The sequence below is a fragment of the Oryzias latipes genome, chromosome 10 (genome assembly GCF_002234675.1).
Source record: "Oryzias latipes chromosome 10, ASM223467v1".
NCBI lineage: Eukaryota > Metazoa > Chordata > Actinopteri > Beloniformes > Adrianichthyidae > Oryzias > Oryzias latipes.
In genome coordinates this window covers 13,613,813-13,674,760 of record NC_019868.2, presented here as the reverse complement: position 1 = coordinate 13,674,760, position 60,948 = coordinate 13,613,813, and the positions used below count along the sequence as shown (strand labels likewise).

The following is a 60,948-nucleotide window of genomic DNA, read 5'->3' as shown; positions in this document are numbered from 1 at the left end:
ATTGTGGTGTGCCTCAAGGTTCCATCCTTGGTCCCTTGCTTTTTAACATTTACATGCTTCCTCTGGGGAATGTCATCAGAACCCACAACATCAGTTTTCATAGCTATTCTGATGATACCCAGCTGTACATAGCTATGTCTCCTGATGACACACGACCATTAGAAACACTTTTTAACTGTATTTTAGATGTGAAATTATGGATGGCAAATACTTTTCTGCAGCTCAATCAGGACAAAACGGAAATTTTAGTTATCGGTCCCGAAGCCAAGAGAGAGAAACAGTTTCTGAAGCTACAGAAACTTTCATTAAGTAATTTAGAAACAGTCAGAAACCTGGGTGTTATTTTCGACTCTAAGCTAACTTTTATCCCCCATATAGAACAGGTGGTTAAAACTGGTTTTTATCATATTAGAAATCTGGCTAGAGTCCGCCCACTACTCTCTCTTGCTAATATGGAGATGCTAATGCATGCTTTTATCATGAGTAAAGTTGATTATTGTAATGCCCTGCTTGCTGGTCTTCCAAACACTAACATTAGGAACCTTCAGCTTCTCCAAAATTCTGCTGCTCGAGTTCTCACAAAGACCAGGAGGCGAGCTCACATCACCCCGATTTTAAAATCCCTGCATTGGCTCCCCATATGCTTCAGGATTGATTTTAAGATACTTAACGGTCTTGTGCCTTCTTATTTATCAGATCTTTTAGTAAGATATGAGCCTATGGAGAAGCTGCGTTTCAGCACTATGGCCCCCGTTTATGGAACAGTCTGCCAGAGGACCTAAGAGCCGCAGAGAGCATTAATGCTTTTAAGAAAAGGCTCAAGATCCATCTTTTTAACCTGGCTTTTAGCTAATGCTTTACTGCTTTTATTTATTTGTTCACTTATTTATTTACATGTACTTTTTATTTTATTTATTTATCTATCCATTTTATCTTGTTTTATGAACTTGAACCTGATTTTTAACGCGTTATTTTAATTAACATTATTTTAATGTTTTATTGTTTTTATCAATATGTTTACTTTTTTTATTCTCATTTTTATTCATTTTTATTTCCGGTGCTTCCTCAGTTTGGACCTCTCCCTCTGGGTCGGCTGCTGTTCAGCCACTGCGGCTCTAGATGGGGACTTGCATCACCGCTTAGCTGTGGTGGAGCGGTCCCCGCCTGTGATGCTGCATTTGGCTGTCTATGCGGCTGTTCACGGAGGGGGAGGTTCCAATTATTAGCGTTTCCAGCATCCTATTTTTGTGCTCAGCCTATTTCTCATTGTCCTTTGCCATCAGTTAGGGGGTGGGAGGTGTGAAAGGAGTGGGGGGCTAGGTACTGGGAGGGGGGCCCTATTTATTTATTTATTTTTAAATCGTCAATGCTTGTTTTTATATTTTGTTGTGTTTTAATGTAAAGCACTTTGTGTTATATTTTTATATGAAAAGTGCTTTATAAATAAAGTTTGATTTGATTTGATTTGAATTGTTAGGTTTTAAATCTCCATGACAAACTTGAGATGTCTTTGAATTTGGGTTTCTTCTCACCTTATTCTTTCTCTGCTTTAATTCAGCACATCAAGGTTTTGATTGTTTAATTCTGAAGACTACTTGACGCGTGTGACTCTGGGCTCCTTCAAAGGTTATTTATTGTGGATGGCAAAAAAGATTTTAAAAAAATACACCAGTGAAACCATCGTGAACAGTGTTTTCCTTGGTGTTGTGGGCGCGAGTGGCAGAAGCTGCCTATATAGATAAATACATATAGATAAATAATAAATAGATGAGGCTCACTGAGCCTCATCTATTTATTATTATTAGTAGTAGTATTATTAATATTGTTGAATTTCTTTACTTTTTTCATTTTTCATTTGATCTTTTTTGAGTAAATGAGTATGATTGAGACGTTTAGAAAAACCCAATAAACAAATAATGATAGAGTTAGATATGTTTCTCAACTTTTTTTTTTTTTTTACTTTTCACTGAGTTGTTTTTAGTAATAAATTTATCCATTCAAATCTTAAAATAATTATGAGAACCTTTTTTTAATTTTAGGCAAGAATACTAATTAGTGGCTTCAAAAAAACTCACTGTACTTTGTCCTACTCATTGGGCAATTTGTTCTACCTGTTGTCAGTTGGGGATGCAGTCAATGTACTTGCCCTATTTCAGGCTTCTCCTTTGCTGACCAGACACTCATGGGTGACTTTAGAGATTGTACACGATGTACATGGATGGATACATCTAGTGTACTTTTGTCTCCAAACTGAGTCCAAGCTACCACATCAGAACCATCAAGATTACTGCCCTAAAACTTTCATTGAACTAGTCTGGTCCCCTGTGTAAAATTTGTTTGAGACGCCATTGGACTATTGAACGTTAACATCACGTAACAGGATACATGTCCTGATTGCAAAGCAGTGCAACGCCCAGAAAGATAGCATTGTCTGAGTTTTCTTTTGAACTGATAAACATTTATTTGCAATTTTGATTATTTTTTGCCAAGTTACAATCTCCAAAAAAACAAACAAAAAAAACAAAAAAAAGATATTTATTTATATTATTGAAGTAATAGTTAAATATTTAGCTAAACTTTCAAAAAAGGACTGTGTAAATGCCCAAACGGGTCATAGAGTGAATATGGAAGTAACATTTACAGAAAAAGTATGAAGTTAATAGAATATAATTGGATCTATGCAATGATGGTTAAACTAGCAACAAGTCAGATCTTTTTGACAGCAACAGATTGGAGAGAAATCTTCGTGAAAGGAATGTTTTGCCTCAAACACAGGATGTGATTCCAGGCTTCCTGGTTGTTTGAATGCATTTGTTGTTGTAGAACAGAGGAAGGACATGAACAGGGGTTTCCTTTAAAATAGGAAAGTGCCCCTTTCCGTTCTGAAGCTGCAAGAATTTCTCAGTGAAAATGTTGCACAGCGAGTAGAAGTGTTGGACTGTTCTGTGCTGTGCTTTGCACTCTTTTTATTTCAAGAGCTTTTTTCACTCTTCAATGCCAACAATAACTAAAGATTTTTATCAGGTAAGAGGAAATTGTAATGAAAATGTATTATCATTTGTCTGCTTTTATTTAAAGTTTCTTACAAACTAACTTTATTCCTTCCTTAAGAATTCTTTCGTTCTTGTCATAGTATGTCCTTTGTAATATTCTTAGTGTTAGTAACGTGGTTTCTATCTAGAAACCACTCTTGCTCTCTGGTTGAGTCTTAATTTATCTGTCTTTGTAGATTCATGCAAAATGAATGTAGCATTCATGTAGCTTACACGCTTTACACACTAAAGTATAATTTCCAATTTAAATTTCGGAGTATAATGAAGTTTTATTTACACATTTAGGAAATTGTACCTCACAGATACGTAATACTGGCTTACAACATGTACAATCTGTTCCCACAAATGTGCAAACTAGTTAGTACAGTTTATTAGATTGTTTTTTCTCATTTTTTGTGTGTAAATAAGCATGAGGTATGAGATACCATTCATCAACCTATAGTTTTTGACGAGAACCTGTTCATGATGGTTCTTGCAGTCAGTACAGAAGCAACCTCTTAGAGTGCAGAAACTCTGATTTTAAAGGCAAAGTAAATCTTCATGGAATCAAGACAGTCTGTTTTTTTTTCTATTTAAAGACAAGCTTTGCAGTTGGAATAATTCTGCCAGTTTTTATGTATTTCTTTAATGTTGTACTTTTGTTTCCAAGATTACATTAAACTGTTTGTTTGAATGTGTTTCCTGCAAGTTTAATCCAGGTGCAAGCATAGCTCATCTACTTGTCTTGCTGGGGAATCTGATCAGACATGTATACAGGGGTTTGAAAAAGTTGAAATTTTTGATTTAATATTAAAATTGTTTATAACTGCATTATTTTTCTCAGTTAATTAGTTTATACAATCAAACCAGTTTTATTTGATTTGATTGTTATACAGGAATACTTCAAGTATATACAAAATCCAGCCATCAGAATTAGAATTTTATTTTATGTATGTACAGTATGGATGGATGGATGGAAAGATAGATAGATAGATAGATAGATAGATAGATAGATAGATAGATAGATAGATAGATAGATAGATAGATAGATAGATACTCCCCCCAATTTTGAGTCAATATTGGCATAATTATTGGCAAAGATAAAAAAAAAATCAATACAAGCTTTTTTAAATATTAGAAATTGCACCATAGCTACAAGACCTGCTGTTTTAAAATATAATAACAAAAAACATCATAAAAAGGATTACAAATAACATATTTTTGATCCTTTCATTTGTAATGGCTTTCCATTGTGCTGTTTTAATTTGCTCCTGGAGCAAGTAAAGATTATTTCTTGGTGTTATTCTACACAAGCTGTTCTCATTTGCCACCCTTCCAAGGTCTTCTGCCCTCCTACCAGCCCCCCATATACAATGTTCTAGCTTCGCCACTGAGATAGACAATGTTATTGAGAGCAACTTCTTTTAGAAGAAACATCTGTTACAACATGCTTTTCTTTGAATGCTTCTAAAAGTTGCAGTCATTGCTTGGGACAGCGCAGGTGGTAGTTGAGGCTTTGATGATGGATGCGAACCATTGAAATGTGATTTGATGCTTATTTTCTACAACTGAAGATAGGGTTTAGAGTGAATGAAGATGGGAATACTCCTGAGAACTGTCAAAATTATCCAAAGAAAAACATTTGTACAGGTTAAAGTTGGGAACAATAAAGTCAGAATTTTGAGAATAACCCTTGATCAAATCATTATTGTAAACTGAACAATATTTTAAAACATTAAGCCTTTCTTTGCAGACTCAATGAATCCGATGCCCTCTTTTGGTATTTTATCTATTTTGTGAGAAGGTCCTTGGCTTTTGAAGTTTGTTCATGGATGTTGGTCTGGATACATGATTGTCAAAAATTAATTTGGCTTTGCAGCTTTAACCCTTGTGCTATCTTAGATGTCCCCACCCTTACATTGACGTGTTCTCCCTACCATGACAAAGGTGGATAAAGGTGGAAAGATCTCATGTAATCCATGGACACCAGTGAAGATCACAAATTATTGAAGAAAAAGGTTCAGTGCACCGTCTAGTGGGTCTAGATGACCCAACTCCCAATGTTAAGTGCCTAGGATAGCACAAGGGTTACCAACATACCTGTTATTAAAATATACTTCTGTCTAAAATCTTGCCCACCAGCCTCCCCATAATGTGGTTTGCACACAGAAATGTCTCCAGGTGAACAAGCGTACAGTGATTTTGCCTTGCTGACTCAAGCTTTCTTAATAGATCTGAGTTTGAGGGGATCTTTATAGCTAATCCTGGGAAATCTCAAAGTAGGCATAAGGGTTCTCATTTGCTTCAGGCATAGCACTTTAAAAATGTCAACACCATGCTGGGTTACAGCTTTGGGTGCACTAAAATGAATGTGCAGCTATCCGAGGGTTGTAACCATTGAGAAGATTTATGTTTTCATTTGAGACAATGCTTGTCCTTCTATAACATTTTTTTAAAAGCCAATTTCCAAACCCTATAAATATCTGAGCAGTGATCAAACCTGACTATACCAGAGGTCAAAATTTCCCAGCAAGCCACCGAAATAAAAAAAAACATTTATATTCTCGCAAGGTCAGTATCAGGATCAGATACATTGTTTGCTGCACCTAGAGGTAGAGTGTGAGAGGATAAGGTCTTTTTTCCTAGAGTGTGTTGTTCAAATTCAGGGGTATGTTGGGTCTGATGGAGCCAGTGAGCTTCTTTGTATTGTATTTGTGGTCTATTTTTTACATCTTACCTGTAACATAAGTATTTTCTTAAATTAGGTAGAGCATGAATACCACAAAGGCTGTCCCCTTCACACTGTGCACTTATTCTGAAGTGTACTAAAGCGATTAGTCTTAGTAATACCTTCTGAAAAATGAGAAGTTCTAGGTTGTATCTAGAAGGAATTCTAAAATCCTACAAACTCCTTGATCCAGCAGTGCACCATGCTAGTAGACAATTTAGTGTATGTTATTAAAAATACATCAGAAGACTGGCTAAATCATCAGAAGTTTGTTGAACATTTACACACCGATATGCCATTAATGCTAAGAAAACACAGACTGCTAACCCTTAGCTGCTAACTACAATGAAAACATTTTGGTTCTGAAACCACAATAAACCAGAAAGGTTTTTAGCTGTGGTACCACTACAGCTTGTTCCAAACATGTTCTTAGCTAAAGCAGCTGGAATCCCTAGCTCTTATTTCAGTGCAGTCAAATCATCATACGTGCATCATGTACTCTTAGCTGGGCTTTTTGCCACCATTAGCTCAGTAAGATAGTCAAAGAGTGCTATGTTCTTTCTTGTTATTCAACATAGGCCTCTCTTCATAACTCATTGAGTCACCAACAGATCCAATCACTTTTAGAAATTTAAATCAATTCTGAGAACTAATTATTAACCACTGATTTTCTGTGTTCCCAGCATGGCTTATTCATTATGAAAAAGGCAATTAAGAATAACAGGGCAGTATCCACTTTCTTTGTCTGCAACTCACACTCAAGCAAAAACACACTCAGATTCTTCTGTATCAGTTTTTGAGGACAAACAATGAATCTTTCAGACTCAACACACAAGGAATTAAACATGGACTCTTCTGGAGGTCTTTCCTGCCAAGTATTGATTCACAGCAAACAATCCCCATTTGAAATTTTAAACAAATTTAAATTAGACTGAAATGAGGCTTTTAAACAATCACTAATTGAAGATAAAATAATAATAGCCCTCAAGTATGGTTACAATCCAACTGTGGGAGCTGGAATTGGTGGAAGAGATTTTAGTCCCAGGCCCTCCTCTTATCTTTGTGATGGAAGTGGAATTTAGAGAAATATAAGTAGGCTTAAAGTCTATTTATATTTAAGGACATAAAATTTAGCAAAATGTGAATGCAGTGTCAATAGTGCAAATAAAGATTATTTATTAAGTGCTTTGGAACCCTGTATTGGACAAAAAATAGCTGTTTGGTTAGAAAATGTATCTCAAAATAGTTTTCTACTATCTCTTTCAAACCACTATTACCACCATGATTATTGGTACATTTTTTTTTTTGACAACAGGATAACAAAGTTGCATTTAAAGCATTAAGGATCAGGTGCGCTGCTACAACTAGTACTCCTGAAATGTCAGTACTATCTTTAATATTTTTAAGCTTGCATTGTTTCTCTCGTCTTTCCAACAACATTCCTGCCTTATGTGGTGCTAGCAATCTTCTGGGCTGCAGTATTATCCCATTGCAGTGGCAGATGTAATAGATGAACCTAGAAAGAAAAAAAAAAAGGAAAATGTTTTCCTACCTGGAAAGAGAGCTTCCTGACCTTGAATGTTCATCAGTATGTAATTCTTCCCTTATGATCATGTTGGCCTTCTAAGACAGTGACTGTAAAGGATTTTTCCCCCTTGCCTGGCTACCTACACACAGATATCCCCCCATGGGATAGTGTTTGATGTGAAAATGGCAGACTGCGCAGGTGTGTGCCGGGCTGAATTAATTTGTCTTATAGCTGATGGTGCAAGTTGATCTGTTCTGGGTATTCAGGAGATTTGAATTAATGTATTCCTTTCTAGGATATATGTGATTGTAGTCTTGGTCATGTATGTTAATGAAGCACAAAATTAGGTACAAAGAAGAGATCATTTAGTAGTCTTCATTAAGGTTTGACTTTGTCATCCTGGCCTTATGATATCTCATAAATCCTCCTCACAGTAGCATCAGTCCAAGACGTAATCACTCACACGTACACAGCAGGCACAGAGTAGCAGCAGAGAGGTCCAGAGAGGGCTTGTGAGATTTTCTTATTTTGATACAATAGCATATGTGTCTGTCTCAGAGTGAGAGGGGTTTGCGTGTGCATTCACAGGAGAGACAAGCAGAGAGGGAGAGGGAAAGCGAAACAGAGGAGGTGAAGGGGAGGGAGTGTGGATCATGCATGTGCATTAAGTCAGCTCCAGCGTCATACAGCAGCAGGAGCAGCAGCAAACAGAAACAGCAGCAGCACAGGAGGGAAGGAGAGAAAGACAGAAAGAGAGAGTTGGAGGGAGGGAAGTAGTCTCAGGCACGGGAACAAAAGCAGGAAAGAGCCGCTTTCCATCTTCACGAAAAGAACAACGTAAGGGGAATTCAACGAGGGAAAGGTGGTCATGATTGTAGAGAGACAATACAGCAGTGAAGAGGTACATTATCGTCAGTAAGGACTGAAATCAAGCCTCTGCTCTTCTCTGCTCTCCATGTTTTTGGAGACTCGCCGTACCATTGCCTTCGTCTACAAGCCCAGAGGAGGATGTCTGTGTCAGGGAAGAAGGAGTTTGACGTGAAACAGATCCTCAGGCTTCGCTGGCGCTGGTTTAGCCATTCAAACCAAGGGTCTGCTGGTGGAGGAGGGGGTGGTGTTGGCTGTGTGGGAGGCTACATCCAGCAGGATGGCCTGGACCACAGAGGAACGCCTGTCCAGGGACGGCTGAAGAGCCACTCAAGGGAAAGAGGCGTTGGAGGACTTCGGAAGACTAACAGCCCCGTTCACAGCATTCTGTCGCCCACTCCGGGGCCCACACCTGTGTATGTCAGAGCAGGTCATCAGTTATGGCATCATCAACCAAGCACAATCCAAGGCCTTCAGGAGAATGATCAGTCTTCAAAGAGCAGCTCCTCTCCTAGCACCACAAGGAAAGAGGAGAAAAACCCCAACCAGGAAGATGTTGAAAACAGCTCTGTGGAACCTGCAGAGGTGGAGACCAGAGAGAGGTATGCATTTGAATGCATGTTGAGAAAAATGGGCCTGTCGTGTGTGATGACTTGTGGATGTGTAGTAATTTTCTTTATTCTTCAAAATTATTGCTTTTTAAAGGCAACAAACATTTACCAAAATTAACCAAAAGTAGAAATACATAGAAGTACCTCAAGACATGAATTTAAAACATGTAATTTCTAAAAATTACTTGTCATGTAAGCCATGAGGAGCATCGTCACTGCTTTTCAGCTAAAGTGTTTCAATCCAAACTGCTAGTTCACTTTCCAGTTCACTGCTTCCTGTTACCTAATCTCTTACCTCAATTGGGTTAACTTTCTGATTATTGTCCTTAGTTTTCTTGGCTAAATGAAGTATTAAAATATGTTTTTAATCATTCAGTGAATTTCTACCTCTGTCTTGCCAATGCTAACACACAGATCAAACTCTGAGTGAGACTTGGTTGATTCCTCCGAGTATGTTCCTCAACTGTGGCTCTCTAATGCATTTTTCTTTCAGTTAAAAGTGGAAAGCAGGGGAGCGCTATGACATAACATAACACATACAGAACCTATAAAAAGAGACAGGAGTGCAATCACATGAATTATCTAGACAGCCAGCCACAACCATGTCTGCTTTATGAGCTAAAAGCTATCATGCCTGGTGGTTGGCTCAGGATCAAAATCTCCTTACAAATTCTTACGTTAAGCTCTCACAAACCGGTTTTCCGGCGATAAATCCAATCACCGGCCTCTCCATGTTATGTTTCTCTCCTTGTCCTGATATTGATCCGACATCTTTTTCCAGGAAGTAAACAGGTTATGGATGTGTTTTCCTGTGTGTTGCCTATTTGTGTGTACCGGTCTGGCAGAACACTAAAAGCCCCTCGCATGACAGATGAAAAGACCAACTCTCCTTTCATCTTGCCCGTGACATTCTAAGGTGATTGGCTTTACTGATTCCTCTGTCTTTTTGTACCACGCACCCTGTAGTGAAAACACAAAAATAATGCACCTTTCCGAGGGCTCATTCCTCTTAAACAGATGATTTCAAAAACATAGTTTCTACCTACTCCATGAAATGTGTCAAAGCAGACTGAAAGGATGCCACAGGCAGTGAATGGCTGGGCTCCCCCAGCTAAGCATGAATTATTCTGAGTTAAGTTGGAGCTTGTGAATCGACTCCAGTCCGCCCTTCGTGTTGGCATAATTGGCAGATGTTCATGTTTTGGAGCCCCTGTGTGTAAAAGGTTCATGCATAAAATATGTGCCTTGCACAAAAAAAAAAAAAAGAAAGAAATGTGTAACTCGCAGGCTTTCAAGAACCTTGAGTTCATGCTGGTCCTGAAAGATGCAGCACGACCAGTATGTTATGGCAATAATAATGGAAATCTGTTGGACGATTAAATATATCCTTATGATGTGATACTATTTATAATGTTATGTTATTTCAATGACTACTCATTTTTTATACATATTAGTATCCATTGATACCATTAATTACAATTAAATTACAATTAATTGCTATAATATATAGACATATAGACATGATCCATAAAAAATATAGCAGGTTTTTACAGAAAACTTAAGAAAACTGTTAAAAAACTTACTTCAAATTTTCCTCAAACAATGTAAAAAGTGTTATTGTTGTTGACACAAGTGCTGATCATTGTGAAGATTAAATGTCTAAAACAGCTTCAAAAATCTCTTCATTCTAATCATTTAGCAGATGAATTTACAGCTCTTGTTGTAGAAAATGATTTTTTCATCAAAAAAGCTTCCTAAATCCACCCACTCAGTAACTGTTTAGGATGAGCGCTGCATTTGTAAATCGACAACACAACCTGAATTATACCAGTGACAGAGTGTCGCATCATGGCTTATGCATTCATCTGTAGCTAAGCAGATGTGTGGATGTCACTGAGATGTGTTCAGTCATTTATTGCACCAGCTGGGTGGCCTTATTACGTCTCATTTCATAAATCCTTGACATATAATTTGTCACAAACCCTCAGGCTGAATTGTAGATATCAGACCTGCTAGCTGTGAAAAACAGAAAAGTTTAGCCATTCCTCTGTAGTTAGAAAATGCGTGTCAGTCAGTTTTGTTGTATTTCCCAGAGGGATTTGCTTCATTCTTACATTTTTTTTTCAAGAAGTAAGCCATTGAGTTACTCTATTTAGATTTTGAATGAACTGTATTTCTTACTTCTGTAATATATGTGTCAGAATTATTTAGCATGGAAAAAAGTAGGTTGTTGTTGTTATACAAAACTCCAAAAACCCTTTAAAAAAGCATTTGTGTTTTAGTGTATTTAAATATTAGTATTTTAGATATAACATTTTAAATATCACATAATGCAAGTTGGATTGCTAACTAAGTTAGAAAAATAAAAACACATGATTTTTTTCTCTGCATGTGATGAGCATTTGCTGTCACAAATTCTCTGCTAATTTAGTCATCAGGCCATTTATGTTAACATTATTTTAAAGTGCAGTTTCTGTGATCTTCTTATAGTTGTCCTCTTCCAAGCAACAATTCAGATTACAAATGGTTGCCACTTCTGACCTTTTGCTCTTATTGTTCTTGAGTATTTCTGCACCCTGCAGTTGTTGTATTCTCGTGACTCTCATCCAAACGGCTTCTCTGCAACATTTGACGGAGAATATATGACAGAAGTTAACCTGAGTGGAATAGAAACCCTGACCTCTTCCACAAAAACACCAAAAGAGACTTGAGTCAGCAGGCTGTTAGCTTGAATGATATCTCAATTCCCACTTCACTGTCTTGGAAAAGAAATATTGCCACCCCTACTCCCTTCACCAGCAGTAATTCAGATATTTGTTGGAAGCATCATGCTCTAACAGCAAATGGCTCACACGGTCCATGTGTGATTTAGCCAGCGGACATGTTACTAATTTACTGTAAATTACAACACTTTTGAAAATGGCTTCTCTGAAGGTGAACATTTGTGATATTTTTTAGATATTGGTACTCTGTGTGTTAGTGATAAAAATAAAACGCTAGAAAATGTACAAAATTCACATGTATCTGAACAAACATTGAAAAATAGTGAGATAAGAAAAAAATGAACTATTTTCTAACTTACTCTCAGATGTGAACACATTTTTAACCATGCTGATTTGCATGAGCGAGTATTTAGGTATTGTGTTATTGTTTAAAGAATGTTCAAGGGGATCTTTGAAATGTTTCCTTCAGATGTTAAGCTTAAAAGATTATGATGGGCAAGGAAAGTGTGAATTGATATTATCTAAGAAAAGTAAGAAGAAAGTGAATAGAAAAAATGTCTTTGTTTTTTTAAGATGAAAGATGTTCATGCTCTAGGAATGCAATTTAAAAGAAAATACAATAGTCCTTTTGTAAAAAAATGTATATGTATCTGGTGTAAAAACAAAATCATTAAAGGAATATATTGCCTTGCTTCTGATTGTAAGAAAAATTTTTCTTTTACACAGCCTCACAGTTTTTCAAGGGAATTTTCATTTACATTTTTACTCACCGAATGCCTACAGGACTGACTTAATTATTTACGCTCAAACAGAGAGGGAGCTGGTGTAGAGTACGCATATTAACCTTTCATTGGCAGCAAAGCAGAAGACCGTTTTGGCTTAGATTTGCACATTTTTCACTTAACAGAAAGCCCCAAACCCTGAGCACAGACATGCATAATCCCTTCTGTCTTTCTGGAGAGAATTGTCCTATTGAATGAGTTTCCATTCCTTAAAACTTGCGTTGACCACTTTTTATGGTTGCAGTATTTTTCAGGGTATTTTTGCCTAATTATTTTTTCTAATAATAAAATATTGAAATTACATTAAAACCCACTTTTCTTTCCCTTTTTGTTACTGACATCAGGAAGCCCTCTCTTAGCACTTGGGGCAGATAAGAGGACACGGTCACAATACAAAACCAGACTTTTCAAGTCATTATCAGTACTGTGAATTTAACAGTATAATAACGACCTAAGAAAAATATAAAGCTCTTTCTGGAATCTTTGTGAGAAAGAAGAAATGCAGAAAGGAAAATCTATTTCTGTGCGCAGTGTTCATCTCAGCCTCACTTCCCAGATCGAGATATTACAGTGAGAGAGTATACTTCTCTCAACATAAAAAGCCCAATGGCAGATAATTTCTGTCAAAGTACAGAGGGTTTAAGATCTTATGGAACACATTGAACTGGCAAATGCTGTGTGTCTCTTTGTTGGATATGTTGGATTCTCAGCTAAAGCGCCTCAGTAACCTTCTTAGGGGAAAAAAGCTGCAATAATCCCTTTAAAAAACCCTTTACCATCAGGCCTAGTGATCCATGAGTGTCCCTCTTGTGGAGGAATGAAACTGAGATTGGTTGGAATGAGACTAATTCTCAGAAACTAGTCTGACATTAACAGTTGGGAGATTATCCAATTTAATAAAGGCTCATTTGGAGTTCTCCAAATCATTTATCTGTTTAACACCAGGCTTTCCATAGCGCCAGAATGTTGACACAAGTAAGAGCACATACACCTTTGAGGGAGGAAAACTGATACCACTGGAAATAGTTACATTGATTGTCAGTTTAAACTTTCAGGGTAGCTTTAAATGTTTCTCAAACCAAACATGGCAAGTTTTCTTCTGAATATTTATGTTTCTAAACTGCTTCATTCTACCACGTCTTTTTCTTTCATGTTGTCTAAGTTATGTCTTGAGCTATATTCATTCAAATGACCCACTGACCACGCGGTGAGAGTGAAACCAAGTCAAAACTTTACCAATCAGAGACTATAATTTGGTAGTGACGTATGGATGGTGTCCCTTTTCATTAATGGAAGTGCCAACTGTTTGAAAATTAATGATGGAGTAGAAATTAATAATAGTGCTTTGTGCTTGGCCCAAATTATATGACACCATATAATTTGACGCCTTTCATATATTAGAATAGAGCTGTGAAAGACAAGAGATTTGCAATGCTTTGACATTTATCACCAAACCTCTTCCAACTGTAGGTGGCAGAGATGAACTAGTAAACAGTGGCAAAAGAACAAGAAAAGGATGCCCGCCCCTGCTTGTGTGAACACCATGTTCCAAACGCGTGATCAAGATTACATGTTGCATGCCTGGTATGAACGTAGCATTAAGGTTGTTTACACTGAAGAATATGCTATAAAACTCACTTTAAACATTGCATTGTGTCTTATTGCTTGAATGAAGAAATATGGGCTAAATTGTGGTGCAATGAAGTATAAGTCAGAGAAGTTCTCTAATCTTCATCAGTAACATAAAAACATAAAAAAACTGTTGGTAATATTGGTAAAAAACACTTTTTCATCATTATTCATGAATGCAGCAGCTGTTTGAATCTTGTGGGAAATAAAAGCATACAGGCATTCCATATGGCAGCTTTTTCACCTAAACAGCATTGACTATGCAGCGTAATTGCAGTGTCTCAGAGGCAATAAATCACATCGAGGTGACATTGCTCCCAGAAAGTGTGAAGAGCAAACAACAAGAATTCAAAGGATCTGTGCTCACTGAAGATAATGTGTGATGATAAATAAAGCACAATCTTCTCTGATACTGATTTGCAGATCTGTTCAGATTCATCCCCGTTTTCTTTTGTACACTGCTCCTCAGACTTGGTAACTCCTGAGCGGTATGTCTTGCTGCAGCATTGTGTCCACAGCACTTTCTCTGTTGCAAGCTGTTATGTGGTCTTAGTGCCTCAATAAAATTCACCCATGCCTCTGATGGTCCAGCCCACCACTCGAAGCGAAATATACACCTCAGAGGAAATTTACTGCTCCCCAGAATGTGATACCAAAGCAATTAGTGTCGGAGAGATTGGTAGGCATGAAAAATTCGCACACCATGCCTTGGAGCCAACACAAAAGCAATGGATCTCAGTTTTATGGCCCAATTGCTTATTCAGTCTTGTTTGGTGTTCCTTTGCAAGACTTCAGAGTCAGTGGGGAATACTGAGACAGGCCAATAAATTATTCTTGCATTTAGCATAAAGTCTTCCAATAAAGATTAGACAATAAGATACTGTGGTGCAATGCAAGCAGTACCTGCAGCAAAAATGCTGTTGTTTTTGGTAAACAAAAGAAGAGAAAGTTTTATGCCCGTCTGAAAACCGTAATGCAAAGTGCTAAATAGGACATCAATACAAGCCAGCATGTTCCATTGTTCTTGCTCTAACAACTGTAGGCTAACATATGATGCTGCCAAACAGAACAGGGTTTGCTGTAGATTTTTATTGACAAAACTATAACCTAACCAGTACCTCTTATATCAAGCATGTGAAGTCTAACAAGCTTTCATACAAAAATGTTGTTTCAAAGAGCAGCAACATTTTATTCTGGAAGACCATCAGTTCTTAGAACAAGAAAAGATAGAAAATCCCCTCGGTTAGCTTTTTTCTGCAGCTTAACAAACAACTCTAAATGTCAATGGTCATACTTTCTCTGTGAAGGACACCAAAGTGACTAGGCTGCATTATTTGCCACGAGTGCGAGGGATTATTCAGCTGCTTGTGAAAGCGTGTGTAATCTAACAGCCCATAGAGACCTGGTTTCAGCCTTGCTACAATGCAGCAGGAAACAGACTGGTTTACTTAGTAAATAAGTGCTCAGATATTCAGATGCACACTGGAACAAACAACAAGGCGGGTTTGCTCTACATCTAGAAAACTGGTCCATACATTGCTGGGTTTGCTTTTCCCCCTGGATAGCAGTTATCCGGTTATGTGTGGAGTTTAGTTCACAACCGTTTAATTTTCAGCTTAGAGTGGCAAGAAAGATGCAAGTGCCCCATTGAGAATAGAAGATTCAGGATGCTATGTCCCAAAATAAACTCTTCTGTCTACATGTGAATTTTGCCACTCAAGAAAACACAGTGGACATGTTGGATAAACATTAACTTATTTTAACAAAGGTTTTCTGAATGATTCCCTCTTCGATCTAAATGTATTCCCCCTTGAACAAAGTCAGAGCTGACGATTTTATTTTATATTGGCAATCAAGGAAGGATGTGCCTGACATGACGTGCAAGCTAAATGCTTCATCAAGGTCAAAAAGGTTTTGATCTGATGCCTTCTTTCCTGTCTTGTCTTTTGTCGTACACAGGTTGGTTTTGAGTACGTTCGCCAGAATGAACACTAACTCCTCTGATGAGTTTTTCCAGGCTGCAAATCATGCAGAGCAGACCTTCCGTAAGATGGAGACATACCTTCAGCACAAGCAGCTGTGCGATGTGCTCTTGATAGCAGGGGAACACAAGATACCAGCTCACAGGTTGGTGTCTGTTCTCCTGCCTGCTTTGATCCAACTAATTACTCCTCCATCTGCAGCAAATTAGAAGTGAAACAACTCACCTGGATGAGGTTCATTAATCTGGTGAAGCATGCGATAATGCTTTGGTCTGGACCAGTTTACAGCAGATTTCATTAGCTTTGCCCCTCCGTAGAAAATTGAACAGTCTTTGAAATTCAAAGCAAGCATCGTCTGATTATCCGATGATAGCTGACATGAAAGCTCCATCATGATTTGTCTATGCCTTTCTACGCTGCAATGGTCTAATTACATTTCTTTGCTCATCCTCATTTCAAGGTTTTGATATATGGGGCGACTTTGTTATCCATTTTGGAAAGTTGTCAATATTTTGACAAGTCCTAATTGGACTGACTGATGTGAACTCCTTACATGACGTCCTTGAATCCTCAGCGCCACTGTGTTCTTTGAGTTCAAATAATTGATGTCATCTCTCAAGTTTTCTAATAGTTTATGAAGAAAAAAACTAATAATACATTTTAAAACAAATGTCTCATACAGCTTCTGTCCATAAAAGGCATAATGAAGTAGAGTTTCTGCTTACCTCCTAATCCTGGGCAATCCTTTACAGGTTCATATTAGGGTCTATTTTTTTTTAAATTATAGGACAGTTGCAAGAAGTAGGGCTTATTAACTAAAAGTCTACGGAGAACTTAAATACTAGTCTCTGCTCCATCCCTTAGCACTACACATTCATTCATCAGAATTATACATAGTCATAAGGCTTTATTTACTTGTGTAAATTGGAGGAACTATACAAAGTCCTTCAAACAAAGATTTATCAGCCATCCTGCAAATTAAGAAGTAAAAGAATTGGCTCCACTTCTTTTTGCAAAAAATAAAATAAAAATGATTGTTAAATGTTAAATCGGTTGTACTTTTATGAAGATTTTTCTGTTTCCTAGTGTTACACCAATATTATTTTTGTGGTCTGACATGTTTAAACACAGCAAAGTTTAATGTAAAACAAAATTAAGTCAGCTGTGGTGTATTAGTAATCAATAACATATAAGAAAAATGAGTTGGAAATTAAAAGGTGCTACTTTTCTAAAAGACATAATCCATGAAAAAATTACATCAGAGATTGGAAACATCAGTATTTCTGTGGAAATAGGCATCTGATGCTAATTTTACTGATCTTTAAATCCCTTTGAAGTGTTTTGCTAGTAAAGAAGAGGTGACTGTTGATGAGGGAACTATTTCTGACCAATATATCTATCTACAACTTCTTATTGTTAGAAAACTAAAAAACAAAGAGATTCAAAACAAAAAAAATATATCAGTTTACTGAAAGCAAAATGTAACCATCACCTTTGACCTTTTCCAAAGCCTCCCCGTTTTCCGTTGTGTGCTTTGTGAAGCCCTTTATTTATAAGGCTCTGTAGGCTTCTTTATTTTTGGGAAAAAGATAATACCCCTGAACCTACACATGATTTTGCAGTTTAAGGAATGAAGCAAAAGTATACAATTGGTGTTTATCGTTGAAGTTTGACCATTCTAGACATGAAATGAGCCTTATCTAGCACCTTATCATGTATCATGTGCTAGTGAAATTGAGTCATACCCCTTTCTATTTGTAGTAGCTTTAAATGATATACAACATCTTAAGTGGCCACACATCATAAACATGTGCAGCTATTTAAGATGTTGCTGCCAGTGTACGTGGACAAAATAAACATGTCTTCTGCTGAAGTGCAAATCTACTTTTAAGACAGGAAACATATTAATAATATAATACCAAACACAAAGCTCCCACTACACTTGTAAATATCAGTGAAAAAAAAAATAATTTGATGTGTTTTTTCTCTTTTTCTTCAACGGCAGATTGGTCCTCAGCGCTGTTTCAGACTACTTTGCTGCTATGTTCACCAGCGATGTGAGAGAGGCCAAACAGGAGGAGATAAAGATGGAGGGAGTGGATCCTGAAGCACTCAAATCTCTCGTTCAATTTGCCTACACTGGTTAGTGCTCATAAAAGAAATTCACAAGGTTTTGCAAGCCGTTATGAGACTGCTGAAATCCTGCGTGATTAAAATGGATCAATAAGACAAATTCATTATTGAGACTGCTGAGCGGGCGGCTCTTCACCATAAAATTGCTTCACTCTACCACTTAAATTGCCTTTTTATGAAATCTCCTAACATGTATTTGAATTAAAATGTCGACTAGTACATAAAATCTGTATTAAAAATGAGACTTGGTCATCTTAATAGTAAAAAATAAATTGGTTTCATTCTTATTTACAGTTTTGAGCAGCTCACTGCTTTATACAGTATAATACATCTTTATGCAATATCACAGGAAGCCACTCTTTACTGCAGAGACTCTCACTTGTGACCTGAAAGGACATTTCTTTGTCCTTGTTTGCAGGTGTCCTTGAGCTGAAAGAAGAGACCATCGAGAGTTTATTGGCAGCGGCCTGCCTCCTCCAGCTTCCACAAGTCATCCAAGTCTGCTGTAGCTTCCTCATGAAACAGCTCCATCCCTCCAACTGCCTGGGAATCCGGTCATTTGCAGATGCCCAGGGCTGTGTTGACCTGCTGAATGTGGCCCATAACTACACCATGGTAGGTCAGATCCCATTTCCATTGAATGGTGGGATGCTATATCTTTAACACACCAATGTGCATGAGCAACAGCAGATCAATAAATTTAGCATGTATGGAAAAGTTCCCTTCCCAGATATGCACTTTATTACAAAGTATAATTCTTTTCTTCATACTCTTCTAAATTTAGATGAGCTAAATTAAAGATCCTGTCAGGAGGAATGAAATATCCATATCTCTGTTATTTATATCTTCTAATTTCAGCTGAGGGGATGTGCAGGTTTGAATGGAAATTGAGTAGTTTCACGCTTTCACATGGCTGCATGCTGTCAGCAAGCATTACACATTGCTGCACATTGATTAGTGTGCAACCATACATGTTTCAATTTCAATATATTTCTGCAAGACACATTTTCTCTGGATTAGGATTCAACACGTATTTCCCGGATGATATTTTGTGGCAGTCGTGCAGAAGTGACAGTGCGAGGCGGACGTTATCTGCTAAAGAACATCTGCTCGACCAGTTTACATAGACCCCATCCAAGTCCAGGAGGTTAATCTAATCATCAGGCTGCACAAGAGGGCCAGCTTCCTGTTCAATCTCTGCGGTAATGAACAGGGAGAGCTGTGGGCTTCCTGGTACGCCATCCCTGTGTTCTGAGTGGTTTGAGTTGAATTTTGATAAGCTTGGTTTTCCTCTTTGGGTTAGGGAAAAGCAGGACCTGCCTCTAACATCCTCTTCCTTTGTCACACAGTTGACTGCTTTATACTGCAACAAAATAAAAATGGAACATTGGACTTAGTAGATTTATTTGTTTTTTAAAGAATCCCATTAGCATTCTTTTTCTTTTTTCTTTCGGCAGCCATCTGCCTGAAGGTAATCAAAAAGCCCTTCAAAAGTAATTATCTAAGCCTCTTGCTGATCTCACCAATAGAGTTCCTCATTGACAAAAAGCACTGATATGACACAATTGCTGTTTTGTAGCAGTTAAATCAATTACCGTAGATTTTCTTCTCACTGAGCTTGTTTTCCAGGCCGTTAATTCAAGAGGGTGTGTGTAGAATTTCATTCTTTTTCACAGAAACAAAAAAGACTGAAAAGCTGTCAGGTTTTTTAATGTTTATCTGCAATCTCTGTAATCACAGCTAACTGATAAAGAAGGGCTGTATTGATGGAGTCTACCTCCTCATCTTCACTGCCACAGATCGATAGATATCCCTCAATTCATTAGGCTCTCTGGGTTAACCTTTTATAAAGACTTACACAAACACCATCATTTATTGCACGTTGACGGTCAAGAGTTGCTTTTTTGTAATCCTTCCTAATTTCTGAAGAATGCTGTCCAAATTTGGGTCAATGTGGAGTTTGGGGCACTGTTCATGAACTCACAGCTGACTTGTTCAAAGAGTAAACATGGCATAATCACAAGCAAAGATTCCTCAGTTTGTCTTTTAAGTGTTTCAGTTTGTTCAGAGTATAGATACACAAAGACCAGAGAGGTTTTTAGCTTTTATATTGTGTCTTAATTGGAAATGCCCAGAGACAAAGACCTTGAAGAAGCAGTCATGCAGTGCTGTCACACTGCTTTGGGCATTGGCCAATAACTGTAAGATTCATCTTTAGAAAGGCTATAGAGATTTTCTCCTACTAAGACTAGAGCTTGATGCTGCTTTGGTTAGATCGCAATGAATACAAGACATTTTAAAGGCTCAAGCATGTGTGGGGAAAAAGTTCAATGAGTACAACTACTTTTATATACTTCTATTTTTCTTTATGTAATATCAACAGACACTGTTATTTTACTTTTTTTCAATCTTCTCATCCAAACAACACAATTGGAGATATTTTCAATTTGTTCCTTTTTAAAATCTGCAGATTGTTAGCCTAACTTTGTCCTTGAATAACACCTTCTTCTATAAAGAGACACCAACTACTGATGCACACACAAACGGTCACACTCTACGTTGCACAAAGCTTGCTCCTTGGCTAATAACTGATGATTATCTGTCTCCTCTGTGTCTCCCGTCTGTTCTCAGGAACACTTCCTGGAGGTCATTCAGAACCAGGAGTTCCTGCTGCTCCCCACGGCTGAGATTATTAAGCTGCTTTCCAGTGATGACATCAATGTTCCAGATGAGGAAACTATTTTTCAAGCTTTGATGATGTGGGTGAGGAACGATGTCCAGCATCGACAACAGGACCTCGGGGTGCTTCTTGCTTACATCCGCCTGCCCCTTCTTCCTCCCCAGGTGAGATAAGCCAGTAAGTGGATGACAGACACTGTACAGGAATGTTAAACATGCATTTTAAAACATCAGTTGTGATTTCTTTGCTTTATTTTGTAACCTGTAGCTTAACCTGTTGTATTTTTCAACAAAATTGTTGAATATTAATAGGAATTAAGTGAAACCATATACACATTCCCTGAAGGTCAACCAATGAAAATCAGACATTACTTTTAATTGTTCGTCAACAAAACTATTAAAATAAAATAAAATAGATGGGGATGATGCAACCTTATTATTTTGTTGCACAACCTTTAAAGTCAACTACAGCAACAAACAACTCCTGTGACTGTCAGTGAGACTTTTGAAGTCGTATTTTGGTCCACATGGTGCGCAAACTACTCCAACTGTCTCAAGCTTGAAGTGGCATGTTTCAGTTCTTTCTACAGATGTAAAAAAGGTTTCAAATCAGTGTTTACAGAAGAAAAGTCAAATGTTTTGCCCTTTGCCATTACATTTGCAGCTTGATGTTTTGGGCTATAATTCTGTTGAAAGACTTGACACCTAATCCTTCATTTGGCCCCAGAATAACATGGTAGTCCTTTGATTTTAATATACTTGCACAATGTCAGGACACTTCCATGCCTGATGCAGCAAAACAGTCCCAAAACATAAATGTGTTTATTTTTCATGTTTCACTGTTGGCTCTGTCTTCTTTTCTTTCCTATCCATGCCACTTTTATTTTACAACGGGGAAACCCCTGTCATAAATTCCATCAGGCAGTAGCTTTGTAACTTTTCAACATTACTTTCAAAAGTAAAATCTTCATTGGTCACCTCTCTTGGAGTCTACTTTGGGTCAAACACTCACGGATGGTGAAATCTGACGCACACACACCTTAATCTAGGTGTTAACTTTAAATGCCTTTAGAGGTTGTTCTATGCTCGTTGGTTGCCATTTACAGTATATTATTTTTTTCTCTTATCTAATATGGTCCTTAAACTTCTAACTATGTGCAGCTGTGAATATCACGCTGTTTGTGGACAAAAATATCTCTTTGTCATTTTCTTTTGACCCTTGTGGTATCCTATGACCCCACCCTTACATTGACGTGTTCTCCCTACCATGATAAAGGTGGATAAAGGTGGAAAGATTTCATGTAATCATGGACACCAGTGAAGATCACAAATCATTGAAGAAAAAAGGTTCAGCGCACTGTCTAGTGGGTCTAGATGACCCAACTCCTAGGATGCCTAGGATAGCACAAGGGTTAAACATCTTTCCAGTCTGAGTCAGCTCTCTCCCGTTATTTTCATCATAATTTTATTAAAGTAATATTTATCAGTTCCAAGTCATCTCATTGACCATTGTGAGGTGTACTTTTGCCATCGAACTTTGTCTTTGATCACTGCAAACATCGAGGGGGCTGCTCGTGCAAAATCACCATGGAAACCCTCCAATTTCTGACTGCACTTCAGTTATTTTTGTGAGGTTGCATCAAGCTAAAGGGCTTGATAAAACTAATCCCATGGAATTAAATGAAATCATAGCTTAGCCTTTCCCAAGTCCACTAAACAAAAGAAGACCAATTTAGGCTTTTGGTCTCTAAATCTCTCTTGAAACGTCTGGACTCTTTCCTTCAGCCTCTGGGAATAAACATTACCCAACAGGCTAAGAAGTGTGATCTTTACATCCCCGAACATCCTTTGTTCCTCTTGAACTGAGTTCTTTAGTTCCTAAAAAGAGTAATTAAGATATGCAGGAAATAAAACCTTCAGATATAAACTCAATATACTCCTGTCAAAAAACAGTAATATTTTCCTTAAATAACATTAACTAGAACTTTTATTTTATTGATTTCTTTCAAATGTAGCTCCTTGCAGATCTGGAGAACAACAAAATGTTCTCTGATGACCTGGAATGTCAGAAACTGTTGATGGAGGCCATGAAGTACCATCTCCTGCCTGAGCGACGCCCCATGTTTCAGAGTCCTAGAACAAAACCCAGGAAGTCTACTGTGGGTGCTCTGTATGCTGTGGGGGGAATGGATGCTACCAAAGGTAAATGGGCAACATGCAAACAAATTCATCACATATTGCAATGTGTCAAAATCAAAATCACTCTTCTCGATATGTTTTGATCCCAGGATCTACCACTATAGAGAAATATGACTTGAGGACAAACACTTGGGTCCAGGTTGGAGTCATGAACGGACGCCGGCTGCAGTTTGGTGTGGCTGTGATAGACAATAAGCTGTATGTGGTTGGAGGGCGAGATGGGCTCAAAACATCCAACATGGTGGAATGCTACAACCCTTTTACTAAAGTGTGGTCCACCATGCCCCCAATGTCGACACACAGACATGGCCTTGGTAAGTGCAGTTGAAAAAACCAACCACTTAAAACTAACCACTTAAAACCAGTCAGTGGTACTATTATTATTGCTAGAACACCTTTGGTCATCCCTGTCAACATTAGAAAAAGTGATTCTTTAATTAGCTGTTAATCAACTGTTATCTTGTGGCATTTTTCTAATGATGGAGGACATACTGTAAATAAAGAGAATTAAGCTTAAAGTTGCATTTCTGAATATGTCTTTATTCAAATTGTTATTGGTCAGGACCAGACGAATTAAAATGCTGTCAGAAAAAGCTTGTTAGTGTGAAATAGGACTAGCAACGTCAAGCCACAAGCTCCCTGCCCTGCTACATTCTAATGCATCCGTTTGCAGACAAATAGATCCATGTAAGTTGTTGTTTTCCTTGTCTGAGCTAGCATTTGGCTCATAACGGTACAATTGGATAGCTCCTCTATTGATTGCCGTTTTTGTTGCATCAGTAGTTTTAGGTTGGGGGTGTGAGGGGCTGTAAGCTAGCGTGTAAACAAAGGGATGATGGGGAAAAAGGGGGCATGCTCACTCTGCACCAACAGTCCCGCCCAGAACTCAGAGGTGAATATCTAGCGAACTCCTGCTGCTCTGCAGAAAACACAGCCGAGATGATTTTGGCTAAAAATGACATAATCATAATTAAAAGACCACTAGGAATGCTTTTATGATAAATCCAAAGATGATCTGAGTGGGATGTTAACATGTAACATTTCAACACCTCAGGTGAAAATAGTGAATCAAAAATAAAAAATAAATCTATTTATTTATTTTTTTATTTTTATTTCTTGCGGAATGGGAAGGGCGCGCTGATCCTCCTCTCCCTTGTCTGCTCATGCTCCATCACATCACCAATCAGAAATGTTTTGATTCACAGTTTGAAAATGACCCGCTGATGGAACAGACACAGTTTTATCAAAATATTCAGCTCCATCACCAAGTGTGGACTGAGATAGCAGTGAACCATAGAATATCCCGCTGTGGGGATTACTCATATTTTGTTTCATCTTTTGTGTAAATTTATCATACCCAGATTCAGTTTAGAAATCCTGGAATTTAGCATCCATGTTCAGCCCTGCCTGGATGTTTTCTTTTGTATGGTGTTCTAGGTTTAAAAAAAGGCAGAGATAACATTGTTTTCCGAAAGCACCTGTCTGTAACCCTTGTGCTATCTTAGATTACCCCACCCTTACATTGACCTGTTCTCCCTACCCCGACAAAGGTGGATAAAGGTGGAAACATTTCATGTAATCCATGGACACCAGTGAGGTTCACAAACCATTGAAGAAAAAAGGTTCAGAGCACTGTCTAGTGGGTCTAGATGACCCAACTCCCAACGTTAAAGTGCCTAGGATAGCAAATTAAAAAAACAACGAAAATATTTAAAAAATATATAGATAATAATATAATTTCTGTCTGTGTGGACACTGCATTTTGGTTTGAAATGTAGTTATTTAAAAAAGTAAAAGCATGCTTGTTTCAAGTTCTATCTTGCAAGAAAAATAATGTTATCTAGAAGGTTTTTCATAGCAAAACAATCTTAGCTCTAGAAAACATGTCTTAGTGAGTAGAATTTTTTCTTAAAATAAGAATTCTTGATAAGACCATAATCTTATCCCATTGGCAACTTTTTTTGCTTATCTAAAGAAAATCTGCCAATGGGGTAAGAATTTCTGACTTATTTCTAAATGACCCGTTTTTGCAGTGTGCTCTCTAAAAGTGACTGAATTCTGAAAAAAAGAGGAAAAAAGAATCCCTTGTTTTAAAGCTTTGCCGCTGATGGAAGATGCCTCCCTTAGTGAGCTGGGAATGAAGACTAATGTTTTACAGTCTTCCTGTTTCTTGAATAGATGTGGCCTGCTGCATGACTCACACTGCTCTAAAGCAAGAACTTCACTTCCATCTCTGTTCTCTGGAAACTGGAAACGTTCTTTCCCAGTGGATTATTCCCAGACATATGGTTCGCATTTGTTGGGGATTCACAATACAAGATTGAAAACAGTCTTTTGTGTTTATATTAGCCGGATGTGAATGTTTAAAGCATGCTTTCATCCATGACTTTTCAATAAAAGTTGGAGTTGTCTCTGTTTGCGAAGGTATTGCGGTGCTCGAGGGCCCCATGTATGCTGTTGGAGGGCACGATGGGTGGAGCTACCTCAACACGGTGGAGCGCTGGGATCCACAGGCCAGACAATGGAATTACGTGGCCAGCATGTCGACTCCCCGGAGCACCATGGGAGTCACCGCACTTAATGGAAAGTAAGTCTAACCAACCTATTTTACTGAACTTACCATTTCATCTCAACATACAGAATGATCCTGATTAAATTGACAAAAAACACATTTCTTAATAATAAACACATCAATATTCCATTGCTTACAGATAACTTCAATATAAACACTGGAGTCAGGCAACTAAAGGTAGAATTTATACACAAAAAACAAATGATAAAAATGTATGTTATTTTTAATCATAAAAGAATGTGTCTTCTATCTCTTTTGCTAATCTTCTTCTAATCTCAACGACAAAAATGTAATTGTAGCAGCTTAACAAGCTACAAGATAACGTTTTTTCTTTTCTAGGATTGAGAAACAGTGCGCTGATTGACTTAGAATGGTTACGGCACACCTAAGAATGCACAACTTCAAAAGCTTAAGAGGTTATCCATGTTTCACACAAATTCAACTTTTTACTTTCTGGTGCTCAATCCCAAGTCTTGTCTGGATTCCCTTTTCCTTAAAAAGCTAAGTATTTGCAGTTGCTGCAACAAGACTGAAAGTCACCCTAAAAAAGGTTTAAATTCAAATGAATAAAATACAAGTCTCAGATTGAAGGAGGTTTTCTAGAAGAAAAAAACAGACAGAGGCACACCTACACTGTTTGCTTCAAACACAGAGTTGCACAATTGGCAATCTATTCATTATTATCCCGCCCATTTCTGATTCTGTCTGGGTTTGTGGTGTGGGTGCGTCAAATTTTATCTGACAGGACTCTCAGCACACACTGTCTATCACTATATTACAGTAACATCAACAGGCATGCATGCTAACATCCATGAACAGGTGAAAGTCATCTGTTTTTGGAGTATTGAAAACTACATTAGCCAGGGAAAACCTACATACACTCAGTTTATATCCAGAGTCTAAAGCTAAAATATTTAAAAAAGGAATCAGCGGTGCTGAGCACAGCTCCACTATGCTGTCAGTATGCTATCAGACACATGATAGGCATATACATGTCATGACTCTAAATTTTGCTGGTTTTATACCCCATCTGTAAATCGCTTTGGATAAATGGCTGAGTGTAAAACAAAGATGAGAGCCAGAAAAGCTAAAAGATGCTGTTGCTTGACTATTTCCCATATCACAGCAGAATTTGTAACTTGTAACTGCTTTTGCAGCAGAAAAAAAAAAGGAAAAGAAAAAGACTGAAAAAGAAACTGTTTCCTCAGCCTGCTGTTAATGCTGAGCCTGTGAGCCACAAGGAGTTAAACTATTGATGTTTTTCTCAGCTAAATGACTCAGAGAAAAACTGTGGAAAATTCCCCTTCTTATTGCTGTGTCCTATAAAAAATTCTGAACATCTGCCGCAGATTCAGCAGAACTGTTTGTCAAACATTTCAGATCTCTTTTTTTCTTTTTGGCAGATTGTTTGCAGTTGGTGGACGAGACGGCAGCTCATGTTTAAGGTCCATGGAGTGCTTTGATCCGCACACCAACAAGTGGAGCATGTGTGCACCAATGGCCAAGAGGCGAGGAGGAGTGGGTGTTGCAACACACAACAATTTCCTGTATGCTGTTGGCGGACATGATGCTCCGGCTTCCAACCACTGTTCAAGGCTGTCCGATTGTGTTGAGAGGTCAGTCATTGCCTCACAAACACCATGCTTTGTCTGCATTGTTTTCTGTGGAATTCAGTGAGAGGCTGATCTCTTTACAACAAAAGCAGGACAAATGTGTCCCACTCCCCGCCATATTTTGTATGTTGAGATTGTTGTGCTATTACACTGAAGTACCTTCACCTGATGTCAATGCATGGTATCTGGCGCCATCTGGTGGCCAAAGTCTCCTCCTGAATTCAAATTTGGGCAAAATGATCCTGGTACATGACAAATCAATATGACTATCTTTTGTTTCATATGAAAAGATAATTTATTTTATCCCCTACAATGAATCAAATTATACAGTTTTTTATTTAAAATTAATTTTCTAATTTAAAAAGAGCAAATATTGCCAGAGAACAATTGTCTGCAATTTTTGTTTACCTTCATACATATGAAGCATAGAATTAGCTCATCAAATTAGAACTCAAACAAAACAGATATTTTAATAATTCTTTTAATCTGAATTTTTTCGAGGATTAAGTTTTGATGTTTAATTAGCTGAACATTTAATTAGGGGCTGCACAGAGTTGTAGTGGTTAACCCTTTCACCTCACAGCAAAAGTATCCTGGTTCAACTCCCACTTCACTGGAATTTGCATGTCCTCCCCATGCATGGGGAGACTGTGGAAGTTTCTATCCCTCCCACAGTTCAAGAACAATGCTTCTTAGGTTGATTGGTGGAGCTACATTGTCCCTGATGCTATGTTCACACCAGCTTCAGCAACGCATATTCAGGCAACCATTCTCAACTAAAGTCTATGTAAACATGTGTAAATGCACGTTTCGTGCCACAACATTCAAAACTCTTGCACTCTTCACAAGTTTTTAAGTCTGTTTTTGGGCTCTACATACAAAACTCATGTCCATTGAGCAAGCGTTGAAAGTTTAACCAGGTGAACTTTTACCGATCAGGGACTTGGATTTGTTAGTGACAAATCAATAGCCTCCCTTTGAATTCACTGAAGTCCCATCCATTTGAAAATGAATCATGGAGGATAAATTATAAGTGCGGTTTGTTCCCAGTCGGTATTCTATGACACCAAGTCTTTCATATATCGTATCAGAAAATAGCTGTAAAAGAAAAAGCCTGGAGCAAGCTTCAAAAGATATGCACCACTTTGACAGTTCCCTCCAACCCTCTGCCAACTATCAGCGGTGGACATGGGCTGGTAAACAGTAGAAAAAGAAAAATATGAAGACACCGCTCCCTGATTGTCCTGTGTGAACACCTGAAAATGTGTTCCTTGACTGTGCATCACATGCCCACTATGAACGTAGCATTAGATGTGGATGTGACATTGTGCCCTTGCAATAGACCGGCAAACTTGATTTTGAAATGTTTTGTTTTAAGTCTGTACAATTTTTTGGTAAATGACTTCTCTCTTTGATTTTAGAAAGTGTACATTTATTCTTCTTTGATTTCTTTTTCTATTAAGCTGAAGTGAATTACGTGTTAAGTTGAATGCTGTTTCCCCGTGCAGATTTGGTGTGGCAGCTTTCTGACCGAATGTTAACTTTGCAGATATGATCCAAAGACAGACACATGGACCACTGTGTCGTCCCTCAGTGTTCCCCGAGACGCAGTGGGTGTCTGCTTGCTGGGAGACCGGCTTTATGCAGTGGGCGGATATGACGGCCAGTCTTATCTGAACACTGTCGAGTCCTACGATGTTCAGAACAACGAGTGGACAGAGGTAGTCATGGAATTTCATATTATATAACGCAGATATTGTAGGTGCAGGGGCATAAACAGTGCAACTGTTGCTCTGGAAAGCAGATCTGATACAAAGCTAATTATTATTGTAAATTTGAAAACATTTAAATGTAAAAGGTTAGTTTGTTTCTCTGAGAAGTACAGACTCACAGAATTCACTTAAACTTGTCTCAGTTGGATTCTTTCTGTCTTGACTGCACAGCCTTTTTATCTGCATCAGGTGAAAGGGGGTGTTTCTGAGGCCGTCCCCTGACTGAAAACTGCGTGTTAACCTCTCTGTCCTCCTGTAGGAGGTCCCTCTCAATATCGGAAGGGCAGGCGCCTGCGTGGTGGTGGTGAAATTGCCTTGAGTGTTTTGTCTCACAACAGCATGCGAGACAAGTCGTGGAGCAGCGAGGAGGAGTGGACAAACAGAACAACAGATCGAGGACACGTCCTTCGAGGATCCTGTTTTCCTTTGCTTTCTAAAACTATGCTCTCCATATTTTTCTGAGGGAAAAGCAATCAGAGCCTAGCCCACGAACGACTGTTTCTATCATGAGCGCCCATGTCGCCCCACTGGAGAGGACTTGTGCTCAAACTGGAATGCAACGCACATTCTCCACATTCTCAACCGATCAAGAATTTTCACAGATTTGGCAAAGTTGTAGCACTCCAGTGCCAAAGTTTTGCTGCACTGCTTTGTTACAACACTTTTAAGGAAACTTTTTGAATGTCCTCCACATTAGTTACAACATTTTAAGAAAAATAATGTATCTTTGGGATATTTGATAATAATAAACAAAGTTCTTATCAGTGTCATCACATATAGTATTTTTAGGTTCATATGTCTCTTTTCTATCCACTGTAATAAGGATTTCCGGCTCGTTTCCTTAAGCGGTTGTCTGAAGGAACTCTTTTTCACGATTAGCACTGTCGTAAATGCCTCTGAAAACTTTACCCTCACAGATTTGTAGTACAGAAAATTAACCGAAAACCAAAGTCATCTGCTTGTTTTAGATGTCTGTTATTGCAAGCAGTGAACTGATCCCAGCCAAGAAAATATGGAACTAAATTATGTTTTAGAGGGGGGTCACCACAGAAATGCTGAAAGGTGCTTTAGAATGTGATTATTTATAAGATTCACAAAGGTAATAATAGCATTGCTCTCAGTGCAAGTTAAATTTAAATTATGCCGACTGTGAATAGGAGTCTGCACACCAAAAGAACATTTCAGCTTTTTTGCTTAAACTGCTATCTGCCTTGTATTTGAAAGGCCTCTACAAATCTTCGCAGATGTGAGAAGGTAGATGGGAAAGATGGTGACAGGTCTGAGCAATCAGGCAGTCAAACACAGCTGCAGTGATAAGAAGTTTCCCTGCTTTCTTCACAGCGTTTGAATATCACCAAATCTTAGAAAAACCGTCTCTCCTCGAGGATAGAGCAAACAAAAACATGTGGGGCATCCTTTCAGATTTAGAGGGGGGATCAGATATGAATGTTTTCCAATCTCAGACAAATAAGGACAATAGGTGGCTTTACCAAACAAAGGTTTGTGAAGTTGTAAATCAAAGAACATATATCATATTGATATTCTACATCGCTTTTCATATTTTTGTCGACTTTAAAACTACATTGATGCAGGTAGATTGATGTTAAACCAATGCAGTCTGATGATCCGTTTCTAGCTTTACTCTCAAAATGCCAGCTGAGTGAATGTTTCATCTCAAATATACACATGTTTTTCAGTTTAAATGCTGTCTTGTCTTCATCAACAACCTTGTCTTTGGTGTTGGACGTGAGACATGCATCTTCACGAGTCTGACAGTTGTTCAACTTGGTTTTCACAACTTTTCATACATTTGTAGTTGGATGTTCTCGTAAAGAAATATGTATCAACAGCTGTTCACTACAAAAACAATTTGTAATTGTACATATGATATGTTTTAAGGCCAAATGTTGCTTCTAATGTTTTTATGCTAATTTTGTACAGCATGCAAAACAATAAATAAAATGACTTTAGTCTTTCCTGCATGAGCAAATCCACCATTTTTTGTACTTTGGCCTCATAGCAGGCTAATATTGACTTTCTTCAGCTTTTAGTAAACAAAACTGTGTAATGACAAAACAGACTTAAGGACAGGGTTTGATGTCAGTTGACCTTACGTTAGTAATACATCTTCTTAAATCAGCATATCAAATAACATTGCAGTATGTTTCAGCTATACTTTCCAGTCTTCTTGAAAAACAGTTTGTTTTGCTTTATAATTTTATTCCTAGCTAAAGAAATTGATGGTCGAGGGTGTATGCCAGCTGGATATGCTCCAGCATCTCCATGATTCTCACCTAGAATAAAAGAGGTTCAGAAAATAGATAGATGTATGTAACAATAAAATTGATCATCATTTATGATTGTTGATTTTTTTCCCCCCAAACATACAATGAATAATGCAATTTTGCTGTTGTTCACAAAAAGAAATATCCAACATTCACTATTTCTTCAAGATTAAAATGTGTCTTTATCTTTTTCTATTAGATCTCTAAAATTGATAAATGGACAATTAAAAGAAAACTACATTCTGTTTAAAGTACATTACCTAAAGCTCTAATTGAATAAAATAGAATTTTATTACAGACTCCAAATGTCAACAGAATAAACAAAACATAAGTCCTAAAGAATAATTTAAATACAAGTTAAGCATAAATTATAAACTGAAAAACTTAAGCGCTGAAAGGCATCTATACCTCCAAACTGAGGACTGGTAACAAAGAGTGCTGTGCCTGATGTTGGTGAGGATTAGAATGATTCATTTCTCGGAGACATTAAGACGTTGAATAAAACCATGAAGTTATTGTATATGTTCTATAAAATCTGAATGTACTTTATTTGATGAAACGTGGCGAGTACAGCCGTACCAAAGATTTGTTGATGTCACCATGTAAGTTGTAGTAACTCCCATCTTTTTTTACACTAGTGACTGGCCATTAATTGCACACTGAAACAGTTTTAAGTGTTTTTTATTTCTAATCTTCGACTTTTTTTGGACAATGGTTTGCTCTTTAACACATTTTTACATCAGTCATTCTACGCTAACAGTGAAATTCAGGCAACATTTTGAAAAAAATTCATTCAATTTTTTTTATTTCCAGTGCACATAAAAAGCAATCAGCCAGAATGAGCCCAGTGGCTATTTTTGATCTGTTGTCCCCGGTCAGATGTTAAAATTGTCAACCTAAAAACTAAAACAGCAATTTAAAACAAAATTTTAAATAAAAAATGCATCTGTTTTACTTGGACAACTCTGATTCTGTTCTTGAGTGGGTTCTGTGAAGGAATTTGTTTTATTATTATCATTGCTTAAATGTATTTGGTTAAATGTATGTTTAAATGTTAACTCAGATTGACCTTTTTACCTCTTCTGAAAACAGTTGTGTGTTTGTTCATCTGCTTCTCATCCCCCACCCAGGATGAGGGGTTTACGACACACTGTCCTCAGCTGATAAGGGATACTGTTTGAACTTAGAATCCAACCAAAAGGGTCATTTGACGACACCCCCTAATGAACTTTTTGTCTTTGTCTTGAATTGTTACCTCCCACTTGTGTTCTTAATAAAAGCAGCACAGGGAGGGGCAGACCTTTGAGAAGAGAAACGTGGTAGACGTTTTCTGTCACTCTTGCTCCTCTCCCTCGTGCATGAGAAACTTGATTCTTGTTGTGGTTTGTTGTTTATAATTGTGTTTTTCTTTAATGTCTAGATGCATTTATCTGACAGTTCCCTCATTTGCCTGAATCTTTCCAAGGTCAGTGTACACCAAGAGCCAGTGAACACCAACTATGAAAGATTGTAAGAAATCATAGACAGTGGTAGCTTTTTAGTCCACTGAAAAGAACTGCAAAAAAGGTTTGCTTTCTTAGAAACAAACTAAAAGTCCAATAAATGAGGTTTGCACTGCATTTTAAATTATTACAGCCTTCTTGTTGACTGTCAAAGTTTCCTTTATTTTTCTGCCATAGATGAATGTGGAAGAAACTTTGTAAAAGGTTGGTTTTTGAAGGCTATAAATTTCCTGTAATTTTTGGTACTTACATTTCTGGAAATAAAAAAAATTAAAAAAGTAAAAGCCAATGGGGGAAATTCTTCTTATACTGAACCCTTCAGCATTCATTAATTCATTCATTGCACTTTTAATTCAAGTCTTTGAGACTTTGCAACATAAAAGTAAGAGCCACTGAATAATTAAGTAAATTAAAAGTTTTTTTGAGGAGTTGTAAGCTTGAGGGACCCTTAATTTAAAAAGCACTGAATATTTAATGTTTAAAATTAATGAAAAAATCTTGCATCCCTTGTAAACTATTTACGTAAAACGTACAGCAAATACTGCATAACAGCCCCCCCCCAAAAGTTAATATGGTATAATATTCAAGTTTTGATTGAAAGAAATACTAACTGCTTTGATTTATTGCAAAAGTAAAGGAGATTTTAAAAGTACTGGAATAGTCGCAACAGAAGTTTTGATTATACATTTATAAAGTCAAATTTAAATCATTTACTTTTTGATTGTATTATTAAAAAAGAAAAAATCTTGTAGAGATCCCTTGCTGTGCTTCTGAACCATTATTAGCAGACTAACTGCAGGCTCCTGCATAGTGATGTAATCATAAAATGAATTATCAAAAGAGGGTGCTGTTGCACTGCAGAGGATGTGCTTGCTGATGGCAGATCAAAATCTCCAATACCATTACCGTTTATAATAAACGTCAGCCCACATTAGGAATGCCAAGGACAAATACTTGAGCTAATAACACTGCAATTATTGAGACGTGATGATGCAACGTCAAGAAACTGCATGTTTAGGCATTATGTTCCTTTACTTTCAAACAAGCATCTTCCTGTTAGTGTTAGAAAGGTTTGAGGTTTGAGATTAGTTTTGACCTGTAATGTTTTTGTAAGGTTTTTTGTAAGTTTAGTAATTTGTAAAAACATGTGTGAAAAAACAATTCAAGACACTTCAGTTTTTTTTCCAAAAAAGTATACTTTTGTGTTTTTGTTTTGCCAGTTTTGTATGTAGTGATGAATGAAGAACATTGGCTTTATCACCCTTCTGACAGTAAAGAAACATTGATGATGAAAATATGAACTCTATCATAAGTCTCACTAGATGAATTACAACAGATTATCTGAAAAACATTTTTTTGTGTATTAGGTATTTTTTGATCAACCTGGGGTTCAAGTTTTCATAAGCTCTTTAACATTGTAATACTGAAATACGCAGTTTAATGTTTCATGCCAGATTTGGAGCAGATCATGCAGTGTTTTTTCCACCAAAGAATTCTTGCAAAAAGCTTTTTTTTTGGGGGGTCTATATAAAAAAATGCTCTAGGAAAGACTGAGATAAAAAAAAAGGAGAGCGTGCAAAAGATCTTTGCCATCAGAATTGAAAACAAGCACCACAAAACTGTCAACTTAGAAGAAGACTTTCTTGTCATGCCAGCTTAAGTAAGCCTGTTAACGTGGCAGTTGACACGATGCAGCGGAGAGCAGTGTCAGGCAAACTTTTGTGTCTTCTCTTCCCAGATGACGGCAAATTGATCTTACACCACAGCAGATTTTTGTCAGGACTTAAGAAAGAAGCAGTGTGTTTAACATATTACACGTGTTTGGCATCCAATCCAGGTGATCCATGGGAAAATCCCCCGCACGAGGGAGCACACTCGGAGTTGGATTTTTCTTGTGACATCGTCTGTAATAAAGTGGCTGAGCTCTTGTTTGTCCAGAGCTGATACAAAGAGTGACAGTTGTTTTTTTTTTCTTCTGACTGATCAAAGGCACCAGACAAGTACTGTAGAGGGCTTCTCCCTCCATACCCCCCCCCCCCCAAACTCTGACTCTATCTAACCACAGTTGAATACATTGTCATCTCATTATCTTTGAAGAGGGGAGAGATTCCTCCCGTATGAGTGGGCACTGTGTCTCCTGTCCTCAGTGGGGCCCAAAGATTGGTGAGGCGCCTTCTCATCTCATTATGTTGGGTGAGATATATCCGACACATCCCATCTGCCCAACGCCTTCTGCACACATGCTGCCGTACTTCAGCCATGCAAGTTGGAACTGTTCGACTGTATCTCTCTTTAAATCAGCAGTGGGATTGAAGTTTTAAGGTTTAACACTAGTATCAACTCCATCACTACTTGATTAAATATCTTTGAATGAACACTTTTCAAGACCCACACTTTTGATTGTATTAAAGTCCCACTCCGATCATCTTCAATCATCTTTTGATCTTTTAAAAGCATTCCTAGTTATTTTCAAGGATATGGTTGAAGGAGTTCATTTGAAATTCGCCTCTGAGTTAAAAGCGGAGGTGTTAGCATGGAGTGGACCCAGACCCATTTCCCATCATCCATCTGTTTATGCTCTCTCTCGCTAGCTTACATCCTCTTACAACTCCAACCTAACATTACTGGTGCAAAAACAAACGACGAGCAATATCGGAGCCAGATGCCAGTTCGGATGCCAGTGGATGCATCGGAATGGAACGGAGCAGGAAGCCCACCGGTTGCAGCACCTGGATCACTGTTACAAGCTTTTTCTAACTGTATGTTTTATCTGCTCCTAATTTACAACGATTGGAATGAAGAAAGACTAAGAAATGCAATTTTGAGCTTCATTTTCTTGTCTTTCATCATAAGAGAAATGCTTCAAGAACATGTTAAAAACACCAAAAACACAGTTTGTATTAGAGTGGATTCTTAACACAAGCAGAAGTCAGCTTTACTAAGGAATCACTCAAAAAGCAATTGACTTTTCCTGTATCTGGCCTTCATTTTAAATCACCAGCAGTAATACTGCAGTATATTGATTTCTTAATATTGTTACTACATGCACAATTTTCCTAAATGAACTTAAATTAAAGAAAGTTGTTCCCTCCAATATTTTACAGTTTAAATTGTTTAAAAAAATATATGTAACTGCATCACCACTCTCAGCATAACAAAAATAATACCATATGCTCCAAGAGAAGACAATAATTCTCACTTCAAAACTAAAGTACTTAAAGCAAAAAGGCGGCCACAGCTCATGACACATTCAACAAATAGGTCCCAGATTTCCGCGGATTTCTAGGGGATGTCATGGACTGGTTGCCAAAAGCATCTTATTGTGGACACAGTACAGTGAAGCCACAACGCTGATCTACATGATGGATGTCAGATCAAAATGAATCCAGCCATGGTTTTACCAGCTTTGAATTCATGCATGGGAAAGCCTGTCAGGGGCGAGAGACGATGTAGATGCTGCCTCTCACTGTTTGTCAGAAATTTTCAGCCCTCCCCCCTCCCTGCTCGTTTGAAGCTACTCATCTGCTGTCTGGCAGCTTGCTGCCAATACGCCTGAGAATCTAGATTCAACATTTGTGGACTTCTCACAGGAATGAATGCAATTAGATTGCTTTGTGGGTGAGAAACATCTCTTTGAATATACCTTGCAATCTATCATTTTAATGGGCTTCAACGTTCCTGGGGAGCACAGTTAAATTTGGCAACTACAGTTGCATATTCCTTATTTTATGTGTCTGATTTAGACAGCAAACTTGTGACCCATCAATTCTACTGTGTCTGTCTTTTTCCTTTTTTATTAATTTTTTTTTTTTACAGCCATTTGCCTCTTTGGGAGACTGAAGGAAAGCTGCGCAGACTAGAAGCAGACTTTTCAAAGCATCAAATGACTTTTTGATATCAAATGGAATAATGGGGAAACATCAAGACCTGAAAGAGATCACATGGACAGCATCTAAAATCGTAAAGTGAGATGTGTTGTTTGCATTCTGAATATAACAGATTTGACAACAAAGATGCTGTCTAATTCTCGTCCTCAGTCTTCATGAGTAACTAAACTTTCATGGCATTGTGTTCAATCGCAGTAACAAAGTCATTAGCACGTTGAAGGACAAACCAAATGTACATTTTTACAGCTTCTTTTCTCTGATAAATCTTTGCAAAAAGTAGGAAAATCGTCTACCATTTCCTGCACTACACTATTGTGTCTACTCCAGCTCTTACCCCAGTGATATGTCTCTTCGGCACATTACCACTGCTCGTGTAACGGCCGTTTACGAATTTCCTCCAGAACTAAATCACTTCCTTTGTCAGACACGACCGCCTTTCTTTCCGAGACCCACAGCTTATTGTTAGTGAAGATGAACAGCTTTCGACAATTAAAGGTGTGGACCATTACTTCTGCTGTAAGGGAGGTTAGACCTGAAGCTTTACAGCCAGAGGGGAAACACTGGCGTATCTTCATCTGTCTTCTGGAGACATAATGGAAGGCCTTGGAAGGGGTAAGGAGCCAGCAAATGGCCACAATGCAGTACACTTAAGGGCTGCTTCATGTTGCTACAGCACAGGCAAAGGATGTCTGATGAGATTATTAAGGAGAGAACTTTATGAAACTTAAGGGAATCCAGCTTTAGAAAAACAATAAAATATTATTTCAGCTTTCTAGACAAAATACAGTTTTTATAAAAATATATAAAGAGACTGAATGGAATGGCCAAGCCATCGTGTCTTAGACTAACATTAGATATTTTCACTAGGCTATTAGGGCTGTGGATTGTTACTTAGGTTGTGATTTGATTTGATTCATGAATCAAGATCAATGATTCACAGATCAAACCTCGGTTCTTACTGTTTAATAGAAATGTGTCTGATTGGTTGCGTTATGTTTGTCTTTTTACCAGATGCATCAAATTAAAATCATATGTATTTAATTCACCATCATTTATACCTGTATTTAGAACACAAGGTCAGAATCACCAAAACATAACAGATAAAAACATACAAATTTTAAAAGAATCAATTAAGATGCATTAGCCTAAATGAAACAAAGTTGCTCAGTGACGCTGGGATGAACGTACAACTAGAGAGACGATGGCATTGTTGATGGAATGCAAAATCTAGAAATGATATAGCTACACGTCAAGGGGAAAAAACAAAACAGCTTGATATTTTTAAACCTACTGCGAAAACAGCAGGTAAAATACTGTTAACTATTTGTAACCAGTGAAGGTGCTTCCAAAAATTATTGGTCAAGTGTTTTGATGCTGCTGGTGCATGTGGCGCTTTAGTATTATATAATGTTTAAAAGACTCAAAGACGGACTAGTCTTTGTATGGCAATTCCTCCCAGCAGCACTCACAGTCAGAGCAAATGTTCACTTCTTAATGTGTACATTACATTTAGTTCTTAGTCCAGATTGCATGGCTTGTGTTTGCCACAGGTATATCAAATCTAAATTCCGGTGGAACAGGATGTAAAAATAAATATTCACAGTTTTATTGAAAATAACTTGACTAATGTAAAACTTCATGGGTTTGCATGTCACGTTTGTTCGAGAGTATTCAAATGTCTCCCACAGTTTGCATCAAATTTGCAAGTACAAAATACTAGGCTGTTAGATTTTTGGAGAACTTTTTATTTATTTATTCTTTGTAGTTGGCAACACTAATTTATTATTTTTATGTTTTATTTATTAAAATTAGCTTGATGCAGCTATCAGAGCATGCTAAAGTCAAAATCCCTTCTAATCCTTTTAGAAACATATACCTAGGACATTCAGCTGTGAGGAGACTCCACATGGTCAAGTGTAAAAAAAAAGAAATCATATTAAACCATATTTTAATGTCTCCAAACCAATTATACTTAATGTACATAGAGACTAAATAAGAGTCTGAACATATCAGCACTAATCAAAATGGAGCAAAGGAGTTATTAATAACTACGTGACCAATCAACTGCCAAGCTAGCACAACAGCTTTTGTTGCCACTTTGTCATAAACTTTGCCAAAATATGTACATATTATCTACATATGTATGTATAAATATGTAATATCCACCTATAAATAAGTAGACAGAGGTACATCTATTCACTCTTGCTCTTGCTAGATTCTTTTTGGTGTTCTAGTGGTCTGGAGCTCATCCCACATATCGCCGAGGAGAAGTCAGGGTACACCAAAGACAGGCTGCTATAAGGCATGATGAATGGTGGATTTGAAACATGACACAGTCGTCTTTGTCAGTTCTTGTTTGTGTTCATGCAGCAGGGGGGCTGAAAGGCAGCTTCCTGGTTGCTGAGAGATCCCAACATGCTGGAAATTACAATAACAACACCGCTGGAAAAAGAAAATCCACTTAAAGTTAAATACATTATCTTGATTTCCATTACATCATGTGTAATAAATCAAATGTCCGTGATTCTAGGAATTATTTGAATTATGTATTTTAATCCCCTTGGTTTCAGTTGAAGTTGCAAATAACTAAACTCCTGTAGCTTAAGCTTTATAATACGAATATTTGATTTTCTTCCTTTTCTTTAAAAACAGCGGCCTTAGTACTTTCTTATCTGGATAAAAACCAAACTCTCGCTTGCTGTAAAACAATCAGTAGAATAGTTTTTTTAAGAACATTATAACAAGTTATTGATTAAATCCAAATAATTGTTTAGCTCCCTTTTTCACACAGGCGAATGCATTACTTGATGTACAACAGCACTGTTTCTTTGTCTTTCTTTGTCTTCCTTAGAATGATAAATTCTTATTCTAATAATAAAAATAAAGACAATCTGTAAACTCAATACATTTTATTCCAATGTTTTAAATACAAAAATGTAATTTACTTTGGCTACCTCAAGTCAGGTCCATGGGGAGTAGTGGTTAGGACTCTTGCATCACAGCAAAAAGGCCTTGGTTTGAATCATGGCTGAGACTTTTCTATTTGGAATTTGCACGTTTTCCCCAGCATGCATTGGTTTTCCATGGGGAAACCAGCTTCCTCTCACAGTCCAAAGACATGGTTAGCAGGTTAATTGATGAGTCCAAAGTCTCCCTTGGTGTCAGTGTGATTGTGTGGCCCTGCAACGGACTGGCAACAAGTCCAGTGTGTGACCTGCCTTTGGCCAGCAGTAGCTGGGACAGGCTCCAGCAATAATGTTAACCCAAAAGGGATTCTGCAGATTCAGAAAATGGATGGATGGTTGGATAAACGCAAGGATGGATAATTTAAAGCACAATGTAAGGTAATACATTAATAAAGGATTTTTATTTAATAATATTAAATCACTGTAGCACACGTTTTTACAAGTTAAAAACTGAAAAAATGAATTTACAATAAATCTAGCACAGTTTATTTTTTAACAGATAAAATAGTTTTTTTAGTCAACCATTGAATCAGAAAAACTCAAATATTAAAGAATTTTAATAAAAAAAAATCAGTGCCCACCCTGATTTTTTAGGAATATTTCACTTTGACCCCCACTCTGATTAGCAGTGATGGAGTGAATTTTAGTTATTAATTTGTTTTATTTTACTCATTTATTTCACAGGGACATTGCGCATCAAAAGCATCGCTGGAATGTGCCAGAATTAGCCCAAAGGCTATTTTTCATCTGTAGTCCCAGGACAGGTGTTAAAAATTTTCAACCTAAAAACCTCAAAACATCAATTAAATACATTAATAGAAAGTATATATATATACATACAATAAAGAATCATTAAAAACACATTTAAATAATAAAAACATGCACACAGTGAGAAACATAAAACAAAATATAAAAGACATAAAGGTGACAGATCAGAGAAGGAAGGGTAGGCGGTTAATAAGTTCAGTGTAGACATGTTTGCTGTCATATGAGCTAGTTTTTTAGGTGCTTTGGCATCCCTTTTGGCATTCTTAAATATTATCAAGAAAACATCTGCTTTGGCCTTCCATATGCTTTTTACCACTTTATTTCTGAGTTTTGTAAATTGATATCTTAGACTTTGAGATTTTCTTTTGATTGCATTTTTCATTGTTGGGTCCGTCTCTTTCGTTAATTTTAGAATGTCAGAGTTCCTCCAGGGTAGCAGGTTTTTATTTTGCTGGAATCTGATTGTTGAACTGAAGCTTTTAATTGTTTCTTTAAGTTCTTTTGTAAATAATTCACAAACCCTTTCACAACCTGTTTTTTTTAACATCAGATTCCAGTCGGTTTGCTCAACATTATTCTTAAACTCCTCCTTTTTGTTTTTTGGGATCCCAATAAAGTCTTGTTCTCTGGCAGGAATATTAAATCTTTTCTTTGATAGCTTTCTAACTACAAGGAGAAGATCATGGTCAGAGAGGCCAGCTAACAAAGATGTTTTAGTTTATCTTTCTGGGTGGTTGCTAAAAATTAAATTTATCTGAGTGCTTTTTGAGGTTGTAATTCTTTTTGGGCCTTTAATTAATTGAACTAAATCAAATTTGTCAGTCACTTGCTTAAGATTTTTTCTTGCTGATGTATCCTTCCTGTTTATATGCAAATCCCTCAGTATAACTCTTAGGTTACAGTTTTTCAGCAGCTTTTCAAATCTTTCATCAAATTCACAATCTAATGAGGGGGGGGGGGGACGATAAATCACAATGATTGTAAATGACATTTGAGGAGATAGAGTAATATTCCGGAACACCATTCCGGTTCATGAACATTAGGCCAAAAATTTCTCTACACTGAAGACTATCCTTAATGTGTTCCATGACCCCACCACCCGTTGCACCTTTGCTGACTTTCCTGAAGAGTTTGTAGCCCGGGATAGTAAGTGCTGCAGAGGGGGCCTTTTTCACAAAACCAGCTCTCAGAAAGGCAGAGCTCATCTACATTTGAATCAAGTAGTATGTGTTTTATCTATAGCTTTGATCTAGAATCCCACAGTTTGATAGAATACCCATTTCCGTTTTTTGGCGATCTCCGGATTCAGTTGCTTCCTGTTCACATCGTGTGTTGCCATTGTGACTGACCATGGAGTAAGGTTTGTTGTCGTTGCCGGTCTGGATCTTGTTTCTTGGTCCTATACAATGCTGAGTTTGGATTGGAGTTTGGCTATTGAACCTTTGACTCCGGACTGCAGCAATGCTGTGACACCACTCCGACACACACCTTGGGATCCTGCATTTCCACACGCCTCCCGCCACCAAACCACCCTGGCACCACGCCTTCCACACCATTGCCCCCAGTTCACCGGACAAGCAGCTCAAACGCAGTTGTTGTTGTTGGCAGAGGATTCAGCGGATTAGCATGATGTATCAAAGCACACAAGGGTGCAGAAGAGCATACCTGTAAGGTAGGAGGAGTGATGTGTGTAGCCGCCACTGCTGGGTAAGCTTTTCCTGATGTCCCGGTGATCAGGCCTGGGCATGGGTGGATCATGGGCATCAAGCAAATTGTAATGATGAGTCAGGTGGTTGAGACAGATTTTGATACAGCTGTTGCATTAGTCTGGTTGGTGATCTTCTAAAGAGCGAATAAACGAACGTCACAACCAGTGCGTGGGTTCCAAAGCCAATACTTTTTTTCACCATTACATTATTCATTTGTTGATAGCTCACAGCAATATAATGTTTGGTCGAGTTATGTAGTGAATGGAACAATCGAAAATTGTCGTCCAGTCTCCTTAGAGGTTTTCCAGAAATGGGCTTTGAGCGTTGTGATTGGGCCTGTCCCCCCTGTCGCTATCTTGCTGCAATTGGCAACTCACCCAATAAAATGATGTCCTTGGTGCTTGAGAATAGAACAAAAATGAAAACGCCAAAAGGTGGTTGTTGCTCTGCCTTCCATGTGTATTTGAACGGTAAGAAAGCACAATTGACAATAACAACCTTTTACGTTTATCTTTTCTTAAAAAGACATGTAATTGCTTTTTTTCCCCTGATTTGTACATTGTCTTTATTCTCCAATTAGTGTGATTCAAATTCTATGGGTTCAATCAGAACATTTTAATTAAATTTTCAAAAAAAAGACATGATAATTAATAAACGGCCACAATAATGAGCTAGTTGCAGAGATGTAAGGGACTTTGACGTGTAAAAAACAAAACAAAAAAAGAAGAAAATGAATGACAATAAAACTTCAGTTGCACTGAAAATTTACCTTCTGATAAAATCTGAAAAAACATATACCAGCGATAAGTAATTCATTTTTTATAACTTTTTTTTTACCTATTCCCAATTGATCAGTATCAAAGTACTTATGACCCATATATTACCCATACTGCCAGAAGGAGTGCCCACCCTGGACAAAAGCCAAACCTTTCTTATCATTCTATAGCCTGGTGTCAAAACCTGATTGCCTATGTATGCAGATAACAACTTCAACAGATTAATTCTCATCTTTCTCAACATTTCTTAAAGGAAGATATTTTTAGTCCCAGTATACTACTTCTTCACACATATCTTCGAGCTTAAATATGGAAAAAAGAATCCCCAACTTCAAATACATCCTGAGGCTTATTCCCGATATGCCTGTTTGATATGCAGAGGTGCTAAATTATTTAGCTTGAATCTGTGTTTTGTTGTAGAATGAAGATGGAAGAAGGAATGCTAAAACACATGTATCAGCTTTAAAGGCTAGTTTGGAGGAATTACACATTAGCTATTGACATCACAAATAGTAGATTCTTGCAGGTAATAATTAGATAATTTAATATTTCCTCTAAAACCCTAAGTGTACTGTATTCCAGTTTGAAGAAATTGTGGTAGATAAGCTGCATTTTGCTGACAACTATGTCAGTGCACATGTAACATTGTCACCAAAATATTAATGAAGTATCAGGATAATATATTAAACCACAACAGTATTAGATAAACTAAAACAATTAAAATGAGAAAGGTAGGAAATGAAAAAATGACAGGGGAAATGATGACAGCTCTTTTTTTTTTTTTTTTTTTTGGCAGGTTGAGGAGGGGGTTCAATTTCCTCCTTTGCCCCTCTTCCCGTTCTACTCCATGCCTTATGTCCTTCACACATTAGGAAACCAGGCATCTCAGCATGCCTGTGGCATTACAACATATCTGCCAGTAGATGCAACACTGCAAAAAGTGCTGCCTGTACGTCTCCTGTGTAGCATGTTAAGCAATTGTAATCTGCCGCAGTGCAGACAATAAATTCCACTGCATAACTAGTGTCGCCATGACTTCTCACCTGAACTGCATATTGCAGTGTTTTTCAACCTTTTCTGAGCCACGGCACACTTTAACCTTAAAAAAAATCCCGCGGCACACCAGCATCCAAAAATTAAAAAAAAAGAAGGATAAACTCATAGTCTGTATTGATCTACAGACCCTCCACAATCTCACATGCATTTTTGAGATAATTGTTGCAGAAAAAGCTGGAAACTGCAGCTTTTTTTTCCTAAAAGATTCAATAAAAGTTAAGTTAGAAGATTTAAAAATAGTTTGATGCGTGTTCGTTGGTTTCAAGACGTTTAACAACAGATCTCCGTATGCGCTGTCACTCTCACAACCCAATGCATCATGGGAGATGTAGTGCATAAAACGGCCGGAGATCGGTTTTCGGAGCTTCATTGTTTTGTTCACTTGTTCCACGGTCTGATACCGGATTCTGTGGAAAGCAACAGCGCAAAAGACGAGCTTTAGCTGGTATTTTTGTTAGAACTGAGCGACTTTACGAGCTAAATCGGGACAATGAAGTGAAGACTTTAAAGTGTGGGTGACATGGCCTATTTTAATAAGCCAAAATATAGTAAATAGTTTCTATTTCATGTTGCGATTGTTTTTAATATTTTTCGAAAAAGAATAAATAGCGAAAAACGCAATATAAACAACGAGGACGGCCGCCGGCTTCACGCACTCCGCCGAATTCGCGCCGCCCTGTTTGTGACGTAACGAAAGGAAGACAAGGCAGACAACATGGCTAGCACCGATAGCGAAGCACAGAGTGATGCTACCGTCTCTATTAGCGATTTATCATCAGATGAACAGAAAGATGAAGAGGAAAGTTGCGGAGATTATCATGATGATGAGTCACTTTTGCAACCGTATCGATTCGAACCCTTTTGCGAAAGTGAGGAGGATATAGCAGAAAGTAGTAGGTCTAGTGATCATGCCGATCATGACGATAGCCAGCATGAAGATTCGGCTAGACTCCAGTAAGTCTAAAAAATGTATAAAATTAAATTACTCCACTTACCCTAAAATATACTCAAAATGTCCCCTTTTGGCCTAATCTAAACAAAGGTAAACACTGGTTTTCAACCCAATTTACAAAATAAATGTCACAAAATAAAAGTTTCCCAGATGGTACTACTCTTTAGTTAACAAAGTCACTGTATACCATTAACAACTGTGGAACATTAACAGTTTTACCCGTTTGAACCCGTTTGAAACCTTTTCTCGTGCGCGCGCGCGCGCTCACACACACACAGTTCAGTTTACTCACGGTACCGGCACCTCAAAAGCAAAAGAAAAAAAACGTTGCAGGCCTGTTGCTTCTCTTGCAAAACATTGAGTGCGTTGAAATACTCCAGTTGGATCCAAGGACAACAGAAAACACGACTACTTCGCCTCAATGTGATCCATCGTGATGCACACTAGCTTAGCAGCCTCCGCTCCCGACTCCAGCGCCGTCCTCTCCGACCCAGAAAACGGCTCGCTCGCTTCCAGCTCACCCGCCTTTCCTCGACTCAGAAGCCAAGATCCTCCTCCCAACTCTCCGTTCAAAATTCTTCGTTTGTGTCCCGGTTTTTGTCCCTTCGAAAACGCAGACTTCTCTCCTGCAGATCTGGAGGGAAAAATCCTTCGCTGTCCACCTTCTTGAACTTTCCCCTTTTCAGCAGCGTTTCTTGTTTGGGAATTTTATACACAGATACACTTTCAGTAGATGTATTGCTACATCTAGCTGCCACACAACGACTTGGCATGTTGATGATTAACAGATTTAAACACGAGAGAAACGAAGACTACCGGTTTTGTTTACATGCTGTCCGAAGCGGAACTGCGAAAATCAACGCCTTTCATGACGTCACAGGTCATATCGGGTTCACTTCCAGCCTGCGCTCTAGCGGCAGATCCAAATCTCTGATTCCTTCGAAAGATGTCTATTATTCATATGCTTCGGATTTTTTTCGACGCGAACTATTGGTATCAATAGAATCAGCGTTTAAAGGGCTTTTTTATTTGACAAAGTTGTTCAAAGCATGGCATCCACACTTTAACCACTTCTGATTGGTCAGACTGATGACGTGTGATTAAGCCCCCCAAGAATGATTGGTGGAGACAGTCAAAGGAACGGGACTTTTCCCAAACACAGCCGGAGCTGCAGCTGAATCGCGGTACTGTCATTCTTATCAAAATGTCTTTAATAAAATAAAATAAACGCAAAGAAAAAGTATTTTATGATCTTTTATATTCCTAACTCCTCAGTGTTTTATCAGGGCCTGTTTGGATGAACACAGAGCTGAAATCCTGGAGATGGGAAATGTTTTTAGATCAGTTAATGAGGGCAATTTTCCACGGCACACTTGACCATCTCCCACGGCACACTAGTGTGCCGCGGCACACTGGTTGAAAAACACTGGCATATTGGATGGGCAGATAGGGGGGAGGTTTGGGAAACTTACAAAGTACAAAAATGTACAACATATTTTCCCAGAGTAGACACAAAAAGAGCAAGTCGGGACTCGGGAATACTCGACCTCTAACCTCATGTGCAGTTTGTGTTTTTTGCTTGATTTAGCGCTGCTTTGGTCAGTGTGTTTTTCCCAAGTTCCCTGCAACAATGAAGCTTAGTGTTATGACAAATCTGAAGTCCTGGGCTGTCTTCCCAGTTCCCAAAAGCTTAATGGTGTGCCATGTGGAATGATGTAATGCTAAAACACTGCAAAACTTGAGTGCTTGCAAGCTTTAGTGGGGTTGAGAGAAAGTCGGCAGACAGAAAGGGAGACAGACAGCAGGAGACTCAAAGGGCCTGATTACTGCATATCATCTAGAATACAACTTGTACCACACAAATCTCTGGTGAGATCCCCATACTGTTGCAGTATGATAACAGCAATGAAGAGCCAGTTTGCGTTGGGGTTCTCTTAGCGCTGCCGCCTCGCAGTGTTAAGAAAAGCGATGATCACTGGATGTCCTAGACAGCAACTCTGCAGTTATTTGACAAACTGAAAGCTATTTCAGGCTGTCACAAGCAAAATAATTTGGAACACCCTGTAGCAAAGACCTATAATCCCCAACAAAGAAATGATATTATTCATAACAGTGTGAACAGAGACACACCAAAGCTACCCTCCACTAAGTGTGGGTTTTGCTATGGGTTTTGATACATTTTTTTTCACACTTTTTTCATGAAAGATATTAGACTGGCTTTTTGTTCTCTTCTCGTCTTTCAGCTACAGAAGATTAAAGGGTGGAGCTCTATAGCAAGCACAGCAGCTCTAGATTTGATGACTTGAGCAGCATAGACATATCATGTTACATAGGGAAAAAGTGAAGGCAATTAAATGAGCAACAGCAAGCTGTCATGTGAAGGATAAATGAAAAACTTAGACGGGAATAAATATTGTCTTGTTGTTTTGTTCATATTTCTATTTAGAAGTTCACTTCTCAGTTTGCAATTAAAATTTGGAATTTGGCAACAACAACCACACATGTATTTTTGAAAATGAATTTTAGTCGAGCATGATTCAGTTTCACATAATTTTAACTTCAATGGAAAAAAAGTATTTTTTAATAATGTCTGATTTGCTGAAAGGTCTTGAAGGAGTCATTTAATTCACAAGAAGACTTCCTTATTGCATGGCAAAAAAATAATTTTATATGGAGAATTTTGATCGCTGTTGTTTTATTTTCAGAAGTCATCAAAAAACTGATTAAGATTAACATTAACGACAGAAACAAGACGATCATTTACAGAAAACACTAACATCAGAAGGAAAGCTTTGGTGTAATTTCATTAAGGAAAATATGTTTCTTTTTTATTACTCCTTCGGCTTGTGTCACCTTACCTCTGATTTTTTGTTCATTCATTATCCACCATGGTCCAATAGCTACTCGCATTTACCGGCCAATCAAAAAGCCTTTTCTTTACTTTAAATTAAACTTTTGTCTGTGTCTTCACATTCTAGGCCTTTAAAGAATAACTTTTTTGTTCTTTTCACTTTTCAAAAGCCATCCTCCTTCTGGGGGTGTAATGATTATTTGGGAACTGGTAAATGGCGTACACTTATATTTCGCGTTTCTACCTTTCTCAAAGGCCCAAAGCGCTTTACAGTCACAGTCCCATTCACCCAGTCACACACACATTAACACTCTGGTGGTGACTTGCTGCCAAAGACTGGCGCCAACCTTCCACCAGAGGCAAGGTGGGGTTCAGAGTCCTGCCCAAGGACACTTCAACACATGGGCGAGCAAGGCAGGAATTGAACTTGCAATCTTCCGTTCAGAGGTCGACTGCCCTACGACTTCCGCCCTAATCAATTAATTGATTTATTTTCCTATGATCCAATCACATTGACCTGTCAGATTTACATTTGTTCAGCTGTCAATGTTCTAGATTAGGTTTGTGGGAAAATGTATTATAACTTGCTATCGTCACTTGAGAAGGTTTTATTCCTCCTTCGATCATGCACTTCTTCTGATGCATTACTTTTGGCTGTTTATTACTTGCTTTTCCATGTTATTAGATTTGATGATTGCCATTTCTTATAATGGTCCAGTCGTCATTTACACTTAATCTATTTCTATGCTGTGTCATATTGTGAAGTATTTGCAAAGATTCTGTAAAATGCATGCAGTTATGGCGTATGGGTGAGGCTGTCCTATGGTGCCCTCACGCCACACTAGTTGTTAATGAGGTACGCCCACTTACTCCTTAACTGAAAGACAGCAAAGAGCCATGATTATTGTCTCTTTGCTGTCTTTCAGTTCAGTTTTTTTTTTCTTTTGCAAAACATGGTCCATCAATCCAAAAACATTCAGGTGCATTTCAAGCTTTTTTTTTTGGCACCATTCAAGACCATCATAGATTAGTTTGGCTGGAAGGTATTGCAAGACCTTGCTCCCTCTTTTTTTGGTGGTGGGAGTATTTATATATTACTAAAAAATTAAATGGTCTAGCGTGTGCTCTATTACAATTCTTTTATGTTATTTCAACCACTTGTTTCTTATTGGTGGATTTTATTGGCATCCTTTCCTACAGTACACTTTTTCACCTCTTTGCTTATCTTTCCCTTCAGACAAAATCAGCTTGAGGTAAGCAGTTTCTTTAGTTATTTGGGTGGTATCATTATCTTAGATCCAAAAGTCCAAAAATAATTAGAATACAAAAATTGGACTAATTGGAATTAAAAACTTTGTTGTTCAAGTCAATCTTGCTTTATTCTCCTAAGATCTCTTTTTATTGAAGGGAAGCTCTGCTGTAATTTCAATAAGGAAGATCAGCTGCTTCCTCCATCATAGTACCTTAGACTGCCGTCACTTTCACTCTCACGCTTTGATTCATTCATTATCTACCTCACTGCTTTGGTCCAATAACTATTCAGTCTGTGTTTTCCAGGCAATCAATATCTGGGTCCTTTTCTTTAAATTCTGCTATTGTTTGGGTCTCCACATTCCAGGCAAGCCTTCCTCCACCCTATGCTTCACCTCTTTTGCCCTTGGGATGCAACATCAGTTCCATCTAGACTCTGAGGTCACTTCACCCAAGATTCTGATCAGAGCTTGCTTGGCTACATTCCAGACTCTAACTACCAAAAGACTTCTAATACGTATTATTCTACTGCTCAAATAAGTCTTGCTTTCTCCAAGACTTCTCCTCATGACAGTAAAACTTCATACAGACGGAGATACCTTTTCTTTAATCTTTTTTTTTTTTGTTGAAGCTGTATAACAAACTTGGTTCAAAAACATAAAAGCTGATTTTTTATTTCTATTCAGATCCCTGACCAATTTGTTGCAGCCCGTAGAAACACACTCTTTACTATTCATGGCCTTCTAATACCCTTGGCTCTTTTTGGACAAAAGGTAGAGCAGAGAGCCAGGGGCACCTCATTTCATGCTCTGCCTCCTCAACCCCAGATGTTCACCTCAAAAGCATCTCCACTGATACAGGTAGAAGCTTAATGGTCTGCAAATTGCCCCAAGCTCAAGTAATGAAATGCAACCTCTGTATAATTTTAATTGAGAACTCTGGACGGGAATCAAATGATAATGTGCTGCATGCATGGGAAGTTTTCGAGTAACAGTGAAATTTGTGTTTGGTGTGTAGATGCGGTGTGAGCTAAGGTAAATGGTTCTTCTCCTCTCATGCCTTTCTTCCTTTTAATTGTAGATTGCACGGAGTAATAAACGGGATGGTCATGACTTAACATCTGGTAAATGAGGCAGAGGATGTACACACCTCTGAATGCACAATGGTGCTCCATATTTACAATTCTATCCGACAGGACACCTATTAAAGCCATAAACCCACTCAACTGTTTGATAAGATTCTCTAAATAACCCAGCTCCTTACCCAGCCCCCCGTTTGATGCAGATGCACATACATACCTTATTCTTTGACTTGCTCCAATGTGTCCTCATTAATACCAAGTTGTTTTTTCTCATATCATCAATTGTAAGTTTAATTTTTGATTAATGTAAACACAGATAAGCCTTTACAACCAGCATGACCACTCTACTTGTCTTTTGGTGTCTAAGTCAATGAGGCAAAAAGGACGACAGTCACAATATTGTTCAAAAAATCAATTAAACGTTGATGTTGAAGCTGCTGTTTTCGACTCAATGAGGGATTATTGAGTGTAGCTACTCCGTTGACATTAATGAGCCCACTGGCACAACAGGAGGGACGTTTTGGACTAAAACAAGATGTCTTATTGTGAAGCATTTATGATGAAATAACGGCTGATCTATGTTTATCACTTATTTTTTTCTAAAAAGTTAAAAGGTGCACAACAGGAAAAAAAGTCAACAGTATTAACTGAAATAAAAGATTTAACATTTGACATAAACATCAAAAATCATGAACGCTGATTTTTAACGTGTAATATCATCAGAATTAATGAGTTGAGTTCCAGTCAGCCTGACAAAATGGAGCATGGCCTCCCCCCTTGCTATTAAGAATAGCTGGAGTGCCCTTGAGCAAAGTACCTCACAGCTTCTCAGACTTTTTTAAACCCACATATCTAAAGGACTTATAAAACAAAAAAATCTGTATTTTTTAGCCATGTCAAGGCAGTGCATGTAGCAATAAACTTTCAAACATATATTAACTGAATTGTATTTCCATCTTTTAAACCTGTTTTAAACCCCATTTTGCCGGAGCCTAACCTGGTCACTCTTGGGCGAAGGCAGGGACCACCTTGGACAAGTTGCCTGTCTGTCACAAATCACACACCCATACACACTCACATTGACACTTAGGGACAATTTAGAGTAACCAGTTAACCTATGAAGCATGCTTCTGGATGGTGTGAGGAAACCGGAGGAAAAACACGCATGCACGGGGAGAACATGCAAACTCCACACAGGAAGGTCCCTCACTGGTTGTTCTGTTTCAGGTACCCCAGCCGGGATTTGAACTGGGGTCAAGGCAAGAGCGCTAACCACTGCCCCACCTGAACTATTTTATTTATTTTTAAATGTGAAGTTTGTTAATTCTTGTTTTCATCTCAACTAAATAAAGAGCTAATTAAAAAGGACTTGTTGCATAAAATTGAGCAAATCTATTATTCTTACATGTTCAAGCTAAGTAAATCACAATCAATTCTTTAAAGTGCTCCATATGTCCTGCAATCGTTGTCATTGTGTGTTTTTGAGTGCAAGATCAAACTGTAAAATACTAGAACATTATCCAATTAAACTGGACACGATGTTCACTTTTCATTCCACACAGCTTCTATTTTGATGATGCAAAATCTAACACTTTATTACTCTTTTGGGAGGTGAAATAAATGAAAATTTCTATGTGGTTGACCAGACCTTTGACTAATTAAAGTACAATCCAAATAAAATGCTTGATTTTTTATATTTGATGTCCTGGATGTTGCATTCGGTTTGCAAAAATGCTTTATTCAAACACTGAGAAATGGACACAGGGAACTTGAAATAGGTTCAGTTATAGAAGAACCTCTGCTGAGGGAGGGTTGATGACAGCAGTACAGGTCGTTAAAAAATAAAAATCCACTAACACTCAATCATTGCACTGACAAAGAAAAGAGAAAAAGTAAAAGTTACATGCATGAATCTGTTGAGTAAAACAATAAATCTCTGGTATGTTTTTTTTAACCATTGTTAGGATGAAAGTATTGAGACATCCCACTCAACCACGTCTGCTATGTTTTTGTACGGTAAACATGAAAAATTGCATCCTCTAAATATAATGTGTTGATAAAAGTGGGTCACAGGCAACAAGTGTCAGCCATGCTGAGATTTAGTGGGTGCGTGGCACCATAGGAAGGTTTGAATGACTCAGGATAAACCTGATGCTGTCAAGCTGTCAAATAAAACCCTCACTGCTGTGACAAACTGTTTTGAAACCAAAACTTGACTGACACGTGGAGAAATATGGCAGCTAAAAGGATAAAATGACTGAAATGGCAAAACATCACCAAAAAAAAAGACACTCACAAGGCAAAATTAATTTAGAAATGTCTGTGTGTCATTTTTTTGCAAACCAGCCAAATTGATAGTGCAATTTACAAACAGTACTGTTTATCTGTCCTCTACTTAACCTCTCCCAGATGTTGGTGGGCGTCCTAATGATGAAGGTTTCTGCACGATCTGAAGCAAACTTAAGAGACAAGTTGACTCTGAGGTATTTTAAAAACACACACATGGGCGCACATACATTTAGGGCACGGTTGGAGCACGTCCCAAAGCCCTCTGACAGGCAGAAGGTGATGCTGCCAAGGCCAGCTGCTCCTGCCCCACCTCTGATCAGCTGTCCGAGCTCAGAGCAGCCTTTGAACAGCCTATTACCCCAACACAGCACCGGGGGAAAGCAATCAGCTCCAGGGGTAGACTCCTCTCACACCAGATGGCGTGGGAGATGAATCGAGCAATTATATTAGTGCTTGATAATTCCTCAGATGAAGCTAATTACAGAGAAAAATTGGTACTACGTTCCTTCTTTTTTTGTCTTTTTTTTTTTAAACCTGTGTTTGAATAAGTTTGAACGGGCTGATTTAATTTAATTTTATGAGCAGGATAAAAATAATGAAACTAATAGATTTTCGTTCAAAGTTATGAATTAAAAGCTTTTTATCTAGCCTGGAAATTAACTGGAAATTAACTTCAATCATACAATTATGCAATGGACAATTCTGTGCAAACAACTACTTTTTCAAGTTTTTATGATGAGATAAGTTAAATCTTAATGAACTTAGTTAACTTAACATTTGACTTTATTCATAACACTACATAGGTTTTTGCTTACACATAAGGGACATTTTTACATTGAGTAGAAAAAAAGAAAAAAATGGCTCCCCTTTTTCTTCGTATCACGGGGGTATTTCTTCGTATCTGTAGGGTCCAGAGCAATGTGCAGTTTTTGTCCCTTTATAGTGGTTCTTTAAATTACAATAAATGCAAATGATTTGAAAAGATGACATTTTAGTTTGAGTTATTTGACACAGGATATATTTTATTTTAAAAGGAACTTCTATGTGCTTCCTATGTAAAATACATTTAAATTGTTATAGAAATAGAAAAAGCATAGCACTGTGATTGAAAAGCTTCATTTTATTAAAAAAAAAAGATTTAATGGCCACAGAAATGTCTAAAAAGTGTTTTTTTAAATGGTAAAGTGGGACTCTGCGGGTCTCGTAGTATTTTGGTCTGTAGAAAACTGGACCAAATGGCTGTTTTTTGTTTAAAGGTTGCGGACCCTTGTTCTAACAGCTTGAAACATTGTAGAAGTACAATGTCTTTTTTTGCCTTTGTCCCTGCTATTGTATGCAACACACATTTTATGAAATATACAGTGGAATAACTAAATCAAAGAGCTCTGCAAACATCTTTCCTGCACTGGCTTAAACCTCGGCAGACAGAGACAGGTGACACCAGAATGTGAATCGCAGCCAACTTCAAAGGATTTAGGTAAACTTTGAAACAGTGCTTTTTGCTCCTTTATCCACTTTTGTGTTAATGAAAAGCATGTCCTGAATCTGTCACTGGAGATTAGGTGAATATCATTACTATTGTCCTTTTGCCAATGTAGATTAAGTGAATCCACAGGGATTATAGTCCAGCACATGACAACATGTAATACTGTTTTCCTGGGAAATTTAGGAAAGGTTGAGCCGATAAGCGCCAGGAGTGAAGTGTCACAGTGGATACATGCTGACTAAAATTCTTATGGGATGGGATATTTTGTTTTACCATCGCAGTTTAATGGAAAGTAGAAAATCCTGAATGCTTATTTTGCACTACAAATGCACAGATGAAAAAAAAAACTAAAAAAAAAAACATTCCTGTTTACTCCAACTATCTACCTCATTGCCACCTCTGCACTTTGACATGTCTACGCACAGTTTTTTCATACGCAGTTTTTGCACAATTATCTCGGCACTCTTCAATACAGTTTACAGCTTATATTGCACACTTGTATATACTGTTTGTTTGCTTTTTTGATTTTATTATATTACAATGTTTTATTTACTACCTTTCCCTCCCTTACTGTTCTTGCACTGATGGTGATGCTTAAATCTCATTGTACTATGCACAATGACAATAAAGCTATTCTATTCTATTCTATTCTATTCTACAGCATCATAGTTTACAGAAATATTTTGTGGTACAGCATCTACCTCTTTGGCTTCTGAGAATGTTCAGTTGAAACTTTTTAGTATAGAGTTTTTACACAAAATGAAACACAACAAGATTTAGGAAAACACACACAAAAAAAGGTTTTAATGACAGATGAATAAATTGTGGGCCAGTGAACATCCATCCACCTTCAGAACCCACTGATTCCCTTACAAGGTCACATGCCTGCTGGAGCAAACCCATTTAGTGTTGGGCGGCGGCGGGATCTGCCGTTAACAAGTCGCCAGTCTGTTGCATTTTAAGTGCCTGGATCATGTTTACCCTCCAAACCATTTTCCAACTTATCCGTGATTTCTGTTTCCTAGTTTTTTACCTTGGGCAATTCTTTTTCTTATTTTTTATTTTTGCTATTCACTGTACAGCTCTTACGTCATTTAGTCTTTAGTTTACTTCTGCATTTTGCATTTTTGTTCACCCTCAAGTGAGCCGAGACCCTCGCTCTCAAGCAGACCAGGCTATACTTGTTTGATTCCATACCAAATTTCACACAAGCTTTCATGCGTGCTGAGCAAAATGGCATATCCTTCAGGCATTCCCTAGTCAACCTCTACTAGTCCTATTTTGCAAGAGGTTGTCTGTCAGAGGCTCTAAAAACTTCTTGAGTAATACATTTAAAAGCCATGAAGCACAGCTCCTTCTCACAGGGTTATTTTATCATTGTTGTGAATTTTAAAAGAAATGTTGGGCTATTATTTTCTTTCAAGCAAATTAATAAACAAAATATGTCAGTACACTTGCCTGGGCAGAAATAAGTTTTTCAACTTTATATTACAGTGGTCCCTCATTTATTGAGGCAGTTAAGTTCCAAAAACAACCCATGATAAAAAAAAGTAACCAACTTTATTTTTTTACAATTATTTTAGAATTTTTAAGGCTTGAAAACTCACTACTTTTCTCAAACAGACATTGACATTTTAACATTTTTTTTTCTTGTTTCAACTTTCAAAGTTTAAATTTTCATAGTATAGATTGAAAACAAAGATCTGATCATAATCAGATGACTGATCATTTGACTTGTTAGCTTGTTCGTCGTGATATAATTATCTGAATAATTGTTTGTGTGTTGTGCAAATATTCTAGGCTCTTATTCAATTCTTTGTATGTTTCATGAAGCTAAGCAGTTTGTACATTAGTGAAGCGTGTAAATATTCTGTCTATATATTCCAATATTGCGATCTGTCTCTCAGGAGGAAATGTCCGTTCTTGGTCCATTTTCTCGGTCCAGTGATTTATATTTAATTTTTCTTCTTTATCATGCATTTTTGGTGTCTGCAAATTATAGTCTGGAGTGACTTAATGCCGGAAAAACACTGTATATTTTATTCTTATTTTGTTTTCAGCAGTGAAAAAAAACCCCATAAAATTGTATTGCAAAGAAATTTTGTCCCTACATGGTAAATTTCTGTCGGGACCTTGCAAAGCACACAGCTCAGTATTTCATGCTTGTAAAATTTATTGCTCCTTCTAACTGCAAAAAATTCTAACAAAAAAGTATCTGCCGTGTTGAATTAAATAATGAATGAGTCAACCGAGCCAAACCATTGTTGTTTTGACATTAAAGAAATAAAGAAACCTCCCCTGAATGCCAGAGGAACAGAGCACTGAGGGGCTTGGTAAGTGAAATATTTAACATAAAATTTATTTTAATGTTTTAAGACCTTTTCTTTTTAGCAAAACAAACAAACACTGATAATGTTTGTGTGAAATAAGCCGGAAGCTCTTCATGTCAACTTGAACCTTGTTGATCATCGTGGGACTATTTGAATGCCAAAAAAGCCTAAATCCTCTGCAGTTTGTTGCAGAACAGCAACTACAGTTACCAGGAACCAGAAACTAGGAGATTACCTAAAACTAGCTAAAGGAACCATGACTTGGGCCGGATTCCAGATCAAACACCAAGATAGTCAAAACTTTAAATGACAACGAAAAGAGAATAAACAAAAATAACTTTATGAGAAATGTAGTTAAATGAAGCTCTATTTGCTACATAGTTACAGAGAGAATCCGATTACAGTCACTCATCAGAGGTTGGACCAACACAATTATGGGACCATTTATTGTAGTGCAAAATGCTTGTTGTGCAATATGTGTCTTAGTAGTCCACTCTAAAAGAGGAAAAAAGAGCTCTTTAGATCAGATTGAAGACAGTTAAAATAAATTGATCATCCATGGCCACATTAAAATTAAGTTCAATGACATATTCACATTCACCACTGTGGTTTGCAACTCCATTTATGCACGTTACAGGAATGCTTTTGTAAAATCATCTAAAGAATCTGTGCTGCACCCAGCTTGCCAGGTGTCAGTTTTGACCCTATAGACATCAAATACGTTTGATGAGTTACATTTTCTTCTTTATCCACATTTTAGTTGCAATTTAATGCTAACTCATACCCTATAAAACATTAATGTTTACCCAAAGACTTGTTGCCAAACTGCTGACATAAATAAATAAAATAAATAAATAAATGAAATAAATAAATAAATACAATAAAAAAACTAATTTGTATTCTGGTGTGGAATACTCATGGTCTTATATCCAAGGAATTGAACAGGTTCACTTGCAAATGCCTGGGGATACCTTGAGGGTTGTCAAGTATAAATCATTTTTGTTTGATAACCTGTCATGTCAAATATGTCTTACTTTGGCTTTGAATTAAATGCTATGTTAACCTTACATTGAGATCACAGATGCCTGTTTTTTCTTGACAGAATATGTTATTATAACATTGGCTCCTGATTCAGAATATACTCCATTTTGCAAAGTCAATTTAAACAGACGCTGACATATTACAAGCAGGAACGATGCAGTTTAACAGTCTCATTCCTTGTTTTGTCTCATTTCATTACTGAAACCTTCTGTGCGCACTCTCCCATCAGCTTCGAGGAATGAATCAGAATTAGCAAGGGTCAAACTGCTTTGCTGTTCAAGTCCACAGCCACTCTGATGTGTACGGCTGAATTTATGCACTCAGCATAAACCAGGACAAGCAATCATAAAAGTTTAAAAAACTGTTCCTTTTCTGTACCTAAAATACTTGTGTTTTGTAATGGGTGTTGACAGAAAACATATCCAAAGTCTTTGCAAACTTTTACACAACAAAAACTTTAAAGCATTGGTGCCGTGGTTAGCAACCGCAGGGATTCAACAAAACAGATAAGTGTTTTTTTTAAATCCTGCCGTCTTTTTCTCACTCTTTGCTGAAGATTAACTTAAAAATGGGACAAAGTAAACAACATCTAGCTCATGTCTGCCAGTTCAGATCGCAGACAAGCTCACAAAACCTTTGAGATTAGTCTTCTGCATCAAACAGCTGTTAGACGAAACACAACACAGACCTAAGAGATTTTTACGGATGAACACAAGTTGCTTGAAACTAACTACCTAAACAATAATGGAACACAGAAAAAAATCCAGCTAAAAAACCAACAATCAGATTAAACGTTTTCTTCCACATAATAATGCTGATATACTGTGGACATTCTGGATCACTTGGCTTTGTCCAGTCAACACAAGTTTCACAAGTTCAAACTGAGTTCAGAGTGAGTGGACTGAAGGCATAAATGAGATTGTCAGCGCTGTCAGTGAAGGTTACAGGTGAGAGTCGAATCTAAGATGAGTTTAAAAATTCATAGACTATTGATCCTTACACTAGAGAAAAGTAAAGCTTCCCATACACGGGGAATATTGATGTACACAGTACCTGAAATGCAATGTTTAAGATAGGAGTTTGGGAGAATGCATATTGTTTATCCATCAGGGAGCTGGCTCCAGTCTTCGCTAAAGTCGTGTGCTGAGTAAGGTTTTTTTTTCTTTGTTGTGGGGCTGGTTTTAGTTGGTGGCCAGAAATTTCTGAGATGGTGCTGTTTTTTGTGTGCAGACGATTTTTCCCCCCCACAAAAGTCAAGGTTTGGAACACTGAATCCTTTTTCTACTTGTACTTCTTTTGGGTATTAATAAAAAAGAAGACGGTAAATCAGTCAAAGTGGTCATTTATTGCATTCTTAACGGCTGTAATTCCATGCCAGAGCCTTGATGTCTTCCGTAGGAACAACTAATCATGCAAATGACAACAAAAGTGCCACTCGTGCCCTCCAGAGATGACAGTGTGCCCACACAAACCAGGAATTCACGCAGCTGAGCACACATCCATGAACCAGGTAGTTTCACTCCCTCACACACTTTTCAGAAAAAACGTCTGAAGACATCAACACATTTGACCTAAAATGCGGTTTTATCACACACAGCCTGTCACAGATGACTGATAAACAATCAGTTGCAAAAAAAGTGACTCATAAAGTGGCTGAACACTGGTCTGAGGTGTAATTTCCACCCAAAGATGTGATTGCATACAGCTGTGGTAGCAATTCCGCTGGTATTTCTTTTCTCCAACATTTATTTTATCAGCACTTGATGCAGCATGATTAGAAATATTTCATTGCATTTCGAAACATCCGACTCCCTCCCGTTGAACACTTCTTTTTATTTTATTCATAGAATTTCCCATTTCACAGGTCAAAACTGTTGTTATTGCTGTTTAAAGACCGCATCATTTCACGTCTGAATTCTCAACACTTTGGCTTTGGTCGGACGTCCGTAGCCATCTATGAACGCACAAAAATAGTATATGCAAAACAGTTAAGAACACGGCGTGAATGCAACCTTGAAATGCTAATATTTTGCAAGTCTTGAGACTTCCGCTGACAGATATTCAGAAGAATAGTTTGATGTTTATGTAAATCATATCTTGCTGACGGATGTAATGCTGTCTTTGGCGGCGCAAACAAAGAAAAAACTGGGAATTGAGAAGTAAGCTTTTAAGATCATGTCTGTTGTTTCGACAGCTTGTGTCCCTAGCATCTGGCGTCAAGAAGGAACAGCATGTCAGTATTAATGAAATGCTACTGTTACTGATCTACAGTGTGCAATATATAAATATATACTTATTTAAAAGCTGTGGGGACCCACATGGTGTCCAACTGTGGGCGTGCAAGCTCAGTTTGTAAAGTTTCTGAAGTTTTTCCACCACAAATTTAAAAAGAAGCGGCTTCGGCTGTACTGTGGCACAATTTAAAAAACAAACGCTCGGTGCAAGGTTTAGGGAATAGATAATCTTAATGTCTTCCTTGCCATATACTGGAGCTTTAAATTCCAATCAATGAAGTGAAATTAAAGAGCATGTGAATGACTTTAAGCGCGAGTCGACTGAGCGGACTTGTTAGTGGGTGCAGGGGCATGGTGACAAGAGCGTGGCAGAGACTGATCCTTCACTCTGCTCTCCCCATTTAATTTTCCAATCCACTTCCTCCACATAGTTAGGAGAAGTGAGTTTTGTTCTGGTTTGATACACCATCTAATGAGAGCTACTAAGAGCCTGTTGAAATCATTCCCTAATAACGCATTCTGAATGCTGTGAATAAGAAATAATTTTTTTTTCCCCTCCATCTCTCCATTCAGGGTTTCATATAATCTTTTACTCATTTATGTTCCATGTTCCTTCCCTCCACTGTATTTCTCCACTTTCATTAACTGTACTTATGTGTGTGTGTGTGTGTGTGTGTGTGTGTGTGGGGGGGTGATTTTATGTAATTTTAACAAGCGTTGCATTTGGATTTAACAGTCTACTGTGACTGGTTTCATGCAGATTACCAAAGAATAACGCAATGACGGGCACAATGGCTACAAATTTTTTGTGCAGAGGATGATCATTAAAGGCATTCGCATATATATAAAAAAATCTTTTTATTTTAATAAACCCCCAGAGGTTTTAACAAGGGAACCTTGTTTTGATGTAACAACTGGGAGCACATCTACCATTAACATGTGTCATAATCTTGTTTACCAGACATGATGTATACAGTGGAGGAATTTTATGCTTTCAGGAGATTATAAATTATTCAACAGGGGAAACAAGGATACCCTTTTGTACTGATAGGTGGGGATGTATGACATCCTTGGTTGTCCATCTTTAATTTAGTGCACTTGTTTGACATACCCCAGCTGTAACAATAATAAGTGACCTGATCTTTCCTGCTATGCAGTCTCCTGTCTGCTCAAAGCTCCTCTCTGATTCCAATGTTATCTTCTGCACTGATAATGCACCGTTCCTGCCTCTTCCCTGGGCTGTGGGTATTAGTTACAGCTGAAACATTGGTTGGTATTCCGCTTTGAATTTTAGAATTGTGTTGGCACCTTGAGGTTTGATTGGATCTGTGCAAATACATGTATATGCAAATTTAGCAGAGATCACTTCTTGCTCGAGGTAAAATAGGCAGCGGCGGATGTATTCTGACGAGGCTCCTGCACGGACTTTCCCTCTCTGCTTCCTTCGAGAGCAGCATTTGGTGATCTATAAATTCCCAGTAAATCTCCCAGCCTGGGTGCCTTCTTTGACATTTCCACGCTCCCACATAGCATATTTTTAGGCAGGTAAAATCCATAATCTGTGTCAATGGTATCACAAGGTGTATTCACAGGGACCCTTTGTGCGCACTAAACTGGCCGAGGATACAGTGCAG

The 60,948-nt window shown here is 37.7% G+C and overlaps 1 protein-coding gene across 7 annotated transcripts; it reads left to right on the top strand.

The window, feature by feature from the left end:
* Positions 1-2,894: 2,894 nt before the first annotated feature.
* LOC101161734 (kelch-like protein 4) lies at positions 2,895-30,835 on the top strand. 7 transcript variants are annotated; one of them, XM_011480067.3, is made up of 12 exons: positions 2,901-3,024; positions 8,256-8,757; positions 15,860-16,027; positions 17,888-18,024; positions 18,434-18,630; positions 20,647-20,859; positions 22,710-22,896; positions 22,983-23,207; positions 25,318-25,480; positions 26,869-27,081; positions 28,628-28,799; positions 29,110-30,835. In XM_011480067.3, the coding sequence occupies exons 2-12, from the start codon at positions 8,297-8,299 to the stop codon at positions 29,167-29,169; spliced, it is 2,196 nt and encodes a 731-aa protein (XP_011478369.1). In that variant the 5' UTR covers positions 2,901-3,024; positions 8,256-8,296; the 3' UTR covers positions 29,170-30,835. The 7 variants fall into 7 exon arrangements, with proteins under 7 accessions (XP_011478373.1, XP_011478369.1, XP_020562182.1 ...); XM_020706523.2 differs by having other exon boundaries at positions 2,903-3,024; positions 8,286-8,757; XM_011480071.2 differs by lacking the exon at positions 8,256-8,757 and having other exon boundaries at positions 2,895-3,024.
* The last annotated feature ends 30,113 nt before the right edge of the window (positions 30,836-60,948 follow it).

Coding starts and splice junctions, on each gene's coding strand:
- LOC101161734 (XM_011480067.3), top strand. CDS start 8,297: ATGTCTGTGTCAGGGAAGAAGGAGTTTGACGTGAAACAGATCCTCAGG. Junction 25,481..26,868: donor GTCACCGCACTTAATGGAAA/GTAAGTCTAACC, acceptor TCTTTTTGGCAG/ATTGTTTGCAGTTGGTGGAC. Junction 28,800..29,109: donor AGAACAACGAGTGGACAGAG/GTAGTCATGGAA, acceptor GTCCTCCTGTAG/GAGGTCCCTCTCAATATCGG.